The sequence below is a fragment of the Gracilinanus agilis genome, chromosome 6, assembly GCF_016433145.1.
Source record: "Gracilinanus agilis isolate LMUSP501 chromosome 6, AgileGrace, whole genome shotgun sequence".
Lineage (NCBI taxonomy): Eukaryota > Metazoa > Chordata > Mammalia > Didelphimorphia > Didelphidae > Gracilinanus > Gracilinanus agilis.
This window is the reverse complement of record NC_058135.1, coordinates 146,076,782-146,148,870: the sequence shown is the minus strand read 5'-3', so window position 1 is coordinate 146,148,870 and position 72,089 is coordinate 146,076,782.

The following is a 72,089-nucleotide window of genomic DNA, read 5'->3' as shown; positions in this document are numbered from 1 at the left end:
AAAAGCTGGATTGATATATTATTAGATATATTAGAGAAGAAATTCTTATAAGAGTATAATTTAAAGCAGAAGGCCTTCAAGGTCCCTTTGAACTCTAAGATCCTGAGGGAAGTGAAAGGACATAAAAAAAAGAAAGACTAGTTCTTTACTACATACCAATATGCCCTTTAAGCTCTGATTCTCCCTTTTTATCAAGAAATTGACTGCATTCTCTTCACTGCCCAAATGTTTTTCTCTTAGTGAGCCACAGTGCCTAGAGTCTTCTAAGGTCACTGAAGTTGTTGCAATTTAGCTCAGACAATTGATATTATTTTGAAGGATGAGATAATATCTTTTCCTCTGTAACCTATCCCTTACCCCCAGTGATGCCTAGTCTGGTGCAATTTCCTTGACCTTAAATGAATGCTGTTTAGAAACTGGCCGGCTAATGGCACTTTTGCCGTGGTATTAATGGTACTCAAGTGGCCTGAGATAATAGCACACCTCTGTGCTTCCAATTTACGGACAAAGCCGTTCTTGACATCAGAGACACACAGTGAGCTGGGCAAAGTTCACTCAATGAAGTCAATCTCCTATTCTGAAGTGGGTCGTGTAGAGAGGTTTGTTGTAATAGCTTATAGGGGCCAGACCTTGGGGCATGTTTGGAATTGATGTTCCTGTTCTCAGCGACTCACAAGGTGGCTTCGGGTTCTGATTCTGACCATGTATGATGGAAGACTAAAGGGCTTGCCCTTTGGAAGATTAAGAATCCCCTGCTTTTCTATAGAGCTAGACAAGAGGATGACTCAATGGATATATGTCACATTCTGCGTACATATAATGTGTCTATGGCTCTCTTTTCCAAAACTGGGTTGCTATATCTTCCCTTTAGGATTCCAGGGGATATCTTGGATATTTAGGTCTGATGAAAGAACACTGAGTCCTTTTTTTGGGGAGGCAACCAAATATGTGAGCTGAAACTTAAGCTGCAAATAAAGTTGTCTCTAGGGCTTTGGAGTGTGTGTTTAATGAGTCAAAATGATGGAACAGGGACTCATCTCTTTTCATAAAAGATCAGTCTCTCTAGGACTCAATCAAATAATGTTCCTGGTCATAAAAGAGGGAATAGATAATGGTGGAACCAATAGCAGTTCTTCAGTGTTAGAATTAAATACTAGAATCTAACATAAATCAGGGGTTAAGGAATCCCAACATATATATAGTCCCTCATGTTATAGCTTCCCATTCCCCTAAAGTAAAAATATACTACATAACATCCTTTATAACAAATTAGAGTAGCTAAATAAAATAAATGAGTATCTTAGCTGTGTCTGAAAATGTGTTCTGTTCTCTTACCTTTGTCTATCATATCTCTCTCAAAATCTCTCTGATTTATCATCAGAACTTGAGCTGTGGTTGGTGATTATATTGGTCAGAGTCCTTTAGTGTTTAAAACATGTTTCTCATTTTAAAGTTGTTACTGTCTAAATTCTTTCTTTTAGTTCTTCTCACTTGTCTCCATACTAATTTAGGCAATGTTCCCAGGTTTTACCTAATTTATCTTTTTTTTTCATATTTTCTTATGATATCCATAAAAGTTGTTCAACCATTCACCAACAATTGGGCATCCCCTTAATTTCCCATTTCCAATACAACCCAAACTTTTGCTATGAGTATTTTTCATATAGAAGTCCTTCCTCTCATTTATATCTCTATGGTACCTACCTAATAGTATTGGCTTTTAGTTAAAGTCTCTGAACAGTTTAGTTACTTTGTGGATATAGATTTCAGTTGTTTTATAAAATGACTAGAGTATTTCACTGCTTCGGTAATTAGTACATTAGTGGGCCTGTCCTTCTATGTTTCTCCCTTTGATTGTAATTTTCCTTTTTCACTTTATTTTATTCTTATTTTGCCAGTTTGATTGTTTGGAGTAGAACTTCAAAATTCTTAAAATTTGTACTTTCCTTATTCATAATTTGGAATATTTTTAAATGATTCTAGATACTTTGTATTCTCTTTAGAATAGTCTTTTCATGAAATTTGACCATTTATCTCCTGGGGAATTATTATCATTCTTAAATATTTTAATCAATTCCATATAATTCTTGGACATCAGATTTTTATTAAGTTATTAAAAACTTGAGGAAAAGTAGAGTCAATATGGTGGAGAAAAAGCAGGTATTCACCTGAATTCTTCCAAATTTTCCTTTAGACAATTTTAAAATAATGCCTCAAAACAAATTCTGGAGTAGCAAAACAAACAAACAAAAAAAGAATGGTGAAACAATTTTCCCTCCTAAGATGAGATCTTTTTCACCAGAGGACAGTGTAGTGTAGTCTGGTGTAAGCAACAAACCAGCAAGATTATAGCAGGTTGTGCCTTGGCAAACTGATGCAGACCTTGAAGACAACTGAATAATCAGACAATTGGTCAGAAGGAGATTGAAGGTAACAAGTTGTGGGTCACAGTCTCAGTGTAAGGAGGAGCACTAACACCCATGAGCTTGCAGCCTCAAGAGAGAAGGGACTTCCCAGTTCTGTGCTGGAAAAAAATGTCTGTGGTAATTCACAAACCAGAGCACAAGCCAGCAGTAGACACATTTCTTCTTAGATTATACCTCCTTAGAGGAATTAAAAACTTATAGACCCTAAGAACTGTCTCTTAAAACAGTGAAACAAAAATCCTGAATCTTAGAATAGTGTCTGCTCCACCTCAGGAGCAGAGCCCAATTTAAATTAAAGTTAAAAGTAAAGAAATAGAGTGTGAGCAGATGAGTAACCACCAACAATAAAAAATCTGATCATGTAAAGTTACTACAGTGATAGAGATGATCAAAACACAAACTCAAAATTAGACAACAATGTTAAAATCTCTAGATACCAAGCATCCAAGAAAAGTGTAAACTGGTTTCCCCAAAAATAATTTCTTGAAATGCTCAAAAAAAACTTTAAATATCAAATAGGAGAGTCAGAAGAAAGATATGAGAATGATGCAAGGAAATCATGAAAAAAAGAATCAACAACTGGGTAAAGGAGTCACAAAATAACTAAATTAAATAATACCTTAAAAACTGAACAAAGTAAATAGTAAAAAAGGCACAAAATCCAATGAAGAGAACTCCTTAAAATGTAGAATTGGCCATATGGTAAAAAAAGTATACAAAAATTCAATAAAGAAAAGTATTTCTTAAAAAGTAAAATTGGTCAAATGGAAAAGGAGGTACAAGAACTCACTGAAGAATATAATTTTTTAAACATTTTGAATTTAGAAGAAACTAATAACCCCATGATACATGAAAAGAATAAAATAATCAAAAGAATGAAAAAATAAAACAGAAGAAAATAGTAAATATTTCATTGGAAAATAATGGACTTGGAAAATAGATTGAGAAGAGATAATTTTAGAATAGTTAGACTTCCTAAAAGCCAAGATCAAAAAATGAGGATAGACATTGTCTTTCAAGAATTTATATAAATAATGAACTAATGCAACCATTCAGGAGAACAATTTGGAACCATGCCCAAAGGGCCATAAAACTTCATACTCTTTGATCCAGTAATACAACTACTAGGATTACATTCCAAAGATAAAGGAAAAGGACCTATTATATCAAAATATTTATAATAGGGGCAGCTGGGTAGCTCAGTGGAGTGAGAGTCAGGCCTAGAGACAGGAGGTCCTGGGTTCAAACCCGACCTCAGCCACTTCCCAGCTGTGTGACCCTGGGCAAGTCACTTGACCCCCATTGCCCACCCTTACCAATCTTCCACCTATGAGACAATACACTGAAGTACAAGGGTTTAAAAAATATTTATAATAGGTCTTTTTGTAAAGAACTTAATGGATTTCGATCAGTTGTGGAATGACTAAACAAGTAGTGCTATATGACTGTAATGGAATATTATCTTACCACTAGAAATGACTAACAAGATGATTCCTGCCCCCAGACATGGGAAGACTTATGTGAAATGATGCAAAGTGAAATGAGAAGAACCTGAAGAATTTTGTACACAGTTATATATACTGATCAACTTGAATGATTTAACTACTGTCAAAAATGCAAGGATCCAGAAAAACTTCAATAGACTCATGATGAAAAAGGATATGCACTGCCTTAAAAGGAACTTATGGCATCTGAATGCAGATTGAAGCATATGATTCTTTATTGTATTTTCCCTGTGCTTTTTTTCTTTATTGTAAACAATATGTCTTCTTTCACTACATGATGAACATAGAAATATATACATATATGTGTGTGTACATATATTATATAACATATCTACAACTTATATTATATTATCTACTGTTTTGAGAAGCCTAAAGAGAGAGGGAAGGAATATGGATCTCTAAATGTCAGAAAATTATTAAAATTTTATTAACATGTAATCTGGAATAATATACATACATATGTTATATAAAACATATTGTATAATATATTACAAATACTATATACACATGCATTTATAATATATGTCACTTTGCAAATGAAAATGTACACTATTGTTCTCATTAGTAGTAGTAAGTTGTAGTAGAAATAATAAATTGGGGTAATGGCAATAAGAAATTAACTACATAGAATTTCCTTTATAAAAGTGATTACTTATTTTGACACCATGACAAAAAAAGAGAATAAAAATGTAAATAATAAAGATGACTAATTTATTTTCTAAGTACAACAACACCTCATAGACTGGTACAGACCAAATTGCCTTCATTCTCTGCCTGACTTTGCTCCTGCCTAAAAGAAAAATGCCATTTTCTACTCCCTTTGTTGTCTTCTTCATTATAATGTAAGCACTTTAATGGAAGGTTCTTTCATTTTGCATTTTTTAAGTCTTACCTTCTGTATTAGAATCAATACTATGTATTGGTTCTGAGGTAGAAGAGCATTAAGGGCTAGGTGATAGAGATTAAGGGACTTGTCTAGGGTCACACAGCTAGGAAGTGTGTAAAGTCAGATTGGAAACCAGGACGTCCCATCTTCAGACCTGGTACTCTATCCACTGAGCCACCCAGAAATGCATTCATTTCTGTCCTAAGTGTTTAGCACAATGCTGGACACATATTAAGTACTAGATAAATTTTTCCTTCCTGCCTGCCTGCTTGCCTACCTTCATTTGTCTAAGGTCTTGTCAACGTGGGTGTTTTCTATTAAAAGCAGATGACAAATCATCCTTGCTCATTCAGCTTTTGTTACTCATGTTCATGATCTTCCAAAATTTTGCTAAAGGAGGTGTCCCAAGTATATCCTGGGCTTTCTTCACTTTCACTTTGTTTTGATCACAAGACTTCCCATGGTACATGGTTATGCCCTTTATACTTCTCTCTCTCCCCTATATAATACTCTCTTTTTCACAGTTCTTTTTTGACATAATTTATATAGTATTTCCTGCATAATATATCATTTGTATTGTATGACAGCCTGTTTGTGGCCACCCCGTCCCTCTATATTTCCCTTTGGATGATTCTCAGCTTCAGTTTCATAAGGACTGTAACATTTTACAACTCAATGCGATGTAACATTAGTAGAAAAACTTTGGCATTAACAAAGAGAGGCTTATATTTCAGGGAGAAAGCTGAAGTTAATTAAAGAGTTTTGCAAGAACCAATAGAATATTGTACTCAGGAACAGCAATATTGTCACAACGATCAACTGTGAATGACTTAGCTATTCTCAGCAGTACAATGATCTAAGACAATTCCAAAGGACTCATGATGACAAATGTTATCCACTTCCAAAGAAAGATCTGATGGATTATGAATGCATTTCAAAGAACTCTATTTTTCACTTCATTTTTTCTGGGAGTTTTTTGCTCTGTGTTTTCTTTTACATGTTTAATATGGAAGTATGCTTTGCATGATTACACATGTATAACCTATAATAAATTGTTTTCCATCACACATAGGAGAGAAAGGGGGTGGAGAGGAAGAGAATCTGAAATTCAAAATTTAAAAAAGAACAAATGTTTAAAATTATTTTCACATATAATTGGAAAAATTACTGTTTAAAAAGGTTTTGTAAGTAAGTTCTCAAAAGCAATTCAGCCCACAATTCATCTCCTCTTCATTTTAGAATTTGGAAAAAAAAATTAGAAAAATAAATATATTAAGTGTCTGCAGGTAAACAAATAGAAGCAGAACCTTTGCTCCCAGGAGCCATTAAGTAGGATTAGTAAAACATACCTGAACTTAAAACAAAGTAAAACACAATGCTTTCCAGCAAGGGAATTAAGGTATAAACATATTTAAACAAAGCTATTAGGTTAGATAGACCCAATGAGAAGCAAGGATGATATAGTTACGATGCTAATGCCAAAAGCCTTTTTATTATAATTAGTAATAAAACCTGAAGAAAATAATAAGATTCTTTGCTGGTGATTATCTGAAATCTACTTTTTGTCCTGAAAGAGCCCGAGTCATTGGTGTACAGTAATAGAATGGTAGAATGTGCCAAGATAGTGGAGCAGTGTAATTTTCACTCATCCACTTGCATTGATTAAATTTTTTCATTTTTTTTTCATGTTGTTTGATATATCTCTCTGGCTTTCTGTGAATGAATGAGAGAGTAAAACATTTGTTAAATGCTTAGCAAAGCACTGTGCTGTGCTAGACATGAAAACAGAAAAAAAAATCCTTGCTCTAAAGGAGCTTACTTTCTAATGGAGAAGAAAAACACAGAAGAGTCCAACTACAAGTCATTTGTAAAAGTCCTTTGTTCCTAAGGGTGCAGCAGTAAAATACATGATAAAGTATCATCTTTAATGCAATTTCCTTTTTTCAAAAAAAAAAACCTTACTTTTCATCTAAGAATCAATACTATGTGTTGATTCTAAGTCAAAGGATAAGGGATAGGAAATGGGGATTAATCAACTTGCCCAGGGTCACACAGCAAGGAAATATCTGGCACCAAATTTGAATCCAGGATTGGCACTCTATCCACTGAGCCACCCAGCTGCCCCAAAGCCATTTCCTTTGACAAATCCTATCAATTACTGATGCAGAGTCATTTGATGCTTTCTGGTGATATTGGTAGAACTTTCTTTTGTAGGTCTTCAATGGGTGTGACCTTGGTACCCACAGATACAATTATGAGGCTCCATCTCCACAAGAATTATCTCCTACTATTAAACTCTAATGATGATGCTATAAGAAGGACCAGTGGTAGGGGAGGCACTGTTATTCCCCAAGAATTTGGGCTCAAAATCTTCATCTACTTTCATCCAAGTCTAATAGTAGGTGGTGGAGGGTAGTAGTTTGAATTGCCTGGCACATTGATGCCTTCTGTCTTTACCTCAGGTCTCTGCTGAATCAGGTAATAGGTATTCTAGTTTAATTCAGATCTTAGTAGAAATATACTTCAATGGCATTTTTTAATTAAATAAGAATATGAAGATTTTGAGGGCATCTTTATACAAATGTATGGATGTCCTCATAGGTGTGGTGATGATCTAGAAATTTGACCTAGGAGAGCTACACCTCTTTGGAAGCAATCTATAAGATGACTCCATCTCAGATTCTACTAATGGAACTCACTCGGGAGATTATTCTTAGTTGATTTCTTCTCCTAATATAAAGAATTACAATAGAGAATAGTACAGAGTAGTTCAAAGTCTCATGAAACAAATCACAAATTACCTAAAATGATGGGGAAAATATTTGGAAATTAATTTTTACTAAAATCAAAAAATTAAGATATTCAAGAGTCTTATTAAGTTATAGTTGTATTAATCCTGAGAAACACAAAAGCAAAAGACACTCTCTCCTTGGAATTACAAGATGCTCCAGGATAATTACAATGCTGTTTTCATTCAGTGTTTTTGCATATTAATTTCTGCTCATAGCCTGGCATTTCTAATGTCTTTCTGTCCAGTGTCAACTGTCCATCCATAAGTGTTGAGGCTAGGACAATGTTTGTAATCAATGAAATTTTTTACTTTCATTTTCCCCAAAGTATTCAAGGTACTTTAAAATAAATAAGTGCTAAGCAGTTATGATTTTTTTTGTTTTGTTGCTAACAGTGCAACTTCATGCATTGTTCTGTCATTTAGTTACTTAGACATTTATCCTGCATGATTAACCTGCTTGGAGATCATATATTGTTTAGCTACTCTTCTAAGGAGCTCTGTGCTACCTTTGAAACTGGCTGCAGTTTATCAACTTGCCACACTTCTATCAGCTAACGATGTTGTTCAATAGCTTGTTTACAAGTAATTCCATTGATGTTTATGGCTACTGGCTGTATGACTAGTACCTGAAATTATTGATTTGGGCTATATTTGGAAATCCAGAACCATCATTGGATACTAATTTAATATTTGAGGAATAAGAGACAAAGAAGAATAAGCTGTCAGACTTGGAATGTACCTCAATGTCTATGTGGCCAATTTGCCCCCATATGCTTATTTTTTCCACCTTCAAATAGATTTGTCCTCTTTTCCATCAGCCCTTTCCCCTTCTCTTAACCCCTTCCCCTCCTACTTTCTTATAAGATAAGATAGATTGCTGTCCCTAAGTGCTTGTGTAAGTTCTTCCCTTTTTGAGCCAATTCTGAGAGTAAAATTCATGTACTCCTCTCTCCATCTCCACCATCTTCTCCTCTACTATAAAAGGTCTTTCATGTCTCTTTCATGTGAGATAATTTACCCCATTCTATTTTTCCTTTACCCCTTCTCCAAATGCATTCTTCTATCTCATATCTTAATTTAATTTTATTTTTTATATCAGCTTATCATATGTTTTATTTTTATCTTTAGCTACTCTTATCCTTTGTTTATGTAAGTGCTGTAATAATAATGCTAAAGTTTTTAGGAGTTATAAGAATCATCTTGCCATGTAGGTATTTAAACAATTTAACTATATTGAATGTATTTTGATTTTTCTTTCTTGTTTACCTTTTTTATGTTTTAATTTTGAACTTGAGAGTCAAATTTTCCAATCAACTCTGGTCTATTCATCAGGAATGTTGCAAGTCCTCCATTTCATTGAATACTCATTTTGTCCTGGAAGTATTTTGCTGTTTTGTTGGATAATTGATTCTTAAAGTCCTAGGTCCTTTGACCTCTGGAAAAGAATATTCCAGTCTAACTGATCCTTTAAGGTAGAAGCTACTAAATCTTGTGCTATTCTGACTGTGTCTCCACAATATTTGAATTATTTCTTTTTGGTTGCTTGCAATATTTTTTCCGGGGAGTTATTGAATTTGTAATATTCTTAGGAGTTATCCTTTTTGGATATCTTTTAGGATGTGATCACTGTATTATTACTTCTATTTCTATTTTACCCTCTAATTCTAGAATATATGGGCAGTATTCCTTGATAATTTCTTGAAAGAGATGATGTCTAAATTCATATTTTGTCATGGCTTTCAAGTAGTCCAATAATTATATCTCTCTTGCATTTATATTTCACATTTTTTTCTTTTTACTTCTTTTTTTTGTCTTTGAATATTTCTTGAATTCTCATGGAGTCATTAATTTCCCTCCAAATTCAAATTTTTAAGATAGTAATTTTTGAGTGAGCTTTTTTACCTTCTTTTCAATTTGGCCAATTTTGCTTTTGAAAGAATTTTTCTTTTCATAGGTATTTTTATGCCTCTTTTACCAATTGACCTATTCTGTTTTTTAATATATTAATTTCTTCAGTATTTTTTGTGCGTCCTTTACCAAGCTTTTGACTCTTTTATTCATGGTTTTCCTCTAACATGATCATTTTCTTTCTGAAATTTTCTTCTGCCTCTCTTATTTCATTTTTAAACTACTTTTTTGAGATCCTCCATTAATTATTATAGGACTTGAGAGCAATTCATATTTTCTTGGGGGTTTCAGATGCTTATCTCCTTTTGAGTTTGTGTTTTGGTCTTCCCTGTCACCAAAATAACTTTCTATGTTGAGTATTTTTTCTTTATTGTTCTTTTTTCATCTTCCAGATTTGTTAGTTTCTTTTAATGAAAAAAAAAGAACACTTGTAAATTTGGAATCTATACATGTGGTGAAGGGGCTTTGTTCCAAGTTTCAGGTTCTTTGTGCAGCTGCCTACAGAGCTAGCTCTGAGGATCTATAAGTGTCATACAATGATCTTTCTACCCTGGTACAGATATTTTATGCCCATCTTCTAAACAGATTTGAGATAAAAAATTGTTTCACTCCATCTCTTTCTGGGTTATGCTGCACCAGAATTCATTTTGAGGTATTATATCATGATTTTTTAAAGGGTAATTTGGTAGAGATTAGATTGTTCTATGTATCTCCTCTGCCATCTTGGCTCTTCCCCACATAGGTTGGGACCTTTCAATCAAATTTTCTAGGTTGGGTTTTCAAATTCAAAGTCTATTCTCAGACATCTTATTCAGCTATTTATTTCTATCTCTGATTTTCTTTCCTGAGTCCTTTAATTTAATTGAGTATCAGTGATCAAAACATCACTAATGCCTTAGGTCTTTGCTTTTTTGCCTCTCTCTGACTCTAGGTTTGGCACTCTATCTGCAGTTCCACTTAACTGCACTTTGCAAACTTTAAAGTATTGTATAAAATGCAAGGATGATGATGATGATGATGATGATGATGATGATGATGATCCTACTGGGTGCAATAGTATAAACATATTTATTTTTAAAAATTAATTAACTTGTTACATTAAAATTCTCAGGTATCTTCCATCCTCCCTTTACTCCCTGCACTACAGAAGACACCAAATGTGTATATAAAACTTTGTGTTGCTTTTTCCTATTTATCAGTTCTTCCTCTGGAATTGATATAAACAAATCATTCTTTAAAAATATTTCTTTTACTAGGTATAATGTTCTTTTGGTTCTGCTTGTTACATCTCATAATTTCATGTGGTTCTTTTCATTTTTTTAAACTAACATGCTCATCTGCTTGAGTTTGGATGTCACACTGTAGTCAGGCAAAAGCCTATATATCCATACTAAATCTGGTACTAGATTTTAAAAATAGAAGACTACCAGGGGTGTTTAAAGAGGGGCAAATGGATTTAAATTGAAACAAGGTAAGTCAATGGCTCTGTGACTATTAGAGTTTAATCAGGCCAGGGAGTATTCATTGTACTTGAATCCTAATTGAAATAGGTTGGATTCTGATTTCCCTATAATAATACACAATCTCAAAGAAAAATAAAATACTCTCTTCTTAATAAGAAATGTCTTCATCTCTTATTCCTCTGTGGCATGTTTTCAACCTTTAAACATGTGGACTACAGCCAAAATTTCCTCTATTTTTATTTTCAAATTGAAAGCATCCTTTTATTTCTCTGTCTCTGTCTGGGTGTCTCTTTGTCTCTCTCACAATATTTCTCTGTGTCTCTGTTGTTTTTAATGAATACTTTCTTCAATCTGGTAGCTTACAGAGTGGAAAGATATGTTTCTAGCTTCTACAAAAATGTGTTTTTCTTTCAGATTTTGAATTGAATACTTTATTTACAAACGACATGAAAATAACACATTATAATAACTCAATGGATCTACTTTATTTCTTCTTTCAACTCTTATGTGAACTGTATTATTGATAAAAATGGAATTACAAAATTTCAGGACTAGAATGGAAATCAAAGGTCTACTTGAGTATTAACAAGAATCCCCTCTACATCATTCTTTAGAAGTGATCTTTCAGCCTCTGTCTTAAGAACTCCAGAGATGGAGAAGTGACCATAGTATTTCCTGAGCAAGCCCACTTTGCTTTAGGGAAATTCTCTTTGTTAGGAGGGCTATACTTTCATGAAGTTAAATGTGCTCAACTATCATCCTTTCTACCTTTACCTCCTCTTGGAACCTCCCCTAACTGCACAAGGATAGGCAAGGATAGACAACATATCTTTTTGAGGGTGGCACCAAGTTAAACCAGTTGGGGCTTACAACAAGATGTCTCTGAGCATCTCTATCAGCATGAATTATAACATTTCCTTTAAATCACCCCTTTAAACTAACTTTGAAGGAAAATTTCATTCCTGAGTTTAATTCAAAATAGAAAAATGTGGCTTGACAAAATATAGGCAGTGATACAGAATAAGGTCAATTACAAATGGTATCAATTAAGTGATTCAGGAAAATGTCAATTTCCTTAGTACAGAATATCTTTTTCTGTTGAAAATAAAATAAACATCATTTTTAGAGTCAAAGAACGTGGCCTCAAATCCTGGTTCTTTGGTTTATTATCTTACTGTAACTTCAAAAAAATCACAACTTCCCTGAGCCTCACATAAAACAATATGGGAGATGGACTAGATGGACTTTAAGGTACCATCTATTATTATATATGTTGTAATCCCTACTGCATTGTCCTTTTCTATAGAACGCTCTCCTTATTGGTGAAGATAAATGCCTTAAGTTGAGTAGAATTGGTGAGAGATAGACATCTTTAGTTCTCAAGTTCCCCCTTTGGGATTAGTTAAGCTTCATTTATTCTGAGTATCAAGTTGACTTTCAGATTTAAGAGAGAAGATGGAATAGACTAACCCCATTTAGGTTGCTGAAGTAAAGGCTTGAGAGAGCTAGCAGTCTCCTACTTGTCCTTATTCCCAGGTTTCTATAATAGAGACTTTGAGTATTTTCTCCTTGGATGAGATTCAGAACTCTTCTCTTGGTTGAACTGAGTTACTTCATTCCAAGTGGGAGATTTCCCTCACACTATATCATCTGGTATATTGTTATTCTCCTATGTATACCTTCTCTAATTTCTGTTTTGCTAGCATTTGTCTAAATTAATTTCTTTGCCTTTTGCTATGTGTTCAGTGTAGAATTGGCATTAGGTGAGGAAGGGGTTAAGGATTAGATACAGAATTTTGGTCCTCTCCCTCCCACCCCTGACCAAATTACAAAGTGATCAAAGTTAGATGGAACTTGATCATATTCTTTAGATGAACAATATTTAAGGGAGCAGACAAATACACTTCTAGCTCAGCACCTTCTCTTTCTGAGGAAACCAGAGTGATGTTCTTAGACTGGCCCCTACCTCTTCCTTCCTCTTCTGGAAGGAATGAAAGTCTATCTTGGAGAAGGGTGTAGGAAGAAGAGGTTAGAGCTGTCTATTCTGCCTCCCTTCGAGCCATATAAAAACAGCATCTTTTCCATACACTGGCCTCACTACACATATGGGTCCTTTTCTTCTTCTTTATACTATTGTGAAAGCTTTTTAGAAGGACTCTTTCTCTGTAAGTGAAAGTAATGGTCTTGACAATATCTGAGCTCCTGGTAAATATAAATTCAGTCTCAATGGAACTATGCAGTGATTTTATATTTAAACTATGTGAAATTAAAATGGTTTAAAAAAGTTTAAGATGAGAGAATTCTAGTGGTGAGAGTAGTGTTGACCACTGAAACAAAAGTAGGAACTGTAAAGAAGTCTAGATCCTTCTACCTTCAAGAGCTTGGAATGGTAATGTGGATGGTCTGCTGCACACTGTGGTTAAAGGGAGTCTCCTGTTCACTCTTACACTGGTGAAAAGAGAGAATAGGATGGAATTGGGGATTACAGTGGTGCCTGGAGAGCCATGAGACTGCTATGATTATAAGGCTTGCTTATTGAATAAAGGCACATAATATTCCACCTCTTGATATAGAAAAGCCTCGTTATTATTGTACTCAAATACAGCTGATTCTAGACACCTTTAAGTATTACTTCTTCCCACATTTAAGAAAATAAACTAATTTGTTTTAGAAATGTTTATTAAGTTTTTTTTCCATGAATAAATTTTAAGTGTGTTTTTTTTCCTTATGGCTAAAAGCATTTCAGTGAATTTTATTCACTTGCTTTCAATGTTGACAGGGAAGAAATGAACTAAATGCTTCCAAAGAAACTGTACAAATTCGCCTCTCTTGTTTAGACCTGTCATGAAACTATAGCAGATTATTTTTGTCTAGTCCTTGGAGGCTTACTACTAAGGAAGGTCATGATCCAAATATGAGGTTGTGCCATGGGGAAATCATATTGAAGTCCCTAAAGACGTTTCTTATTCGTGAGCTATGGGAGATTTCCTCCCTAAGGCAATATTCTAGAGTATAGGCTTCAGTGATGTGTGTTTTTCCCTATATTTTCTCTTATTCCTGCAAGAAAGAGGACATTTTGCCCTCCAGAAAACTATCTTTGGTCAGATAAAATAATTTCCTTGAAGGCCAACAATAGGGAAAATATAATTCAGTTCATTTTTTACCCAGCTATAGCTGTTAGGGAGTATGAGGGTGGCATTTAACTCTTGTAGATACATTCACCTGAAGGGGTTTACACAGTAAATTGTATCAAAAGAAATTACTGGCTTATATCATAATAAAAACCCAGGGAATGAAAAACAGCTATTATAGAAACTTAATACACAGTTGGATGGCCAATCCATAAAAATGATATATCAGTACACATATCTTCAATAGACACTGAGAATGGACAATGAACAAGACCTATAATTGAATAGGAGTACACGAACTAGTTGTATAGTTGGTAAATTGTTCAGTGCTTTTAGTGACTCCAAACTTCATCCTGAAACAGAAAGCTTTTCAGCAACAGGCTTCTATTGATATTGGATTATTGGGAATCGTGAAATAGTCTAGTTTCTTAAGAATTAAAACTGTAGATCACCCAAAGGGCAATGGAGATAGGCAAGGTTGATGGGATGTGAGCAGCCCGTAGCTTATTATTAATTTTAAAAAATACTAAGCAGCAGAAAAAATATATTAGGTCAAGAGCAGATCTGTGTGTATGTAGTATGAACAATGTCTAAAGGGAGGATAGTTCATCTATCCAATAAGTATTAACCCTATATCAGGACATATAGGGGAAGACATCCTTTACTTTGAGTATGGGATATGGAATATGGGAGATTTGGGATAAAAGTTATAGATTGAGAAAATAGGGATGGGCTTGGTACACTGAAAGGAGGACCTACACCTATATATAGGTCCATTCAAGTAAGAAACTAAAAATAAAGAAAAAGATGAGTAAATTATCTGACATGTATACATGGTTTTCATTTATATATGTGTGTGTGTATTACAAAACACATACCTGTACTCTGTTTTGTCTTTATTACATATCATCCCGTTATTAACACAAACACAAATTCACAAACACTTCCCAATTGGGGCACTCATATCCTGAATCTAGGTTCATTGGCTTCCACACATGTACTTCTTTTCCCCAACAGAGTTATGGAGACTCAGGATTATGCCAATGACATATTTACATCTTCCAGGATATGTGTAAAAGACAAATCATTACTGTAGTATGGTTTTTCTGAGCCAAATTGATGTTGTATTGTAAAAGCTGTAAATCACAATATCAAGTTCCAAAATGCGCCCATTTCAGGCTAAACCCTCTAGAAGTGGAACAGCCCAAGCTTTTATAGTGTATGCAAGAATCAGATTACCCAAACTCCGTCCAGAATGGGGGTGGTAAGCTGAATTTTTTTTTCTTATGGGCGACAACCAGAGTTTTGTCTTCCTTCTTCAATAAGTAAAGTTTTCTTTTCATGTGGCTATCTATAACCTCTGCTCCATATGTAGTAATAGCCAAGGTCCTTCTTTAGCTGAGGTGTGATAAATCTCTAGGCTGAGGAGCATGGGGATATTTTCCAGGACAAATGCATAGATCCTGCCTTGGCAAAAGGATTTTGCAAGGTACTTCCAACAATTTTCCTTGTTATTTTACTCACACTATGACTATAGATTACAGATTCTCATAAACAATTATTCTGTCATTTAGGATTTTTGCTTATCATGAAATCTATGGTTATAATTTATCTTTATAATACTGGGTAGAATTATATGCAGAGGATATAGTTTTAAAAAGGCATAAAATAGTGAATATAAACTGATTAAATCTGCTTACTTCAATTATCTTTTATACATGCACAACACATTTCCTAAAACAAAGACTTTGCATCCTATATACTGGGATCTAGAATCTACAAGCTTGACCCTAAGCAGGTGTCAGTTGTAACTTGATGGCTCTCAAGACCATTCCTTTCATTCACAAATGGAGTTGGTTTCTGGATCCTCCACTCAAGATTCCCTGTTTCTTCATATTTACTCATTTAACATCCATTGTAGATGTGATCATTATTTTCCCCATGTCATTTTATGTTCCTCAAGGACTGTTATGCTTTCTCTCCTAAGCACTGTACTGTCATAGCGTGAGCCTTTTCTGCCACATGATCAGTGGTCACTGATGTAAATGGAATGAATTACTCTGACAAGGACAGGAAGGCAATTGGTGATTGGGGAAACTGTAGGGATACTGTCTTTGCTCCAAACTGATATGTGTCCTGACCAATATTATATGCCCCAATATACTTGGAATTAAATATTATATCAGTTTTATACATACTGTTTCAGGGGAATGAAGTCATTTGCCCAAGAACATGTGGAAGAGAAAGAGCTGAACATATATCTTTTGACTGCAAGTCCATCATTGTTTCCATTATACTTTACTCTCTTGTTCATGAGTGAACATACACACAATTAATATACACCCAAATCCATGTTAAAAAGTGCCTTTCATGTAATATAGGTTTAATAATCACTTATTGAATTGAACTAAATATATACTCATATCTAAAATATGTTTATTAATGATACATGTAAAAACTAGTAGATTTGCTCATTGGCTCCAGGAGGGTGGAGGAAGGAGAGGAGGGAAAGAACATGATTCATGTAACCATGGGAAAATAGTCTAAATTAATTGATTAAATCAATAAAATTTAATAAATAAATAAAGTGTGTTTATTATTTATTTACTTATTGATGTGTATTTTCACTGGAATTCAATTCAATGCAATTAAAATATTTATTATATTGCACATACTCTGCAAATTTTTGTGCTCACATGGTAGATATTACAGAGCTGTCTCTTTTCTCTCTGTTTTTTTTTCAACATTTTCTAGATTTGTTAAAATGTCAAGATATTTCACTTTACAAGCTGAAACTCCTCCAGGAAAAATGAAAAGGATGACCATTGAAATTAACATTCTTTTTCTTCAAAACTTTTTGCTGAAGACTTGCTTATTATTTTTTCTTTTCCATTTAACAAGATCTGAAACAGTCTTAATTATTTCAGAATATCTTATTTTTATAAAAATTAATATTTTCATATTTTGAAACCATATGAAACAGGGCCATTTCAGCTTTTATTTTTGTTCCACCAAGAGATTTTGTTAATAGAAGATATAATTGTCCCAGCAGAGCAACCAGAAAGTAAATGGATTTAAAAATAGCTGTTTTGGTTCCAGGTTACAATGGTAGCAGAGTAACAAGACATAACAAGAAGACATAAAAACAAATCCAGATGAATGAAGGGACCCCACATCAGAGCACAGCATTGAAAGTACGTGGGATCCGGGCATTTCCATGATATAAGGGGGTGAAATAGCTCTCACTAAAATGCGAGCTGAGCAACGCCCTGTCCCCCACACCACCTACAGGGCCAAAGCCAGCACATAAGAGTTAGAGCAAGTTTGGGGCACCCATTAAGTCTTTGGCAGAAATCTGGGATCACCAGGGCCTGCTCCTGAGAGCAGCAAGACTTAAGACACCAAGAGGCTAAAGAACGTGCGGACTTTGAACACAGACCTTGAGTTCAGGCAAGGCTGCAGATCCTGAGCACAGTTGTGGACCTTGGGTGGAGAGCCAGTGCAGGGGGGCACATGACTGTGGAAGCAGTGCCCTGAGACTGTTAAAGGAGCTTCAGGCAGAAGAACAAGCAAGGAGACCACCAGGAGGCTTGATCCTGAGAACAACTAGACCTGAGACTTCAGGAGCCTAAAGAGCTCAGACAGATCCTAGGTATGAGGATAAAGCTAAGAGGGTGCTGGGCTACCAATGGCAAGCCAGAATCAGTAACCCCAGAAGAGAAAGATCAAGAAGAAATCTTTAACACTTGACAACTTTTACACAGAAAAAATCCAGACAACAGAGCTAACAGCAGAGGAGAAAATGAAAATTGGTCACAAGGTCTTAAAGAGTTCAAATGTAAGATTATGAGAAAGATCAAACAGATCTGGCAAGAAAATAAGAGTTTAAAAGGCAGAATTTCACAATGGGAAAGTGAGGCTCAGAAATGAAATGAAATGAAAAGTAAATTGAAGACCAGAAATGACCAGCTGGAAGCCTTGAAGAACCAAACAGACCAGATTCAAAAGGAAAACCAAAAGATTTATATATATATATATATATGCCAGGGCCTGATGGATTCACAAGTGAATTCTATCAGACATTCAAATAGCAACTAACCCCAATACTATACAAATTAATTGATATAATAAGCAAAGAAAGAATCCTACCAAATTCCTTTTATGACACAAAAATGGTACTGATTCTGAAGCCAGGGAGATCAAAAACAGAGAAAGAAAACTACAGACCAATCTCCCTAATCAACATAGATGCAAAAATCTTAAATAGAATACTAGCAAAGAGATTCCAGCAAGTAATCAAGAGGATCATCCACCATGATCAGGTGGGATTTAAACCAGGAATGCAAAGATGGTTCAACATTAGGAAAACCATCCACATAATTGACCATATTAACAATCTAACAAACAAAAATCACTTGATTATTTCAATAGATGCTGAAAAAGCCATTGACAAAATACAGCATCCATTCCTATTGAAAACCCTGGAAAGTATAGGAATAGAAGGATCTTTCCTAAAAATAATAAACGGTATATACCTAAAACCATCAACAAGCATCATATGCAATGGGGATAAATTAGAAGCCTTTCCAATAAGATCAGGAGTGAAACAAGGATGTCCATTATCACCTCTATTATTCAACATAGTACTAGAAACACTAGCAATAGCAATTAGAGAAGAAAAAGAAATTGAAGGTATTAAAATAGACAATGAGGAGACTAAGCTATCACTCTTTGCAGATGATATCATGGTCTACTTAAAAAATCCTAGAGAATCAACTAAGAAGCTTGTAGAAATAATCAACAACTTTAGCAAAGTTGCAGGATACAAAATAAATGCACATAAATCATCAGCATTTCTATATATTTCCAACACATCACAGCAGCAAGAGTTAGAAAGAGAAACACCATTTAAAATCACCCTAGACAAAATAAAATACTTAGGAATCTATCTACCAAAACAAACACAGCAATTATAGGAAAACAACTACAAAACACTTTCCAAACAAATAAAACTAGATCTAAACAATTGGAGAAACATTGATTGCTCATGGATAGGTCGAGCTAACATAATAAAAATGACCATTCTACCCTAATTAATTCACCTATTTAGCGCCATACCTATCAAACTACCAAAAAACTTTTTTACTGAATTAGGAAAAACTATAACAAAGTTCATTTGGAATGAGAAAAGATCAAGAATATCAAGGGAAATAATGAAAAAAAATGTGAAGGAAGAGGGCCTAGCAGTACCGGATATTAAACTGTACTATAAAGCAGCAGTCATTAAAACAATATGGTACTGGCTAAGAGACAGAATGAAGGATCAGTGGAATAGACTTGGGGTAAGTGACATCAGCAAGACAGTGTATGAGCCCAACTTTTGGGACATGAATCCACTATTTGACAAAAACTGCTGGGAAATTTGGGAAACAATATGGTAGAGATTAGGTTTAGATACCAAGATAAATTCAGAATGGGTGAATGACTTGAATATAAAGAGGGAAATTATAAATAAGTTAAGTGAACACAGAATAGTATACTTGTCAGATATCTGGGAAAGGAAAGATTTTAAAACCAAGCAAGAGTTAGAGAAAATTACAAAATGTAAAATAAATGGTTTTGATTATATTAAACTAAAAAGCTTTTGTACAAACAAAAACAATGCAGCCAAAATCAGAAGGGAAACAACAAATTGGGAAAAAATCTTTATAACATAAAACTCTTACAGGGGTGTAATTACTCAAATATTAAAGAAGTTAAATCAGTTGTATAAAAAATCTAGCCATTCCCCAATTGATAAATGGGCAAGAGACATGAATAGGCAATTTTCAAATAAAGAAATCAAAAGTATCAACAAGCACATGAGAAAGTGTTCTAAATCTCTAATAATTAATGAAATGCAAATCAAAACAATTCTGAGGTATCACCTCACACCTAGCAGAGTGGCTAAAATGAAAGAAGGGGAGAGTAATGAATGTTGGAAGGGATGTGGCCAAATTGGGACATTAATGCATTCCTGGTAGAGTTGTGAACTGATCCAACCATTCTGGATGACAATTTGGAACTATGCTCAAAGGGCTATAAAAGAATGCCTGCCCTTTGATCCAGCCATACCATTGTTGGGTTTGTACCCCAAAGAGATCATAGATAAACAGACTTGTACGAAAATATTTATAGCCGCGCTTTTTGTGGTGGCAAAAAACTGTAAAATAAGGGTATGTCCTTCTACTGGGGAATGGCTGAACAAATTGTGGTATATGCTGGTGATGAAATACTATTGTGCTCAAAGGAATAATAAACTGGAGGAATTTCATGTAAACTGGAAAGACCTCCAGGAACTGATGCAGAATGAAAGGAGCAGAGCCAGAAGAACATTGTACACAGAGACTGATACACTGTGGAAAAATAGAATGTAATGGACTTCTGTACTAGCAGCAATGCAATGACCCAGGATAATTCTGAGGGATTTATGGTAAAGAACGCTACCCACATTCAGAGGAAGAACTGCAGGAGAGGAAACACAGAAGAAACACAACTGCTTAAACACATGGGTTGAGGCGGACATGATTGGGGATGTAGACTCAAATCTACCACACCAATGCAACTATCAACAATTTGGAAATAGGTCTTGATCGATGACACATGTTAAAATCAGTGGAAATGCACATCGGATATTGGGGGGAGGTTGGCGTGTGAAGGGGAAAATAAGAACATGAATCATGTAATCATGATAAGTTTTCTAAAAATAAAAATTATTTTTTTTAAAAATAAAATAAAATAGCTGTTTTTCACCTGTTGTTATTTAATTGTCCACTGCTTCGTCTCTAGTCATTGATCAACGGGCTCCTAGAAAGCAGATGCCCTTTTTTGCATCTCTTGGAGTCCTCTATATTTAGAATAGTGCCTGACACATAATAGGATCTTAATTAATATTCATTGATTCACTGACATATCTGATATAGACCTTTTTCATGTTGTATTAACTATTATAATATGAACTCCTTGGGAAGACAGTCAGTGCTTCCCCCACCCCTTTTCTATGACCATCATGTAGCACAGTGCTAGGCCCATAGTAAGCGCTTAATAAATATTTATTGACTGAATAGGATGCTCATTTCCAACTCCCAGTCTTCCAATTTCCAGGCTAAATACCCCAAGTCCCTAAAATGATCCTTTAATTAAGTGGTTGTCACTTCTGAACTGAACTACTCCAATTGCCCATAATTGTTTTTTTTTTCTGTCTAAAAATCACTCCTGCCTCCCATTCTCCACAGAACTATAAAAATGATATTCTTAAAACTCAGATCTAAAAATAAGCAAATAAGCAATTTAAAAAAAATTCATTAACTAATCTGACATTAACTAATCACTTCCCCACTCTGTTAACACCAATGATTCTGTGCTATTTTTAGGGACAAATGTAGATTTCTCTTTTTTTTTTTTCTTCAGTGTTATTTACAACTTGTCTCCAACCTATATTATTATTTAATCTATCATTACCATTTATTCTTCCCCTCTAAACATTCTAAGGATCTGCCAAACCGTCTTTCTTTGTAGACTTAACTCAAAACATTCTGTCTCTTATCTCTGTGTTCTTGGCACAAGGTGCTGCCTTCTCTGCTTTTAATGTACCTCCTCCTCACCTCTGCTTCTCAAGTTGCCTCTTTTTCTTCAAGGCTCAGCGTAGGTACCCCCTGCTGCCTAAGGTATTTCCAGAACTCTCCAAATAATCATGCCTTACCCACTAAATTGCATTTTATTTATTTTGTACTTTTGCACATAATTAATATACATTTTGTCCCTCCCAGCAGCATGTAAGCCCTTTGATTGCAGTGACTTATAATATTGACTTTATATTCTATATACTGGCATATGAGATGCTTAATCAATGTTTTTGATTGATTAATTGACTGTTGTATTGTAGCTTTCTGTAAGGACTGTGTGCCTCTCCATTGTCCTCTGAGTTATACTCATTTTTTTAAACCTTTATCTTCTGTTTTGGAGTCAATACTGTGTATTGGCTCCAAGGCAGAAGAGTGGTAAGGGTAGGCAATGGGGGTCAAGTGACTTGCCCAGGGTCACACAGCTGGGAAGTGTCTAAAGCCAGCTTTGAACCTAGGATTTCAATTTCTAGGCCTGGCTCTCAATCCACTGAGCTACCCAGCTGCCCCCCATACTCAATTTTTAATAGAATATTGTTTTCCATGATTTACAAATACGCAACAATACTGGTAATGAATTGGCATCGAAAAGGGAACCTTTAGTTCATCAAGAAAATTTGTATTATCGAAAGAAATCTGAAACTTCCTATAGGCAATTCTGTTCACTTTCTTTCTCCTTTTTAATCTTGGCCAAAGTCATTGTCAATCTGAGCTCCTTGTCTAGCACATATATAGATAAATGAGTTCAAATTGACCATCTAAGTGTATATCATATCCCAAGACAGCAAAACCAAATCTTTTCTTTTTCCAATTGTAACATAATAGTCATTCTGTTATTTAGCTATAACTTTGTTCTTTCTAGAGTTTTATTATGAGAATATTAGGATTGATGCCATTTTGTTTCTTTAATCATTACAAAAAGCATCTTATATAGTCCAGCAAATAAGTTAGAATTTTTAGAACTTAAAATACATTGGATCTTTGGCCCTCATTTCCTCTTCTACCTCTTTTCTCCTTACTCTGTCTCTGTCACTAGAGAAACAGGAGGGGACCAAAAGGACTAAGGGTTTTTCTTCATATTTCTTTGAGCTTGTGAATCTCTTCTCATTTATTAAGAATTGTCCACAGAAAATGGTTATTGTTGCAATTGTACTTGAAATGTCTCTACCTTGAGAAACTGTTAGAACCTCTGCTACACTGGAATAGCCTTTGATAATCAAAGGTGACCTCTATACTAGGATGGTATATCTGTGTAAAATTTAATGAGACTTTTTAGGAGTAACAACTTATTCCATATATCATCTTAAGTACAAAATAAATGTATGGCCAAAATATAAAATTATACCATAAAAAAGAAGACAATCAGATCAAACACCTTAAGTTTCCAGTGGTTTAGGGAAATAATTTGAATTGAAACAAGAGTATAGAGGCAATGCCTAAAGATAAAACAGATAATTTATATTATAAGGAAATGAAAAGTCTTTGAAAACCAAATTTAGACTATTGGACAACAAGGGAAAAATTTGTTTGGAGGAAAAATATTTGCATTGAATATCTGATAAGGATCTGATATCAAGGATATACAGAGCCCTCAAAGAGGTATAGAAAAAGAACTAAGAAATAAGGGGACATGGACACAAAAACAAGAATTCCTAAAGAATTCTTCAAATCAATTCACTAGAAATGAAAACTTTTGATAATCATATTAAAACTTATTTCAAATTCCAAATAATTAGAGAAAAGTAGATCAAAATAATTGGAAATTTGACCTCACAAACAACACATTCTCCAAAAATAAATGGAAAGAAGGGATGAGTTAATATTTGATTAGTTATGGAAGATAGATATATTAATGCACTCTCCTCTGACTCAAGATCAAATTGCTAGAAGTGTATTCCAATGAATTGAATAATAAAAATAAAGGTCTTATATATGCCACAATATTTATAACAAAAATTTTTGAATTAGTAAAGAACTGAAAATGAAATTAATGTCCATTGATTGAGAAATGGCTAAGATATGGCAAATGACTGATGAATCATTTCTGTGTAATAATAAACAATGAATATGATGAATGCAGAAAAGTATGGGAAAGTTTATATGAATAAATACAATATGAAATAAATATAACAAAGGAAATTATAAACAATATGACTACAATATAAATTATATGCACAATATGAATTTTTAAAATCCTCAATTATGACTTCTCAAAAAAGAGATATAGAAATGTATCTTACTTGCTTGAAAATGTAGTCTACTATGGATATGTAATGTTGCTAGATTTGATTGTTTTATTGATTATGTTTGCTGATCATTTTCTTCCTCTTTTTTTTATTCTTCAGTATAAGGAATGTTCCTCTAGGAGAGAATAAAAGGAATGTCCTAGGAAATTTTGGTGATATGAAAAATAAAAGGCATCAATTATGTTTACAATTTCTAGAATATTGTCAATGGTCAAAATACATTTTAAAACTATGTTTCTTACATGATTCACTTCATTTTCAAAAGTGGCATGTTGTTTACCTGTGCCCATTTCTTCAGAACCTGTATCATTTCTTGTGATCCTTCAAAGGTTGCTGACAGTGATTCATACATTAGATCTGTAAACGCTTTTAGTTCTCTCTCATATTGTTCTGATGGTTCTAGTGACTTGTTATCATTGTTATCTAGTTATCAATATATGTCATCTTACTCTGTCCTCACTTATCTTGGGTTTCAACTAATTTGTTTGTTAATCCTTTTCAGTGCAAAGTGCAGTGCTTGTCATAGATAACAGAAATAAGTTAAATAATAAATAATTTAACTTTTTCATATTTGTCAATTACTGCCATCCACTGTACTTCAGCAGCAGTCCTTTCCCCTTTCACTCTTGCCATTAATACAGATAAACCAGAGCTATAACAAAAATTATTATTATCATACTTAAATGTCATTATCATCTTCAGGAAACTTTAAGTTTTATAACTCCTGTCAGTATTTTTATAATATCATACTACTCAATTATATTTATCCCCTGGCACTTTCCCTGTCTTCTATACATTTAAAAAGAAATAATAATGAGTTGATTGATGAGTCCCCTGAATACAGTCATTTCTCTTTAGACTCTCTCCTTTCCTCTTTACTGGAAACATTTCAATTTATGCTTTCAAAATTTCAATTTTCTACTTCCTATTCCTTTTAGACTAATTTTGCCTGCTAAATTTTGAACCAGAGGATCTTTTTATTTTTCCTCTGAACTTACTGAAATAAATTTTCTACATATCCAGGTTAGAAACCACACTATGCCTAATTTTCCTTCTATTCTTTATCACAAATTCTAAGAAATGGTTGGTCACTTCTCTTCAAAATGTTCATCTTTTATACTAGTTTCTTTTTGCTGGTTAGAATTAGGTTCCAAATTTAGGTTCCCCATATTGCTTACTTCATCTTTTGATGAATGAAATTATCATTAAAGAAACTCAAGGGTTTTTATTTTTTAGAAACTCAGCTTTTAGAAGAAAGAAAACTCCAACAGATGCTCAGATAATTGAGATTTATTTTCAATACCATATCATAGTTTCATGCCAGATTTATGTTGTTTCTCCCAAATACTTCATCTTTCTTCTTTCCATTGTAAGGGTTAAAATAGGGGTTTTGACAAAATAAGAGAACAACTTTTAATAACTTAAGTTTCAATGAGAATATAGTAGAATTGTAAATTAATATTATCCCTTTAGGTGGGGGGAGGGATAAAAACCTCTCAGAGCTTTTAACAATTACAAATTTATTTTAATTAAAAGAGATCATAAAATAATATAAAAAAGGAGTGGAATATAGGAAAGAGGTAGAGAAAGAAATTTTCCTAATGTCTATACTAGTTATCCTATAACTATTTATAACTGCCTATAATTACTATCTAAAGCTGCCTATATTTACCTATAATTTATACATTAATGCATGTATGCACACATATATGTGATATCTTTTTGGTACTCTTCCTCTTCATCTTATACATTCTGTTTTTTTTTTCATTAAGAAGTTCACATCTAAAGTCATATTACAATTTGACTTGCATCTAAACAAATCTTAAAGATGCAATGTCAAATTGACAACCTCTGAACTCTAGGTCCCAATAAATTATTTTCTAGGTGTTTTGGATATCTGAGGCATTGGATTTTTTTTGTCTAACTTTTATTTTTTTCTCTTCTTTGAATTTGAATTATCAAACTTTCTCTTTATAGTATTCATATTTTGTAACTACTATCCTGTATAGCATCTAGCTTGGCTGATGTATATTAACCGTTTCCCAATTCCTTTTCATCCTATATCCATGAGTGTGCTGTTAAATGTTTACTAAGTGGTTTTCAACAACAAAAAACCCCCACATAAACCTGCTTTTAAGTTTTATCTACATTATTTACTTTTTCTTCATCTTTTTCTGAAATCATAAATCAACAAAAAAGTAAGTTAAGTTCTGATTTGTATCACTTGCAAATTTCTAAGGTTTAAAAGTATATTGACACTGAAAATTTAACAATTGACTCTTTTGAACCTGTAGGAGCCGACTCTAGTCCATATTCCTCTGGATCCAACTCCCAAATCTCTAGGTAAATGAATATTGTTATTCCTTTGGAATTGTACTCTATCCCTGGACAAGATATAATTTTTCTTTTCATTGTTATATCTTAAGCCACAATCTAGAAAACCACAATCTAGAATTTCAAATCTATTCCCAAACAGTATTTTCTTACCTAGCTTTTCTTCTTTTTTTTTCAAATCTAACTTTCTTTTCTTAATACAGGCCATCAATTAGAAGCAGTTATAAAAAATACCATCTATATCCCTAGGGTTTTCAGTTTCTTTTGAAGGATTTCATGAACCACAGAAAAGCTTTTTGAATTTGTCCCAAGCCAAATCATTAGTAAAGAATCATCATATTTGGCAATTATCTGTTAAGACCTCTATCATATCTCCAATACATGATCTGAGAAAACAGTAGTTATCTTTATTGTAACTGTCAGGACTGTCAGGACTACGAATATCTAGCATGGTATCTCTTAGGACAAATGAGTTCAATTTTGAGATCTATTATTTGCTATCTGTATCAGCTTAGATAGATATCCTAAACTCCAGTTTCCTTATCTATAAAATAATAATAATAATAATAATGATAATAATGATAATGATAATACTTGAATGACCTTTCTCAAGAGTGGTAGAGAAAGTTCTTTGTAAACTTTATAGCCCTATAGAAATGAAATCCAGTAGTAGTGGCAATAGTTTGCACTTTAAAAAAATTTTTATTTCATTCTTGTGGAATGGGAAGTATCTCTTTCTCTCTCTCTCTCTCTCTCTCTCTCTCTCTCTCTCTCTCTCTCTCTCTATCTATCTATCTATCTATCTGTTTATTTATCTATCTCTCTGTCTCTCCCCAAAAGGGAATACTTTGGATACATATTGCTCTTTGCCTTAATATTAAAATCATAAGATTTTGAACTGAAAGAGGCCTTCTAGATCACCTAATAAATATTCTTATCTTAATGATGTAAATAAAAGCCTATAAAACCTCATAGATTATACTTCCTTTGGAAGTAGAAATCATGGGATTCCATAAGAGAAACATACGATAAACAAAAGATGCCAACAAAGAAAAATAAATTAATAAAAGAAAAAAGGATGCATGCATATAGCATACAGTAGCAAGAATACCAACCTAACTTATTCCAGCGAGTGGTTAGCATTATAAATGTGAACTATTTTTAGTCTCCATATTAACCCCAAAATAAAGTCATCAGTGAGCTACCACTGAGTCTCAAAATTCTTTCATTCCACATCTCTATTTCATGTCTCACATATGGATGGATAATATTATAAAACTAATACTGTAGATATTCCCATACGTTTTCATTATTGTTTCCGTTTATAATAAGGAACTGGAAGAATCCTTAGAAACTACATGGCAACTATCTCATAGAACTTAGATCTAGAAAGGAATTTTAAGATTACTCTTCTTTGGAGAACAGGACACAGTTGGAGGGAAGAATGATATGGTTCCCCTTTAGTTGGGGCAGATTTTAACATTCTATGGGTTCCTGTAAGGATTAGTAAAGCGTGCTGATTTAAAGCATATGCTGGACTAATTGCTCAGTGAACTGAAAGCTAAGTGGTGAGTAACATCATAAAGTATTCAAGATAGTCTTCATCCCCAGGGTCATGACTAAAGCAAGGAGAGAGATGATAACTAGTTCTCCATGCCATTTTCATTTCTAACTGGTGAATATGCTCCCAGTATACTAATTTTTTATAATTTTTGTCCCCTTTCTACTAAATATAATCACCAACAAAAACAACATCATCAGTAGTCATTGAGTGGTTCTTGTATACAGGTTCCATGTTCCAATGTTTGATCACTATTTTATAGCTAACAATAACTAGAGTTTATCCCCCAAAGTAGCTCAACTTTTCCCAGTCTGAAATATTCAGGTTGTAGAACTGTCCATTGTTGGAAATGTGTCATCAATGTTACCTGCATATACTGAGCAGATGAGTTTCTTACGAAAATAGGAAATATCGAGTTAGATTTACCTATTTAGCAAGATGTAGGCAAAGCTTAAATATGAATTATTTTGTCTTTTGTGCCAAGTTTTCCTTAAGAGAATCTCAGAAACTTCTTTAGATTGGCCTGTTTGGAATGGGTGCAGTGATAATGACTTGGAATTTCATCCTCCAACTAGCCATGATGTATGATATCAGCTCCTGTGTCAGACCACTGATGTGTGGTGGGGAGCAAAACTGATTGAGTTGCGTATCCAATTGATTCTATTTCTTTTGTGGAGTGTGTCAAATAAATTGCATTTTTTTTCTCAAGCCCACTTAGATGGAGGATTATCCTGCTGTGTTCTTTTGGATTCTGTACAGATTTCTGATTGCTGAATTGTACTACTCATCATAATAATTATCTGTATAATAAGTTCACAATATGAATTGTTACAGATGGTCACATTTTCTATCACAGAGTAATCAAGCCTATTTGTACAATTGAGTTGCTCTGAGATAAAAAAAATGCAACATGTAAGTTCCTGTATGTTCATCAAATATCCTGAATCAAAATTTTGGTCTTATAGATGACAGGACAATGGAAATAAAATGAGTCAATGCTAAAGAACTTCTAGAGAAAAAGCTTACTCTAAGCAGTTAGGTGGCAAAGTAGATTAAGTATTAAACTTGGAGTCACCAAGAGCTGAATTCAAAATGGACTTAAGACACTTGCTAGCTGTGTGACCTTGGGCAAATCACTTAGCCTCTTCCTGCACCAATTTCTTCCAGGGTTATTGTGTGGATAACATGAAATGTTTGTAAAGTGCTTTGCAAAACTTAAAATACTATGCAAATTATTAATAGATATTATAGTTTAACTCTAATTTTATTGTAAATTTCTTACATGTCTAATTGCAATTAAATGCTGGAGATTTCTAATTCATCTTCCAACCTCAGCAAGTTATATTTTTCTTCTTTCTTATCAACCCATCAATCAATAAATAGTTGCTAAGCACCTGCTATGTGCCAAGCACTGGCTGAGTATATGTAGGTGGGGGATATACACAAAAAAATAAAAACAATTCCTGCTTTCAAGGTGATTATATTCTAATGAGGGAAGACAGTACAACAGAAGAAGTTGAAAAGGAGGGAAAGGAGGGAAGATAAAAGAAGGAATGGATGAAAAGTCAGAAAAAGTTCCAAAGTAGTGCATTCAGGGGAGAAATGAAGAGATATTCTGAGTTGAAGTTCCCATTTAAATGGAAGTTTTGGCTTGAAGGCTCCATCCTCAAATAAGGACAGAGGTGGTGATGAAATAGAATTTCAAGGCTGACGGGATCTCATAGAATGATGAGATTTTTCTTACAAATGAACTTCCAGGGTCATGATGGGAAAGTCAGAGAGTTTCCAAAGTAGTTTAGCAAAGTGAAAAATGAGGAAGATTCTAAGACTTTTAAATTTGTTTAGATTATAGGAGAAATATAAATGGATTTTGATTTATCCTTAAATAACCAAAATCTTTTTTTAGCAGGAAGATGAACTTTTCCACTGGTTTCTCAGAAATTTTGCTTCTGCTCCTCCATTGAGGATTGAGCTTATACTCAGACTGGTCTGGTGCTTTTAATGTAGGATTACAATGAAATGGGACATCCATAAACCATCTAAGAGTTAACAAAATACTTACTTAATTGTACCTTGGATAGAATAGTGAAAATGATACAGTACTGGTTCAGGTAGGCACAACTTCTCTGTCTTTGTTTTGTACCACTTGTGCAATCTCCTTCCATGAATCATTTTATTGCCTACTAAATGTAATCATTCTCTAGGGCTTAAGATGTGACACTTTTGTTTTCATTCTCTATTCTCTCCCCTGGTAATTTCATTTATTGTCATTGCTTCAAATACTATTAAGTCATTGTCACTTTTTGAAATCTTAAATTATAATTTCTTTCCTAAGTGTCAGGAACCAATTAAAAAAATTCCTTACCTTCCATCTTGGAACAAAGATAGTGTCTTGATTCCAAGCAGAATGGGTGTTAAGTAACTTTCTTATGGTCACACAATTAGGAAGTATCGAAGGCCAGATTTGAACCCATGTCCTCCCATTTCCAGGCTTGAATTTCAATTCACTAAGCCACCCAACTGCTCTCATTAGTTCCAATTAATCTTTCCATCTAAGTGTATCCCAAATACATGTCTATCAAACCTGTTTCTCTTCCTGATTTCCCTTTTCTATGGATGACATTTCCATCACCCACACTCAAAATCATGGAGTCACTCAATTTTCTCTTGCTTCTCATGATCAACTAGAGACTACATTCTATTTCTTCTTTTTAATCTCTTTTTCTCTTACCACTTCTCCATTCCCAATGCTACCAGCCTAGTTTAGATTAGCATTACATGGACTTTTGAAGTGCCTCCCAGCATGTCTTATAAACTCTAATCTTCTATCCAATTCATCCTATACACCTCTATCATGTAATTTTTAATGTAAGTTGGTTAGATGACTATTCTTCACCAAGAGAAGAAGGAAAGATGTAAAATTTGAGACAATAATGGTTGATGAATTTCCACAATTTCAAGGTCTGACTCCAAAAGAATTCAGTTAATTTCTGTGTCTAACCTTATTTCATCTCAGTATTAAGAACATTTTCAAAGGTTGCTGAGACTTATTTAGCTTGAATTGAAGTATCCAACTTCATGTATATTTATTTATATATATAAATTATACAACCCCTGACACCTGTAGGCTTTTCTTTGGTCAAGAGTATGTTTTTTTAAACATTTTCATTTCCTTAGGAACAAGCAAGGATTAGGAAAAGTTGTGGGTGAGGACACAGAAGGTAGGGGGGACAAAGACATGCAAGTCACTTCTTTGCTCAAAAATATTAAGACTCATTTTCTCTAGGATTAAATTCAGACTTCTCAACTTGATAGTCAAAGCCCTTCACACTGTGGCTCCAGCCTACCTTTATGTAATTATTTCTCATTATTCTCTCTTACCTATTCTTCATAGAAAGCCCAATTTCCCCTCTCTGTCCATGACATTCCAGGTCCTACGTATGTATCTTTTTCCTAGAATGCTCTCTCTCTTCAACTTCCATCTCTTGGAATGGAGAAGTTTTAGCCAGAGAAAGTCTTTCCTTGTTCCCTGTAGCTGTTAGCTCCCTCTCCTTCCTCAATTATCTTGCATTCACTTATTTGTGTACATGTCATATCCCACTTCTTCTATAAAATAAAATTTGAGGTCTTTGAGGTCAGAACTAATTTTTTTTATCTTTAATTTTTAGTGCAGATCTTTTCACAAATTTTGTGCTTAATAGATACTTTATAAATTGGATTGAATCATTCTCAGAAAAAAAGTAGTTACTTATCTCTTCCTTAGAGTCCTAAGTATTTTCTTATAAAAATCTTTGCAGCAATATTTCTCCTCATCTTCTCTCCAGCATGATGTCAGAGCACTGCAGTTATTGATACTCTATCATTTACTTCAGAAATATTTATAAAGTGGTAAATATCTAACTACCTCTCAATCCAAAGATCTCTGAGTCATCTGATAGGGAAGAAATATAGCCTGAATCTGACTTTAATAATACTTAAAAAATCAAGTTTCTATATTGTCCTTTAAATGTTTATGTCCTGGAATGGAATGGAACTAACTTGATTTATCTTTTGATCCAACACTCTCTGATTTTCCTTGAAGAAAGCATCCTGACAGGTATGACATAGTATACAGAAATACCCTCCGTTTCATTGGCTCATACCTGAACCAATCCTGAAATAGTAAACCATTCTGAAATATTACAGTCAGTGTTGCTATATACTAGCCCATGAAAATCCTCCTTTTGCTCCATACTCAAGGACTTATTGTGCACAAGATCATAGACATAGGAAGTATTATTAGAATGCACCTTTAGAGATCTTCACAACATAACAATGCCTTCATTTTACATATAGAGATACTGAGGCTCTGGAGTGAAGTGCCCAATCCAAGATCACCAAGTATCAAGGAAGTTAAACTGAAGTTAACTTTTAAGCTCAAATTTTTTGACTTGAAATCTACAGCATTTTCTAAAGCAACATAGAAACTCTAATAATAAAGTGAAAATTGTGTCCCAAAGTTTTAAATGTTATTTCATCACTATCTTGGAGATTTGATAAACTGGGACAGATAACTAGGTATAGTAATAGAAGAACACACTTTGTTTCAAGGAACATACAAAGAAGGGACAGCACTGTTCAAAGTATGTACTCATACAAAAATCATTAAAAACACATAGGAAATTATTTTAAGCAAGTATAAAGAGAAAAACCAACAGTAGTGCTGTTATTTTGAAAACATTTTACTGACTACCCACACAGCTTGAATAATATAAAAATAGTCCATCAGAAAAGCACTGTCTTGGCTAAGGGGAACTTTGTGAGTGCACTAGGAAAGGATGATGAGCAATCAGGAGGTGAATTTGCCATTTGCCACATTCAATCTCTAAGTTGAGTCAACTTCCCCCGGACCATTTACATATTTGTGAATGTAAAAGTATTTTTTTGAGGTAGGGTGACCAAGTAGGAGAGTTTATCAACTAATCTTAATAAAACACTCTAATAAATATTAGTTTTTAGAAGCTAATATAGTTCTAGTGACTAATATTAATCACTAGTCATGTAAGGAAACACACTAGTGAGATTTTGTGAGTTATGGCATTGGAAGATGCTCTACACGCTTTAGGAATAGTTCTAGAAAACTAAGAAGTATGCTTGCCATGCTGGAGACCAATGCTTCCAATTTAAGTAATGGTTGGAAAAGCATCTGTAAGGTATGCAGGACATGTTCTTATACTACATTCGTTCAGTCTCCATTTGATGGTTATCCTACTTTTATTTCTTTGGTGATTCAAAAATATTGCTCTCCACCTAGTGCTAATATAAGAATGTAAGACCTTGTTCTTTCTCTCTTATTTCCTTAGCATATAAAGCTAGTAGGTGTCAATGTTTCAAAGGAAATAGAGTTTAATTAAATTTTTATTAAAATTTGATTTTTTTTCAAAAACAAGTCCAAAAATGGATCTTTTTGCATTCTTGTAGTTCCATATTTTCTATTTTATTTTTTCTCTGGTCATTTTTATTGCCAATCTGATAGACAGGAAGTGAATCCACAGTCATTTAAATTTTTATTTTTTTGATTAGTGATTTGGAGCATTCTTTCTCATACCTTTTGATTGTTTATATTTCTTCTTATTACAATTTTATTTTACTTATAATTAACCAAAAGTCAATTGGTGAATTACTTATTCTTTAGTAATTAAATTGATTTCTTTATACATCTTAGATATCAAAATTATATCAACAATATTTAGAACTTATTTTTCCCATTTAACCATTTATCTTCTATTTCCAGATGATTTGATTACATTTGCCAAATTTTCTGCAATAAAAATTCTCTACTTCATATTTTATAATCACCTCTTTATGTTTTATGACCACCCTAATTCCATACCTCATTAATCTTTTTACCTGGGCAACTGCAATAATTTCAAAATTGCTTTCCCTGCATCATCTTTCTCCTTCCTAATCTATCCCCCAAATGGCTGATTCCCAAAATAACAAAAGTGATATTCCCAAATAACAAGACTGACCATATCACTTCCCTGCCCAATAAACTCCTGTGGCTCCCTCCTGCCTCTAGGATCAGATCAAATTCTCCTTTTTAACCTTTAAATTCCTCCATCTTATCTCCCCATGTTTATTATACATAATTCCCTTTCATTTTTTCTACCTTCCAGCCAAACTGGCTTTCTTATTATTTTTCATATTTGTTACTCCATATCCTTCTGCTTTTGCATATGTTGCCCTCTTCACAGGAAGTATACACCCTCCTCACTCCTGCCTTTTAGAATCCTGAGTGTCTTTCCTGAAAAAAGTGATATATTATATATGGATCACTTTTCTCTTATCCTTAACATTTCAGCATCATTTTCCCTCCTCTTTACCCAATTCCTATAAACCTACCACATCATACGTCCTTCCATTCATTCACTCTCAAAAACTCCTAATTTCAGACCCATCTTGCCATTCTTCTTATTATTATCCTTATTATTATCCTTATCCAAGGATAGTAGTCTGGACTGCTGCAATATGCAATATGCACCAATAGAACTTCTCATTTTAAGGCTTAATATTTTCTTGGAAATCCTTCACAGTTCATCCATCCATTCATTTATTCATTGTTCATTCATTCATCAAACAAATATCAGACTTACTATTTCTCAGGCATGATAGAAGAGCAAAAGACATAACAATTTCTGCCTTCAAAAAGCTTATATTCCTTTCAGTCAAGGAGTTTAAATTCACTTGGAGGACATGGTATAGATGTGCACACAAATCAACCCATATGAAATCTATAGATAAAGGTTCATGGGGGGGCATAGGATTTACTCTGAATGTAAAGTATGTGAATTAAACATTGATTAAAATTATGCATCCATAGCCTTCATCATAGAATCTCAGAACCTTTGCATGAGAAGGAACCTCAAAGACCAACTAGCTAAACTTTTACCTTTGCAGAAAATATACTATCATTCCATTTATGGGTAGTTTTAATGGTTTATGAACATTTGTTTCTTCTCATAACTAAACAAAATCTCTTTTTACTTTCCATTTTATAGTGGTAGCAATATCTTTTTTTAAAACCCTTACCTTCCATCTTGGAGTCAATACTGTGTATTGGCTCCAAGGCAGAAGAGTGGTAAGGGCTCAGCAATGGGGGTAAGTGACTTGCCCAGGGTCACACAGCTGAAAAGTATCTGAGACCAGATTTGAACCTAGGACCTCCCATCTCTAGGCCTGGCTCACAATCTGCTGAGCTACCCAGCTGCCCTCAGCAATATTTTAATATCCCTATTGCCATTCAAATTAAGCCTTTCTTTTCTTTAAAAAGTTATGAAATTCTCCTTCTTATTTGATATTTTCAAGGGGCTAAAGACTTCATCTATGCCTAAATTTCCTGGTTGCCTGAGTCATAAGCCCCTCTATGAGTCTTGGTTCATATACTATTTTGTTTAGCTCAGGTGAAGGGGATAGACCTAATCCAGAATACATTTAATTAGGGGGAAAGCAAAACAAAATTCTTTTCTTCCTTTTCTTCATGTATCTTCTTCATATAGTTGAAAAATGTTGTCATTTACTCTCTAGATCTTCTCTTTTGCAAACTGAGTATCTCTGCTTTTTCCAGACTTAATCCTTATATGTCCTACTTTTAAATTAATTCATTATGCTGCTCATTCATCTACTTAATAACTTCAGACTGCTAATGTCCCTCCTAAGTTGTGATTTCTAGAAATGACCACAAGATTGTAGATATGGTTGGAACAGGACTTATATGTAGTGTTATTGTCATCTCCCCCATGCCAGATATTATGGCTCATTCAAAGAAATTTGAGTCACATAGTTGTGTCTGCCATATTACTGTCATGTTAAATCCTTTTCATGAGAATCTCTTATCTGTAGAATAAAATTTCACTTACCTAGAAAGTCCTTAAAGGCTCCCACAATCTGCCACCAACCTGATTTTTTTCTCATGTATACAGAACTTTACCTCCCACATACATCAACTTTAGCCAAATTGTAATCTCTTTTCCATAATTGTAGTCTATGTTTTATCATTTTTGTCTTTTATTTTTTAATTTCCAAGGGCTAGAAGGGTTCTTTCTTTCCTTATTCATAGGGATTGAAATAACTGACTTGCTGAATTCTTCTATGCCTCACTATGGCCAGAAATGATTTTTCCTTCACAAGATCATAGAGATAGAGATGGAAAAGATTATAGATATCATTTTATTCCAAACCATCCCTTTACAAATGGGATAGCAGAGCCAAGATTTGAATCTGTCCTCTGACTTCAAATTTCTTCCCTGGAACTGTTATGACATTTGGTATCATTTATATCAATTTAACATGACTTCTTGTAAGAAAACTTTCTGGTTTTCTGGGTACACAAGAGGAAGGAAACATGAATTTATTATGTGCTTACTATGTTTTAGTAATATTAAGAGCTTTGCAAATATTATTTTCTTTTATTATCAGAATATGTACAATTTAAGGGAACTAGCAAGTATCTGAGCCTGGATTTGAACTTGAGTCTTCCTAATTCCAGGACCAGTTCTCTATCCACTGAGCATATAGCTTTATATCTTTAAGAAAAATAAAGATTATAGCAAGTAGATCCACTTATTTTACAAATGAAGAGAGTGAAAAGAAAAAGGTTTAGTGACTTCCCCAAGATTATATAGTAAGGAAAATAAAAACCCATTCAAACCTGAGTATTCCAGAATGCATTTTCAAGGCTTTTTCTATTTATCAGCTCTCTAAACTTGTTAGACTCTCCAGAAGAGTCTAATGTGTAGCAACAATAAACAATGGTTTTCTTTTGTCCAATTCTTGGTGACTCCATTTTGGATTTTCTTGGCAAAGATACTGTGGTAGTTTTCAATTACCTTCTCCATCTTATTTTACAGATAAGGAAACTGAGGCAAAATAAGATAGAGCAACTTGCCCAGGGTCATATAGCTAGATTTGCTCAGGTCCTTCTGAGCCCAGGCCCAGCACTCTATCTATTGTGCCACTTAGTTGCCCAATAAAAACAATGACTTACATTAATAATGCTCTTTCAGGTAACTAGCTTTGCTGACAATATCTAATTTGATCTCTACAACCCTTTGAATTAGCTCTTCTTATTGTTCTATTTTAAAACGTAGAAAAGAGAGAGATTTAATCACTTATCTAGAGTCACAAAGCTAGTAAGCATCTGAGGTAGGATGCTGCAGTGGTCAAAGTAATAGATATAGCAGAAAGAAGAATGAGAGTCTCATCTAGCTTATAATGCTTATGAGTGATTTAATCTTTTTCAAGAGACTTCACTTCTGGAACCTCACTTTTCTCCTCTTTAAAATGGAATCATAATAGCATTTCTCTAGAAAAATGCTGTGAGCATCAAATGAAATAATATCTGTAAAGCACTTTGTAAGCACTCCCTAAATGTGAGCCCTTTCTGTGTGGCATCTCCTGGAGTTTCCAACACTGTGCTTCACACATATTCAAGAAATGTTTATAGGATGTTTTGATATATTATTTTCATTCTGATTTCTATTTTTAATCATTGAATTATACTTGCTATATATTCATCTGTAAATTTTCTTTAGAAATACTGCTGCATTAAATAGCATAGTATATGAAGGGAAGAACAAATACTTAGAGGCAAAATGGGAAATATTTTTCTACAAATCATGAGCTGTTAGTGGAATTTCTGTAAATGGCACATATATCAACAGCTCAACTTACAAGAAGGTATTATATGGTTTATATAATTGACTAAAGTCTTATATATTATATTTAAATGCAATTTCACTCAGGAAGAATTAAAAGGTGGGCAGCCTCCAATAGCTATCTATTTTGATAGTGCCCATTGCTGAATTCCCTCAGTATTTGGACAATAGCCTCAGTTTGCCAGGTGAGACATTGTTCTGGGGTCTTTTGCATCTGCTCTGGCCTAGTTGAAAGTGAACAAGAAGAGCTTGGCCTTTCATCTGTTCCTGAATGATCTGTTATTCCAACTCTGCTGGGGCTCTGAGAGCAAAGCATTCTCCATTCTTGGATCTTTCATCCAGGAAGCCTTTAATTCAGTCTGTATCATAATAAACCCAGGGAGCTCCTGCATTTGGCTCTCTGTGAAGGGGTAGCCTACCTAGGGAGAACATTGCCTCCCATTCATACACAAATTAAACCTTGGGGTTAGATCAGCAAGAAATTACTCTCTATTCAGAACATTTCTTCAGCGGGAAAATGAATGTTAAAGAATGGGCAAGAGAGGTGGCCAATTGAAGTAACTTTATATTCCTTTAGAGTATTCAACACTCTTTGAGGTTGAAACTATTTATGGTTGCCTTTGCTCTTAGTTAAAAATGCATTAGGAGCCTGTGGGAGTTACTATTGTGTTTTTTTTTAATAGTCAAGACACTAAAGATTGAGGCACACTGTTTTTTTTTTATGAGAGATGCATACTTTTGCAGACTAATCTTCTACCTTTACAGCAAGAATCTGAGTATAATTTCATTTAATTTGCATTTCAAAAAGGCACGTGGCATGTGATATTCCATATAACTGGTAATACTCTGATTGGTGATTCCATCATTGTGGTTACTTTCATTATTCAGATTATAACTCAGTCATCCTGAGTAGCTCTTGCCCATTTCCTCCTCTACATAAGCCATGGAGGTGGAGGGAAGGAAGGGCTACTAAATGTACAAGAGACCTTCTTCACTTTCTCCTGGCATCCCTTTGGACACTAATGACTCTCTCTATCACTCATTTTATGTGATTGGGCTTATCTTTATTTCTGGTCAAATATTTTTTGGATGACAACCTTTATGTGGCTTAACTTGTGAAATTTCTTCCTTTAAAAATATAACCTGCTCGTGTGTCTCCCCATTGTTCTCTAGGTGGCTCAGAATTTATCCTTGACTCCTAGACAGATGCTACCAAAACCAACAAACAAGTGGGAAAAGGTACAGACTAGTGTTACATTCTCACACTACCTCTCCATTTATCAATATAATTTTCAGGGAGGACTTGAGAGAAAATTGTAATTTCCCACAAGCAATTCAGCTGCCTCATTTTCTATTATTCAGTTCTGGACCCAATGCATTGTTAGATTTGCAGCGTCTGTTAGATAGATACACAGCAATGAATAGGTTTGAGAGATGTTCCATTCAATTGCAGATCATAATTTGGACAATGGCTATCTAGTGGCTAAAACCTTTGAGTGCTTATGGATCTCTGTGGTGCTGCAAGACTTTGTACTGCTAGGTAATCCCATAGATACTGGGTCTGGGGTCAGAAAGACCTGATTTCAAATGTAATCTGAGACACATAATAGCTGTATGAAACTGGACAAATCACTTTACTTCTGTTAGTCTTAGTTTTTTCAACTGTAAAATGGGGATAATAACTGCACCTACCTAGTCAGGTTATTAGGAGGATAAAGTCGAGATGATATTTGTAAAACACTTGGCTCAGGTTAGGCACCCTAGAAATGATTATTACTTTCCCTTTCCAGATGCATTCAGGGTTTCAACTACAAAGAGGAAAATCTGGGATCTTCATCATTCATAGGGATTCCATATTCAGTTTGTACTTTAATATTCTTATAAATAATCTTGGGAGAATCAAAGAGGAGGTATCTTTGCAAATTGGATTTTACATAAATGTAATCATGATATAATGAATTCATCCCATGCTTTGAACTGTTGCAGAAAAATAATTGTATGATAAGACAGTAGGAATAAGATGAAACATGAAGGAGATTTGTTGTGTGAAGATACAGCTACTAAATATAGAAGAGACAGGAGATGATTGCCTTAAATTCTAATAAAGTGGAAAATTCTTGAAACCAGGGGCTGGGTTTTGTTTTCCATTTTGCTTGTGGATTTTGCCAGTATCTAGAAGATACAAGAATAGCTGTTGTTTGAAAACTTCTTTTACCAATGTATATCACAACCATATATAACCTAGAATGTAAAATAACAGAAAGTTATTAGTATCATAAAGAGCAGTGATTCCCAAAGTGGGTGCCACCGCCCCCTGGTGGGTGCTCCAGCGATCCAGGGTGGGGGTGATAATGCATTTATCTTTCCTATAAATTAGGGTGCATTTATCTTTCCAATTAATTGCTATTAAAATTTTTAAAAATTAATTTCCAGGGGGCTAAGTAATATTTTTTCTGGAAAGGGGGCAGAAGGCCAAAAAAGTTTGGGAACCACTGATAAAGAGGATAGGAAATTTGCTTCTGATCACCAGCTAGGTGGCACAGTGGATAGAGTTCTGGACCTAGGGTAAGGAAAACATGGGTTCAAATGTGGCCTCAGACACATACTAGCTGTGTGACCTTGGGCAAATCATATAACCCTGTTTGCCTCGGTTTCCTCATCAGTAAGATAAGCTGGCAAAGAAAATGGCAAATCAGTGCAGTATCTTTGCCAAGGAAACCCCAAATGGGGACTCAAAGAATTGGACATGACTGAAATGACTAAACAACCACAAAACCAGCTAGAAAATACCAGAGGAAGATTTTGAACCTGTTTCGACCCTTTCCTGTATATTAACCCAGGCCTCTAGACCCAATGTCACATTGACTTTTATTTCCAGATAATATGTTTTTATTGATTTGAATTGAATTGCCAACTTGACACTAAAATTGTCTTTGTGGCTAGCTGCAGAGAATGATGAGCCTCTCAGTTAACCAGGAGGGACACCTCCAAGATCTAGCGGTGCTATGGAAGGAAGGGCTGGCAAGAAGACTGGGTTGGCTCCCCATAGCACCATCAAATGCTCTTTTAGCAACAGCAATGGAAAGCCAAAAAGCTTCTGTGAGAAAGAATGGGAGAGAGAAAGCTTTAATGTACAGGTACATCAGCCCCTGTGTACTCGATTGTTTCCGTTCATAATACATGTCCTTAACACCAAATCCCATTTTTCACATAATGTAATAACAACACTGCTGTTACCCAGTGATTGGTATTATGCAGTATGCTTGGAGATAAATGCTGTTATTATGGAAATCCTATTAGCAAGTCCCCATGTACAGTACACGCGGGCGGTACAGATTTATTAACATGCCCTTCCCGAGTTACTTTCTTAGAAACGTGTTTTTTTTTTTTTACCACCAATGAAATACTGTGCAATAATGCCATTAATAAACATATCTAATTGCAGTATGCAATCACAAAGCTCTGAATGGCTCTAGAAGGAAGATTATTGCATCCAGGGGCCTCCAACATTCCTGTATGTCCCCCAGTTTTTATACAGATGCCTAGCAAGTAATAAATCATGAAAATGCACAAGCAGGCAGTTAAGTTAATGAAAAAAACCATTGGCCTTATATTTTTTTATAAAGAGCTGACAGTAGATGGCAATGTGACTATTTTATACAACATTGTCTTGCCATTTGGCACTGGAGACTTGAGACCATTCACATTTGCTATCCAAATTACAGGATCCCATCCTCCCCACCCCCAAGAAGGCTTTTTAAAGGATTCTTTAAATAATTGATAGTTACAAATGAAAATCCTTGCCCAGAGTTTCCAAAGTGATCAAAGTTGTTTTAATTTACCATTGGTCAGAGTTGAGCAAAAGTGATGTCACATACTGTAGTATCAATAACCAAGAATTGCAGGACCTTCATCTCAAGCTAAAGCACTTTGAGCAAATCCTTATTTTAGTTACAGTTAGCCATTAGGGTCATAGACTACCCAACAGGGCAATATTTATAATGAGATCTGGGAAATATAAGCAGCATAGAGTTTTGGGGTTTCTGTATTTTTCCACTCTCCAGTAATTAAAAAAAAATAAATCTGTCAGTCTCCTCAGTGGTTTTAAGTAAGGATATTTTAGACCTTATGATGTATGTATATTATATATATTTTTAAATAACCTTATTCTACATCAGAGCCCAACTTTAATGCCTCATCAAGGCACTGAGGGATGACCCTGAAATTGAGGCAAGTTCTGTTCATGGACCAGGAGATTATACAATTCTTTCTAGTATAGAAAGTTTTCAAATATGTTCCCAGAAAATGCTACTATCAGCTACATTAAGAAAGACATACTGTCTAGATAAAAGGAAATAATTGGTCTGCAATATTCTTCAAGTGTGCTGGGTTCAATTCTGGGCATCATATATTGAAAGGACAAATTAGGCAGTTTCCTGAAGCGAACAGCCAAAATGATGAAAGGACTGGAATTTTAAGGAATTGGAGATGTTTAGGCTGAAAAAAAAAAACAGGGCAGGATAAAGCACCTATTTTCAAATATTTGAAGGGTTGTCATATGAAAGTGGGATTTGACTATTTTTGCCTGATCTCAGTGGGCATAACTAAATTAATGCCTGGAAGGTTCAGACAGAAAGATTTGGGACTCTAAAGTTGAAAGATAAAGGGAAGCAAATAAACATTTATTAAGTGCCTTCTTTGTGCCAAGCACTGTGCTAAGTCCTTTATAAGCATTATTTCAAATGATCTCTAAGTGCCTTACAGGCAATATCACAACTCAGTGAAGTAGATGCTATGGTTATATCCATTTACAGTTGAAGAAACTGAGGAAGAATGATCCTAGATGATTTTACCAGAGTCACATAGCTAATATTAATCTGATCTAAGTTCAGGTTTTCTTAACTTCAGAAACAGTGCTCTATCTACTGGGCCACTTAGCTCCCTCTAAGGCTATATTGAGTGCCTTCCTATGCTCTATCTGTGACTCCTAAATTCTGTTAATATGAATGCTTTCCTTTTGGTCAAAAGACATTTTGGCTTTTAAAAGACCTCTATTTTAAAAATAAAATACCCTTGTGAAGGGTATATTTAAGCCATTTCTTTTTTCATCACTTTGAAATGATTCAATTTACACATCCATCATCATCCTCACCATCATTATCATTTTTCTGTTAATACTAATAGCTCATTTACCATACTCATTTACGGTTTACAAAACACTGCCTTCATATCAAATATTTGATTTATATAACATATTACATGTAAATTTTGTATAAAGAGCAACTGATACAGAGTTGGAAGGCTTGGGTTCAAACCTCAGTTCTGTTAGTAATTAATTGTATGACTTTGGGCAAACCACTTGATATCCATAGTTTTAAGAGACCTCATTTTTTAAAATAATATTTTTATTTAATTACATGTAATATGATTTTAACAGTCATTTACATTTTTTGATTTCTAAATTCTCTTTTTCCCACTTTTCTTTAATTATTTCTAGCTCTTCCTCCTCCCTGACATGCTACGCAATCAGATATAAATCTTACATGTGTAATTATGAAAATATTTTTCCATGTTTGTAATATTGTAGAAGAGATCTCAAATAAAAAAGAATGTAAAATATATTGTTTCAGTCTGCATTCAGGTTCCATTAGCTCTTTGTTTGAAAATGGATTGCATTTCTCATTATGGCTCTGGGACTGTCTTGGATCACTTGCATTGCCAATAATAACTAGGTCATTCAGAGTTATTCATCAAAAAAATATGGCAGTCATATATAAAAATTCTGGTTCTGCTTAGTTTATTTTGTATCAGTTCATGAAAATCTTGCCAGTTTTTTTCCAAAATCATCCTCTTTGTTATTTCTCATAGCCTAATACTATTCCATCACAATCTTATTTCACAACTTCTTCAACCGTTCCCTAATTGATGGACAATTCCCCAATTTTCAAATGTTTGCTACCAAAAAAACTGCAATAAATATTTGTGTACAAATAGGTTCTTTCCCCTGTTTTTATCACTGAGATACAAACTTAATGATGGTATTGATGGATCTAAGGGTATACACAGTTTTAGAGTCTTTTGAGCATAATTCCAAATTGCTCTCCAGAATGGTTAAATCAGATCACAATTTCACCAGCAATATATTAGTGTCCCTTTACTTTTCTGTCATATTGACCAATCTGATAGTTGTGAGGTGCTTAACAGAGTTATTTTAATTTGCCTTTTTTTCTAATCGAGAGTGATTTAGATGTCAGAGAGGATGTGGCAAAATAGGGACATTAATGCATTGCTGGTGGAGTTGTGAACTGATCTAACCATTCTGGATGGCAATTTGCAACTATGCACAAAGGGCATTAAAAGACTGCCTGTCCTTTGATCCAGCCATACCACTGCTGGGTTTATACCCGAAAGAGATCTTAAGAAAAAAAGACTTGTACAAAAATATTTATAGCCACATTCTTTGTAGTGGCAAAAAAAATTGGAAAACAAGGGATTCCCCTTTGATTGTGGAATGGCTAAACAAATTTTGGTATCTGTTGATGATGGAATACTAATTGGAGGGATTCCATGTGAACTGGAATGACCTCCAGGAACTGATGCAGAGTGAAAGGAGCAGAACCAGGAGAACATTGTACACAGAGACTGATACACTGTGGTAAAATCGAATGTAATGGACTTCTTTACTAGTGTTAAAGAAATGTGGGTAGGGGATATATATATATATATAATGATAATGATGTGTATCTGTCTATGATCTCCACAGCTGGCGGGGAGGAACACCTACTCCTCTCACCCTGGCTGCTGTTGTAAATTGTCCCCTTCTCCCTGACAGGCTTGGTTGATTAGCTTGTCAGTGATTCCTTTAACAGCTGCCCAAGTGAGGACCCTTGAGAGGTTAGGTTGATGGTTAACCTCTCTAGGCTCAACCTGGGGTTGAATAAATTGGTAATGGGCTATTGATTAGCTTTGGATAATGACTAGGATCTGACTGCATATTTGAACTCCCTTCCTAAGACCTATGATGGAATGACCACTCAGGAAGGTACTTGCTATTAAACACTGTTTATCCATTTGTAGGGAAAGGATAACAAGGTAAAGGATTGGGGATTGGAAACTCTATTGCTCTATTAGCTATTAAACTAATTGATAATCAGGACTGTAGGCTACTAAACTGATGGGAGCTAGAGGTCTTCACCTTCTCTATCTCTGGCCAGACCTGGCCACACCCAGCCAGAGAATAGGGAAGACTATTGCTGAAAATAGGTATTGATGGTCTTTGTATTCTCTCAGCTCTCTCACCCATAGTATTGATGGTTCACTAGCTCTCACAGTCTAGCAAGGAAATAGATTCAGACTTTTCCTACCTTCTTCTTTTTCAACCTTTTACCCTTCAACCACCCTTCAGCCACCCATTAGCTACACTCTGAGAGTCTTGCTCAAGTCTCCATTCAGAGATCTGTGATCTCGAGTTCTGAGCCTCTGAGTCCAGACTTCCTCCACTGTAGCTGTAAGGGGCTATATATTAGCCTCACCATATATATATATGGTGAGGCTAATCAACGTTTGCCCCTGGCTCAAAGCGTCTGGGAACATTCTGAATCTCTCAACTGCCATCCCTGTCAGTCAAGGTAGCATCCATCTCATTCCATATTAATGATTATAACACTAGCAGCAATGCAATGGTCCAAAACATTTCTGAGGGACTTATGAGAAAGAACATGATCCACATCCAGAGAAATAACTGTGGGAGCAGAAACACAGAGGAAAAACAATTGCTTGATCACATGGTTCAATGGGGATATGATAGGGGAAGTAGACTCTAAATGATGACTCTATTGCAAATATCAATAATATTAAAATAGGTCTTGATCAATAATACATGTAAAACCCAGTTGAATTATGCATTGGCTATGAGAGGGGGCTGGAAGGAGGGAAGGAAAAGAACATGAATCATGTAACCATGAAAAATTTTCTTAATCAATAACATGAAATTAAAATAAAAGAGTGATTTAGAGCTTTTTTTCAAATGATGAGTCACAATTTTTAAAATGGGAAGGAGGGGTTGGGGAAGAAGTTTTTACATGTTTTCTAAAGTGTATAATAATTCAAAAACCCATAATTGGGGAGCAATTTGTCTCTTTTTGTATGAGGATGGGTCAAACAAAAATCTGCTAAAGGATTGTTCAGGCTTCTGGGTTAAGATGGTGGCAGAGAAAAAAGCAACTGCTTAACCTCTCCTAACCAAAACACATTTGACTCCTCAAGGGGACATAAAAACAAATCCAGATGAATGAAGGGACCCCACAACAGGGCACAGCATTGAAGGTACATGGGATCAGGGCATTTCCATGCTATAAGGGTGTGAAACAGCTCTACTAAAACATGAGCTGAGCAACCCCCTCTCTCCCCCCCCCACACCACCTGTAGGGCCAAAGCCAGAACACAAGAGTTAGAGCAAATTTGGGGCACGCATTAATTCCTTGGCAGCTATCTGGGGTCACCAGGGCCTGCTCCTGAGAGCAGCAAGACTTAAGACACCAAGAGGCTAAAAGAATATGCAGACTTTGAACACAGACCTTGAGCCCAGGCTTGGTCGCAGCTGCAGACGTGGATCCTGAACTCAGGCTTGGACCTTGAGTGGGGACCTAGGGCAGAGGGGTGTATGACTGTGGAAGCAGCTCCCTGAGACTGTTAAAGGAGCTTCAGGGAGAGGAACAGGCAAGGGGATCACCAGGAACCTGAGAACAACTAGACCTGAGACCTCAGTAACCCAAAGAATGCAGACAGACCCTGGGCGTGAGGATAAAGCTGAGAGGGTGCTGGGCTAACAATGGCAAGCCAGAAACAAAAATCCCAGAAGAGAAAGATCAAGAAGAAATCTTTAACACCCAACAACTTTTACACAGAAAAAATCCAGACAACAGAGCAAACAGCAGAGGAGAACAAACAAGTAATCATATCCAAACCTTCCCCCCAAAATGAAAACTGGTCACACGCTATTGAAGAGTTCAAATCTGAGATTATGAGAAAGATGGTAGAGAACTGGCAAGATAATAACAGTTTAAAAGGAAGAATTGCACAATTAGAAAGTGAGGCTCAGAAATCAAATGAATTGATAAGCAAATTGAAGACCAGAAATGACCAACTGGAAGCCTTGAAGATCCCAACAGACCAGATTCAAAAGGAAAACCAAAAGATTATAGCTGAAAACCAGTCTCTAAAGACTAGAATTGGGCAATTAGAAAAAGATGACCCCAAATCAAAAGACTTGATTGGAGACGAAAATCAAAGAGCTGGAAAATAGGATAGACCAAATCGAAAAGGAAAATCAAAAGAATATAGCAGAAAACTAGTCTCTAAAGACAAGAATTGGGCATGTAGTAGCCAATGATCTCTCAAGACAACAAGAACAAAATAAGCAAAGTCAAAAGACTGATAAAATGGAAGGAAACATGAAATATCTCACTGGGAAAATGACAGATCAAGAAAACAGGTCTAGATGAGATAATTTGAGAATCATTTGTCTTCCTGAAAAAACAGAAATTAATAGAAATTTGGACTCCATACTAAAGGAAATTATTCAGCAAAATTTCCCTGAGGTTCTACAAGAGGGCAATATAGATATTGAAAGGATCCATAGATCACCCTCTACACTAGACCCAGAAAATACTACCCCCAGGAATGTAATAGCCAAATTCAAGAGCTTCCAAGTAAAAGAAAAAAATTTACAAGAAGCCAGAAAGAGACAATTCAGATATCAAGGAGCATGAATCAGGATCACACAGGATCTTGCAGCCTCCACACTACAAGACCACAAGGCTTGGAATATGATATTCAGAAAGGCAAGAGAACTGGGTCTACAACCAAGGATCACCTACCCATCAAAACTGACTATATACTTCCAGGGGAAAGTGTGGGCATTCAAAAAGATAGAAGATTGCCAAGTATTTGCACAGAAAAGATCAGGACAAAATGGAAAGTTCTATATCCAACCACAAAAACCAAGAGGAACATGAAAAGGTAAATAAGAAATAGAGGGGAAAGAAAGAAAATTCTTATTTTTAAATTTGCCTCTTTAAGGGCTTCAATAAGATCTAATTATTTGTATTCCTATATGGAGAAATGTTATGTATAATTCTCTGTAGTGAACTCTATTCACTATTATAGTATCCACTATTATAGTAATTAGAAGAATTATTCACAGGGAGAGGTTGGAGTACTAAATGGTCTAAGAGATAAGGGGGTGGGTGGGAGAGAGGGTGGTGAAAAGAAGAGAATACCATTAGAAACTTGAATGAATAAGAAAAATAGGATATTTTCTTACACACAAAGAGGGCATGGGAAGGGGAGGGGATGAATATTATTATAAGAAGGAGAGGAAGATAGTATTAAGAGATAATATTTAAACCTTGTTCTCAGTGGAATTAACCCTGAGAGGGAAAAGTAGCTATATCCATTGAGATACAGAACTCTAACCCTACTGAGGAAGTCAGAAGGGATAAACCAAGGGGAGCAGAGGAGTGGGGAGGTCAAAAAAGCGAGGGAAGGAGAAGGGAGAGGGAATTCATTAGGCCTTAAAAATAAAAATAAGGGAATAACAAGTGAGGGGGTAGAAAGGATAGTAAATCAAGGGAGGGGACAAGGGTTACTGGTTTAAAGCAAATCACTGGTTTAAAAGGAAATAGTGTAAGAAGAAGGGGTAGAACTAAGAGAGGATACCAAAATGTTAGGGAATATACAACTGATAATTATAACTCTGAATATGAATGGGATGATTGATTATACTAAATTAAAAAGCTTTTGTACAAACAAAAACAATGCAACCAAAATCAGAAGGGAAACAACAAATTGGGAAAACATCTTTATAACAAAAACCTCTGACAGGGGTCTAATTACTCAGATATACAAGGAGTTAAATTAATGTTTTAAAAAATCATGCCATTCCCCAATTGATAAATGGGCAAGGGACATGAATAGGCAATTTTCAGATGAAAAAAAATCAAAACTATCAATAAGCACATGAGAAAGTGCTCTAAATCTCTAATAATTAGAGAAATGCAAATTAAAATGCCAAGGTATTACCTCACACCTAGCAGATTGGTTAAATGATAGAAGGGGAGAATAATGAATGTTGGAGGGGATGTGGCCAAATTGGGACATTAATGCATTCCTGGTGGAGTTGTGAACTGATCCAACCATTCTGGATGACATTTTGGAACTACACTAAAAGGGCTATAAAAGATTGCCTGCCCTTTGATCCAGCCATACCATTGTTGGGTCTGTACCCCAAAAGGATCATAAATAAACAGACTTGTACAAAAAATATTTTAGCCTCAATTTTTGTGGTGACAAAAAACTGGAAAATGAGGGTATGCCCTTCTATTGGGGAATGGCTGAATAAACTATGGTATATGCTGGTGATGGAATATTATTGAGCTGAAAGGAATAATAAACTGGAGGAATTCCTTGTGAACTGGAAAGACCTCCTAGAATTGATGCAGAGTAAAAGGAGCTGAGCCTAAAGAACATGGTACACAGAGACCAATACACGGTGGTAAAATAGAATGTAATGGATTTTTGTACTAGCAGCAATGCAATGACCCAGGACAATTTTGAGGGATTTATGGAAAAGAATGATACCCATATTCAGAGGAAGAACTACAGGAGGGGAAACACAGAAGAAAAGCAACTGCTTGAACACATAGGTTGAGGTGGACATGATTGGGAATGTAGACCCAAAACTACCACACCAATGCAACTATCAACAATTTGGAAATAAGTCTTGATTGATGACACATGTTAAAACCAGGGGAAATGTGCATCAGCTATGGCGGGGTGGGGGAGGTCAGGGGATGAAGGGGAAAGTAAGAGCATGAATCATGTAACCATGATAACTTTTCTAAAAAATAAAAATCATCAAAAATTGCCTCCCCCCCAAAGAAAATCTGCTGAAGAAGATGAAAAATATTTACATTTAAAACAAATATTTAGGTCTTCAAAGTCCAATGCCATAACTCCAAAATGTTTTTTATTTGTACTTATTTTTAAAATGCTCATATTTCTCTATTACAATAGGCAGTTTTGTAGTTGAGGGTTTGAAAGGAGGATGGATTGGAATGGGGAGAGACTTGAAACAGGTGATCTACCATCAGGAGAAAGGTACAGTCCAAGTGATGAGAACCTGCACCAGGGTGGTGGCAGCATCAGAGGAGACAAAATGGTGAGTTATAAAGATCTTACAAAGGAATACATGAATAGCTAATATGATATTACCCCTCATCTAGGGAAAGGGCAGAGGTGGGAGGGAAAGAGAGAATATTGATTGAAAAAGGTCAGAAAACATTTATAGAAATTTGTTTTATATCTAACCTGGAAAAAATTAAAAGGAAAAAATAGAAAAAGAAAGAGATGCTATGAAGATGACACTGACAGATCTTGGCAGTGGATTTGATATGAGGGTCAAGGGCAAGAGATAATGAAGAATCAAGGATGACACTTGAGAATGATTATGACTCTGTAGCAATAGGAAATATAGGAGTTGTGTAGGATTTAAATTAAATTCATGGGTACTGATGAGATCACCAAGTGAAGTAATAAAGAAAGAGAACAGAAGAGGGTCCAAGACCTAACCTTGTGGGAAAAGTATGGTGAGAGAGTGAAATCTGGGTGAGGGTCCAACAAAAGAGACTGAGAAGGAGCAGTTAGAAAAGTGAGAGAAGACCCTGTACCTGTCATGTCCCAACTGAGAAGAAACTGGTAGTATTCCAGCCAGACCCCATAGTAACTCTTGGAATTACCAATTCCCCTTGTAGCAAAACAGAAAGGGGGAAGGGGCATATTTTTTGCCTCAGAAAGCTATTCCTAGGTGGAATATGGGAAGTTACTAGAATAGTGAATGAGCTATTATAGGTTTCAACGCAGAAGTTTAGAGGAGTTGAATGAGCTGATCACTGACCTCATCAGATGTCTTGTGTCATGTAGTGAATAGAAAAGTGGCCTTAGATTTAGGAAGACCTGGTTTCCAGTTCTGCCTTTGGCACATATCTTATTGGTTATGCTATCCTTTATAAATCACTTAACCTATTGGAACCAATTTCCTCTGTAGCAAAATGTGAATAATTAAAAGCCTCTGAATTGTGAAGATCAATCAAGCAATCAAGAAGTATTTATTAAATATTGACAATATGTCAGGCACTAGGTTAGGTTCAGAGGATAGAAGTACAAAGAATGAAACAATCCATTTTCTCATTGAGCTTATATTCTAACAGGGAGGACACATACATTCAAAAATATACACGGCTAAATATCAAGTTCATAAATACATATGTATGTATACACACAATAGCAGTTAGGGGGAAAGCAAAGTCTTCATACAGAAGAAGATTCCCCAGATACATTTTAAAGGAAGAAAATGATTCTATGAGGTAGGAGTAAGGAGGGATGGCATTTCAGGAGTGGGAGATTCCTTGCATGAGATCATGTTATATTCCTTGCATGAGATCTTTGCAAACCTTAAAGGGCCTGGGTAACTATTCATTATTAGTATGTCTTCCCAGTCTTGTATGCACCAGCAAACAGTGGGATAGAGCTAGAATTCCCTGGATGGCACATCTTCTAAGTGTTCTGGACTTAGTGAGAACTGCCAAAATCCTCCTCCTGGAATCTGGGATGGCATCTGGGACAGCTCCAGGGAAGGAGGCTTCTTATGATTTGGGGGTAGTGTTTGGGATTGAGGGATGACCTGGAGAAAGGTTGTTTCAAGCATGTAGAAAGTGGACAGGAACAGGGCTGATAGTCCCACATAGTTGTGTTTAAGACCACCATTCACTTATACTCAGGTGCCTAAGGACAAGAAAGGCAGAAACTTGTCCTTGGTACAGCTGCTTCCATGTCCATTTTTTCTCCTCTGATTAGTACTCCATGAACACTATGGCAATGGTACCAATTATTGCTAACAGTGATATTCTTTAAATGTAAGTCAAAAGGACAATGTTTTTTTGTCCAGCCACCAACAGATCAAGACCTTTTCCCATTTTTCCTCAGAGAGATATAATTGGGGGCTATCCCTGAACTTCTAGAAAGATTAAATTTGCTCTTCTCCCTTCTAAAAAGCTCAGGGTTATTCCAGATCCCCACCTCACAGCTTCTGGAGAGAACCCTACTGAAGAAAACATTGCTATTCATTTTCCACTAACACACTGCAAAATCTGTCCTTCTGACTCTTTAAAAGAACTGTGACCCCCCCTCAGGGAAAGAACCAAAGGTGAATAGTCAAGTAGTAGTAGATGAACCAATATATAGACTCTAACAGGAAGAGCTTTGAACTCTTAACTTGAGCAATAACTTCTGGCTCTGGTGGAGGACAAACTAGCAATCATTTCCTGATATTGTTCCCCTATACTCTACTCCTGCATTCAGGCAATTTCAATTTGGTAGCTGTGAGGATAGATTAAAGGGAAGAAAACTTGAATTCAGGAAGACCAATTAAAATGCTATTTTTACATTATTTTTTGTTTAAATTAGCAAGAGAATTCCCTATTACACTGTCTTCCATCTCTTGCCCCTGACGCAGTTGAGAATTAAGAAACAAAACCACTATAAACATGTACATCAATCAAAATAATTTTCCACATTGTCCATATTAAAAAATATATCTCCTTCTGCATTTTGAGTTCCTCAACTCTCTATCAGGAGGTGGGTAATATATTGCATCGTTAGTCCTCTAGAATTATGGTTGGTCATTTTGGAGATGAGTTCCTAATTCTTTCAAAATTCTTGTCCTCTAATACAATTTTGTCATTGTATAGTCTCCTGGTGCTGCTTACTTCAATTGGCATCAAGATATATGTCTTCCCAGATTTCTCTGAAGCCACTCATTTTAACATTTCTCTTAGCATGAAAGTATTACATTATGCATATATCATTACTTGTTCAATCATTCCCCAATTTATGGGCACCCTCTCAGTCTCCCATTCTTTACACCCTCAAAAAGTTCTATAAATATTTTTGCATATTCTTAAAGTTTGTTGTGCTTAAAATTAATCTCTCCCTTCAACTATCCCCACCCTTCTCTCATTTCCTTGATGAGTGAGATGTATTTTGGTAACCAACCACATATGCATGTGTATGTATTCTTCCCTGCTTTGACAGTTAAGATGAGAGTGACATTCAAGTGCTAAACACCCACTCTTCTACTCTCTGCCCTCTTTGTTTGTATAGATGTCTCCTTTAGCACCTTGGTTACATGAGCTAATTTTCCTTAACCTTCCCTAACAATCAATTTAAGAATTAGTGAACTACCTGAAAGCCATGATTAAAAAAAAGTCTGGACATCATAATACAAGAAATTATCAAGGAAAACTTCCCACATATTCTTGAACAAGAGAACAAAATAGAAATTGAAAGAATCCACAGATCTAGAAAGAAATCCTCAAATAACAACTTTCAACATTTTAATAGCTTCAAGAGCCACCAAGCAAAGTTAAAAATACTTCAAGCAGCCAGAAAGAAACTATTTAAATATCATGGAACTACAATCAGGATTACATAGAACATAGTAGCTTCTACTAAAGGACTGGAAGGCAGGGAATATGATATTCAGGAAAGTGAAATATCTAGGTGTACAATCCAGAGTTACCTATACAGCTAAACTGAGAATATTCTTTCAGGGGAAAAATATTCAATAAAATAAGAGATTTCCAAGCATTCCCAAGGCAAAGATAAAAACTAAACAGAAAATTTGAAGTCCCAAGACCCAAGGCCCAGGAGAAGCCTAAAAAGGCAAATAAAAAAGAAAATTTAAGGGACTCATTAAGGTTGGACTATGTATTCCTACATGGAAAGAAGATATTTGTAATTTAAAATTCTTAGCAGTAGCGCAGTTGGAAGGGATTTACTTAGAGGGAATGGAAGTAAGTTGATTAGGATGATATGATATGCAAAAAAAATCAGTGGGTAAAAAAAGAGGATTGCATTGAAAGAAAAGGGAAGGGAGAAATGGGAAGGGGGTAAATTATCTCACCTTAAGAGATGTGAAAAACTATTGCAGTGGAGGAGAGGATGAGGATGGTAATGAGCAATTATTAAACTTTACTCTCATCATAACTGGCTCAGAGAGGGAATAACAACCAAAGTCACTGGGGTAGAGAATCCTATCTTACCCAATAGAGAAACAGGAGGGGAATAAGACCAGGGAAGCAGACTGGTAAAAGAAGGGATGGAGAAAGAAGGGAAGGTGATTAAAACACAATGTAATCTATTTAAAAACAAGAAAACAAAACAAGCCATGTTGGTGTACTCTCCTAACTACAGTTTTCTATCTACTTCTTTTAGGTAATTCTCAAACAGAGAAAGAGATAGGTATCAATTCAATTGGATAGATATTTAGCTAAGTACATCTAATGTGGAAGAACCTCTGTTTAAGCATTAGGGTAAAGGAAAACAGACAAAATTGTCACAGTCAAGGAGTAGCTTACATTTTGATAGGGAGATAGATTCTATGTTCACAAAAGTAAATCTGTACAAAATAAGGTGGTGATAGGTAGTGGGGAGGATATGGAGAACTGACTACCAAAGAGAAAATCAAGAAAGATATCATGTACAAAGTGGACCTGAGATGAGTATTGAAAAAGGCCTAAGAATACCCAGAGACTGAAGTGTTCCTGGGGAACATTTCAAGGATAGGATACAGCTTGTGAAAAGGCATGGAAGTAAAAAACAAGGCTATGTACAAGGTGCAACAACTTTTTGGCTCAATGCAGAGAATATGAAAGAGAATAATGTGATGTCAGTCTGTAAGGATATACAAGAGTCGTATTATAAAATGGCTTAAAACGAAATTTATATTTTATCTTAGTGGAATTATTGAATTATTTTTAGTATGGGAGTAACATGACTATTGAACTGTTCTTCCACCTTCTTTACCCCTAGTGAAGTAATTCAAGTTCCTTTGATTCATCATTGTTTCTTTTTCTCTTCCCCAGTCATGAGTCTTTAATACTTCAGGGGGATCTGTGATTTCCTTGATGTAGGTCAACAGAGACTGAAACCTATTCATGCTTTAATATCTTTTCTAATTCTTGTCCACATCTTGCCATAAATCTTTAAAAAGTTCTCTAAAATGATGGAGGCTTTCCTCTAGATTGTTTAATATTCTCTGATTACTTAATGCAACACTCAGACTTATCATATCTTATTCATCACTGACTACCACAAGATTAGACCATCTTTTTTCTGATTACAAATTTCCTGGATGTTGTCTTTTATGTTACTTCCAAATGCACCTAATAACTGGTAGGTAATTATGATTACCTTTTTAAAAGACTTTATTTTACAGAAAAAAAACTGATTTATGATTGCTATTTTGCTTTGTATTTTTACATAAATAATCAGAAATCACATTTTCTATTTTGTAAAAAGGGGCAATGAATATAAGCAGAGCTTCTCATTCCCAAAAGTGAGAGGAGTAAATTAATAGTTTAGCAAGTGTTGCATAAAAGATTCTGTTTGAATCTAATTTTGCTATTTATTTTGTGACTATTATGAAATGGACAAGCTATTTGAACTTAGGAGACCTAGTTTCAAATCTCATTTCTACGACTTACTGGCTATCTGTGTGGCATGGCAAGTCAATTTGTTTCCGTTGGTGTCAGTTTCCTCAACTATAAAATGAAGTGTTGGACTCTAAGTTCTTTAAGGGCTCTTCCTCAAATGTAGGATGCTATGAGAGAATATAGCATTGCTACAAGTGTGAAAATTTATGTCCCAACTCAACACTGACATGACTCCCCTCTCCAAATTCTATACATTATAATCTTTTTTACTTCTATCACTTTACTTTCCAGACAACTAACTATGCAGTGATGCTTTATCTCTTAAATGGTAGTTTCCTCAGTTCAGTGATTTCTTGGGATAATCTCAACCCTCATTAACTAGGGAATGGGTCCACTTATGTAGATCTTGCTTTATTGAAATGCTTTGATTTGATATTCAGATATTATCATATGAATGCAAACTTCTTCACTCTGCCTTTTCACCCATCCTAGCTTAGGGAGTTTAACATCAACAGGGGGGAAAAAATCCCATTATAGAACTATAACTCTTAATAAGTATGGAAATCTTTAAATTTTTTAGCTTATTGATATCCAAGAAACTAGCTAAGTGTTGGTTGAGAAATCTGTTGCTCTTCCCACTCCTCCATTTTCATGTCCAATGACCATGGCTGAAAAAGAGAGGTTCCTTGGAGGCAGCTGCACCAGGGGAAAGAGAAACACTCAGTGACAGAGCTGGGGAGAACTTGCCTTATTAGAAGCATGCTAAACTCTTTGGCATATCTATGAGAAGAACCTAGACCAGATACCTTCTAAAAAGGTCCTACTGACTCTATTTAAATAAAAAGAAAATAATTAGCCAAGGAACTTTTATTGCACACAGACATTTTTTTCAAAGCTAGCATTTGATTAGCACTGATTTGACCTATATTACTCAGCTCCTTGACAGCAAGATTCTGACATGATCCTGAACTGACAAGGATCAAAATACAAGAATCACAATTTTAATCATATCCAACTAATTATTTGCAATGGTTAGGGAAGGGTACTTCTTTTAGCAATATTCTTGGGACATTCTTGGAAACATCTGGAATTTGACGATATTATAGGATATTCTTGAGACCATCAGGAATTTATGTCCCTAATCTAAAAACCTAGTGAAAAGGGTATCAAAATTATTACTGAAATAAAATAAATAATAAAATCTAAATAAATCTAAATAAATAAAAAGAAATCAAATAAAATAAAAATTGTGGGGAGATAGTAAAATTTTCCTTTTCTATTTTTGTGTCTGAAACTTGCATGTAGTTAAAAAGTATTTCCATGAATAGTACAACTAGAAAGCTTCTGATATTCATATCTGAATCAGATATGCATCCCACATCTAATATTTACATTGCAATTCCATTATTATTGTGGAGGTTTACATTATTCATTTCAAAGGTCATTGCATATGTGGAGCTACAGTTTTTTATAGACTTCATTCTTTATTATTGACTCACTCTTGTGAAGAATGAAGAGAAACAGGGTAACTGGTAGGAAAGGAAAATAGTTTCGCTCCAAATACTCTATGGGACCAAAGATTGAACATGGTTCTAGAAAGTAGTATAATGGATAATTTTGTTAATATGATCACTTTGTCTTCTCTGGTGATGAGGGGAAGAGAAGGAGGATATCAAATAACTTATGCTTATTACTACTTATTTGTGGAACAAAATTTAGTTTCAACAAATTAATTAATGAAAACTGGTAGTATAGAATCTCTTAACCACAAGGATTTGTAATCTCATTAAGGAAACAAGATCTAATAAATGAACAAAAAGTTAAATATTATAGGAAGAAAGCACTACTTTCATAAAAATAAAAGGTATCCTATGACAATATAAAATTCAATTCTGATCATGTTCCTATCTAATTTTCAAAGTTCTAGTGGCTCAAACTCCTTTGTTTGGCATTTAAAGTTCTTCATAATCTGGCTCTAGGCTCTCTTTCTAAGTTTATTTCCCAATTTCTAGACCTATGCAATGCTTTCTCTCCTAACATTCAGCTTTTGGAATCTTTAGCTTCCTTCAAGAATCAGTTGAGCTAACACTTCCATGAGTCCTTTCCTGTTCCATCTAGGTAATAATGCTCCTCTTTCCCCTTGCAAAATTCCTTTGTATTTACTTTGGATATATTTCATATTTATCTGTGTAAGGATTATATATCATCAAAAGAGTATAATCCTGTTGAGGACAGGAATAATTTCATTTTTGAATCCTTGGGACCCAACAAAATATCTTGAACTTAATAGATACATAATAAATGTTGGATTTTATCAATTAATTATACAGATATGAATTATAGTATGAGCTTGGAAAAGAGAAGTCAGTTCTGTTGAGGAGAGAAGCAGAGAGAAAGCGAGAGAGTAATAAAAGAGAGAGAGAGAGAGAGAGACAGACAGACAGACAGACAGACAGACAGACAGACAGAGACAGAGACAGACAGAGACAGAGACAGAGAGACAGAGAGACAGACAGAGATAGAGACCAAGAGACAGAGACAGACAGAGACTCTATCATCTGGATGTTCTTTGACCAAATTTACTTTTTAAACAAATTTGAATTCTGAAAGGATTCTTACTTTCTCAATGTCTCTCAAACCTATGTGATCTCTAGTTGAGTATTGTTAAGGGGCTAACTTAAATTTTTAAAAAAATCTTTATTAGTGGGCAGTCAACATGTTAAAGTACCAGCAAGAAATACAAGATTCTGTCCATCCCTTCAAAAACAAAGACAAAACTCTTTCCTATGGATTAAAAAAAAATGACCAGACCAAATTCTGATGGGAAAATTCAAGATGAAGTCACAGTGAGCCGTTATTTTTCCATTTCTGGTCATTTTAGGGAGATAGAGAGGTCTTTGGACACTTTTTGGGTTGAAGTCAGGACAGGAACAGTTCAGAATATTCCATCTCAAGGGGTGGAGCTGTGTATCAGATGAAGAAAGGGTCCCAGATCTAGCTCACTGAAGTTATTGTATACAAGAACAGGTGCCATTTTGCAGCTTTGCTACATAATAAGTACCAGGTCACAGATCCAAGAAAGATTGAGGTGGTGACATGTGCTACGGGATGACTTTCTAGGGTAAGGAATGACTGATAGGCTCTTGTTTATATATTAAGAGGACAAGTTCAAAAGCAAATAGTAATGGTGTGGCTTGGCCTCCAGGAACCTAGCAGGGTTTAAGTTCCCAGAATATAGTCTAGTCTGAATCCTTCAGATAAATAACCAGAACAAGAATGATAAACCAAACAGAAATTTTCAAGGCTGTCCCTCTGAGCCACCAGAGCTTCCCAGGTAGCTGCCCATGACTGGGTCAAATAGGAATCTACCCTTTGTCAGACCCAAATGCACATTAGAAATGTGCAGAATTCAGACAAATGGAGAATGAACACTTTGCCATGAATCAGACCACTTTGGGAGCAATGAGAGCTCCCAACTAGCTCTAGCTCTAGAATTCTGAAATAAAAAAATGCTCAGTACAACAAGAAAGCAACCACCAGGACTAGCCTAGACATTTCATTCAGAAGTGTATAGAATCATAGCATAAAGTCTAAAATAAGAAAGTATACTAGTAATGTGGTGATATTTTAAAAAAGGGGTGAGACAGTTAGGTTAGAGTACATAGAGCACCAGGTCTGGAGTTGGGAAGACCTGAATTAGAATTTGGCTTTAGAGACATACTAGCTATTTGACCCTGGCAAGTCAATTAGCCGCAATTGCTTAGTCCTTATTCCTCTTCTGCTTTAGAATTAGTTTTAAAGAATCTCATCCTAATAAGCTATTGTGGTGATAGTGATGTTGGAGACATAGGAAAAGTCAATAACTCCACAACTTCTATAAGGAAAATCTTAAAGAAAAATATGATGTGGGCACAAATTCAATTAATTCCTAGAAGAGATGATTCAAGATTTTAAAAAAGAAAGTTAAATGTGTCTATAAATAAAAAGAGAAAGCCAGAGGAAACAAGAGTTAAGAAATTAAGGCTGTAGAAAAAAATAAAAGAATTAGAGAGAGCATTAACCATTTGGCACAAGAGACACAAAATGTTATCCAAGCAATAAACTCCCTGAAAATTATAATAGATCAAAAAGAAACTAATGACTCCATTAACAGAACATACTGAAACAGTCAAAAGAAGGGAAAAAAGGAAGAAAAATAAGGTCTCTAATACACAAAACATATGATTGAGAAAATATATTGAGGAGGGAAAAATAATTTAAAAATCATTGTGCTAAATTGTGGTCATTTGCTATGACCAAAAATGGAACTTAGACATGATATTTCATATGTCACAAAAGAAAACTGTCCAGTTCTCTAAAAATCTGAAGGCAAAGTTGAAATAGAAAAAATGGTGACTTTCTAAAAGAAATATCAATATAAAAATTTTAAAAATGAAAGCCAAAATTCAGAACTTTTAAGTAAAAGAAAAAATACTGCAAGTAGCCAGAAATAAAGAATTCAAGTACCAAGGATTCACAGTCACAAGAACACATCATTTAGCAAGCAACAGTATAAGGAGAAAAGTGCTTGGAATACAATATTCACGAAGGAATACAATATTCAAGATATGTTCTTAAAGTTAAGAATAATTTATTCAGTAAAACCAACTATCATCCTACAGGATAAAAATAGATCTTGAATATAACAAAGCAAGTATACATGGCCAATGTAAAAATAAAGTTTTACTTGACTTCACCTTATTTTTAGTCATTTCAGTCATGCCTGTTTGTGACCCTGTTTGGGGGTTTTCATGGTAAAGATACTGATATGAGTGACTTGATGTTTCCTTCTCCAGCTCATTTTAAAGATTAGAAAACTGAGGAACATGGGGTTAAGTAAGTTATATAGAATCACATAGCTAGTAAGTGCCTGAGTTCACATTTGAACTCAGGTCTTCCTGGAACCAGATCTGGCACCCAAGTCACTGTGCCACTCAGCTCCCCTTACTTTATAATAAAGGTTTTGTTTTGTTTTGTTTCATTCTCAATTAGAAATTGAAGGGAGATGGGAAGGAGTAAAGACAATTTTTTGTTTGTTTATTGAAGTAAATTAATTTAAATGATTTATCAGTGGGCTTTTTATACCACAGTCATTTCTTGATATACTCTTTACCCATAGTGAAATACTTCATTATAATAAAAAGTACAATTTAGACCAAGTTAAAAGAGAAAATGTCCCCATAAAATACTATTTCACATAATCTTCTTCCATATATTCCCTTTTTTAATTGAGTTGAGGGAAATTAATTTTGTCCTTTGTTCTCTGGGACTAGGATTATTCATAGCAGGTAATCTGAATTTTAATGTTTTTGTTCATATTATTACAAATGTGCATGTTGTTCTTTTGGATTTGTTTTCTTAATTCTGAATCAGTTCATTTAAGTCTTCCCAGATTTCTTAAAATTATTCAAATTCACTATGACCTCAATTGCAAAATATTTTTGCCAATGAAAGCTAATTCCTTAAATGATTTTTTTTAATAAAGTAGAAATTGGAATAGTAATTAGAAATATCTGGTGGGTAGGAGAATGTAATTAATGGGAGATTGTGAAGAAAAAAGAAATGAAAAGACTGATTGCTTTCATTGGGAATACCTTCTCTTCACCACAGGATGGCTATTTGTATTCAGTTGTGGGTAAATGTCTTTGGCTATCTTTTGATAGCCAAATATGATTTATTAGGAATGAATTCAATCAGATGCAATCAGCCTTTGTGTTTTATTGTTTAATTATAATATACTCTCAATGCATTTAATCCAATTCTCTCATTAAATCTGTGCAGTGAAAATTTGAATGCCAGTCATGCAGAAAATCTGTGAAGATGACAAATTCTTTTTAATTATCATAAAACATATTAAAAGCACAATTTCATGGCCAAGGAATTAAAATAAGATGAAACAATTTACATTTATGCAAACATATTGCAGGAAGTACATAAAAGATAAATATCAATAGCCTTTCATTTATAAATTGCATTTATTTTAAATCTACGTTGGAAGATTAGGGAAAGTTCCTTTCAAAGAAACAGCTTGGTTTTGTTCAAAAGTTGAAATTAAATAATTTCCATTTGTTTGCCTCCTGAGTGATTTTACTGTCATTGTTTGCTATTAGAAAGCAATTTTTAATGGTAGAATAAGAATGGAACTTAGAAGAATATCCTACAATTTTATGGAAATCTATATGTTTTGTCTTGGATTTATTTTTAGAATTTCTAGAAACTAAAAAACTCTTAAGTCAAATTAACAGCTTTCAACGATGTACTTTTTTTTTGTTTGTTTGTTTTTTTCCTGTGACTGGAGCATGGTCAAAGGAAGTGGCTTAAACCATAAAGCAAGCTCCCAGTATTTCTCAGTGAGGCCCAAACCAGATTAAAATGCTTTGGGAAAATATCGACACATAAATAAAATGCAATAAAACATGGACATTATTACATTTTAAAGCTGTCAGAATATATCCTAAGGGATCTTAATGTACAATTTAGTGGCCCTGTTATATTTGAGTTGGACACTACTGGTAAAAGGGGAAAAACTCTAATCTTGAATGTGAGGACTTTGGTTTGGACAATGTTCTACTTTTTAGCCCCATGAACTTGGGAAAATCATTTGAACTCTGTAAGTCTGTTTTTGCAACACAAACTGATGAATCTCTGTGGTCCTTCCTAGCTTTAAATCTTAAATTTATTTAATTCATCACTTTTCTTCTTTCTTTTAATTCCACACTAGTTTCTTAATTTACCTATTTTGTTCAACAGATTTCTTATTTATCTGGCTATTCTGTCAGTCTTTAAAACCTATTATTTAATAGGACGAGGTGAAATAGAGAATGTACAAAGATATACTTTAAGAAAGAATGGAACACCTTTACTTTTTTTAATTAGCTTTTGACAGGGACCTGATTAGTCATTGGCATGATTTGCTCTGTTACCTGCTGTGATGCAAACTAGTGACTGATATTTTCTTGCAGTAATTTGTTATCTAATTAATGAGACACAGATTAAACATCAAAATTGATTCTTGATATGGCTCTCCCCAGTCGACCCAACAATGCTGACTTCCTCTAACAACAGAAAAGAAGAACAGGAAAATGATCTTGATGGTATGACTTTCTATCTTGGTGATTTTGATATAAAAGTAATGAGGACTAATTTTAAATTTTGCAGATATGGTTCACATGAACTAATTAGGAAGACCTTTGAAACTTGATCTTGGTCAGGTGGACATGACTCTGTTCTTGAGGCATATCCCAGGCTAAGATCTGACAGGACCCACAAGCTGAAAAGTCTTCACATTAGGTGAGTAATGGATTGCATATGTTGTTTTTTTTCCTGAGAACTAGCCAAGCTTTAGAAGAGAAGCACCTCTCTAGAAAAATGCCATAGGATGAGGCATTTTTCAGTAGTAATAATTTTTGAATACCATCTATTAAATCATTGAAAGATTGTAATCTGCTTTGTTGGAGTGAATTGTCATGTTGACAACAGAATGGATCTTTAAACTATAGAAATAATCTAACATTTCTATGGCACTTTACATTTTTACAAAGTACTTCTTCATTAGGATGTCATGATAAAGGCTCTATAACTACTATTATTCCCAATTTAAAATATGATGTAATAGTTTAAAAGAGGCAAAAAAAAAAAGTCCCCTGCAATTCAATTCGACTCAATAAGCATTTATTATATATTGACAGGATGAGGGCACAAGTAAATGGATAAAAAATGCATACAACTAAATATGAAATAATTTAGGGTGACAAGAGAGACTGCTAAAAACTGGGAGCAGGCAAATCAGGAAAGTTCTTTATTGGGGCTAACTTCCACATAGAGACTTTAAGATAGCTTGATATTGCAGGGCAGAAGTGAAAAGGAAATGCATTTTAGCTATGGGGGCAGACTGTGCAAGTCAATTAATTAATCAACACATATTTATTAAGCACTAGTTATTTGACAGATATTCTGCTAGGTCCTGGGGAAACAAAGAAAAAAGTGAAAGTCTTTGCCTTTGAAGAGCTTATATTCTAGATGAAGAAAAGCATATATACATGTTTAGGTAAAGAAAAAGTGTCTTCTCTCTCTCTCTCTCTCTGTTTCTGTCTCTGTCTCTGTCTCTCTCTTCCTCTTTCTCTCTGTGTCTCTCTGTCTCTATCTTTCTCTGTCATTCTCTGTGTGTTTCTCTCTGTATATGTTTCACTTTGTGTGTGTATCTCTCTCTCTCTCTCTCTCTCTCCCTCTCCAAACACAAAGTAGATATAAAGTACTTTTGTTGGGGAAAGCATGGACAAGTGGAAGAAAGACATTTTGTAGAATGCTTGAGCACAACTGAATGAAAACCAAGCCATCTAGGAAGCAGAGATAAGGAGTACATTTCTGGTGTGATTGACCATGTGGGTAAAGGCATGGACATAGGATATAGAATATCTGTGAGGAGCAACAAGAAGGTTAATTAGGCTAGAAAAGTAAAAAGGAATCAGGTTAAACAGGTAGTTTGGAGCCAGTTCTTAAAGGATTGGTTTTGAATGCAAAATAGAGTATATATTTCATTATATATATAATTGTGAGCCAGTAAAATTTATTGAGCAGAAGAGTAGCATAGCCAGGCTGTTGGTATAGGAATATCACTTTGGCACCGCGTGAAGAAGGGAGTTGATTAAGGAAAGGCATGAGGAAGAAAGAACAGTTTGCACCTCAATGCATTGGTAGAGGTAAGAAGTGAGGATGGCTTGAGTTAGTGGAAAAGGAAAGGTTACAAGATACCCTGCTGAAGTGGAAACAAGATTTTGCTAATGATTATTGTGTATTATGCAGGAATAAGTGATAATGAGGGGTTAAAGATGGTACTGAGGTTGCAAAGGTACTAAAGTTGGGTGACAAACAGATGAAATTGTCCTCAAAAGTTATAGGGAAATTTGAAAAACAGGTCAGTTTGAAGGGAAATATCATGAGGTTTGTTTTGAACATGTTGAGATAGAGTTATCTGTGAAACTTTCATTTTGAAATATCCATTATACAGATCGTGTTGTGGAATAAGAAAGAGTTCTAATGCAGGGTTGCAACAAAAGCTCTTGCTTTTGCAAACCAACTGTAGCAGCCCTGACAGTTGGAAGGAATAGAATGTTGATCCTGGCCTCAGGGCAAAACCTTTGGAGCCAGGGGGTATAAATATTCCTTCAGAACCAACTGAGGGGCCTTTTTGCTTTGGGGGATTTTGGGGCTTTGCCTGATTTCCCTTGACCTCTCCCTTGATATCCTGCTATTCCCTGGATTTCTACATTGGGCCCTGGGAGGAAGGTATTTTGGTGGGTGGAAATCATGGGAGTTAGCTTCTAATAGGCAGGCAGGGACAATCTAAACCAAGCCATCACCCCATCTAATGATCTGCTAAACCTTTTTACCTCAGGGCAGTGAAATAATCCCTGACTGAAGGAGCCAGCCTCCCTGAGCCTGACCCCCTCTTCTGTGACCCTCACCCGGCACCAGCTTCTCCCCTAGCAGCAGTTACCTGACCTCAACCCCTTTTCCCCTCAGCTTACCCTTGGCTTTAATAAACCCCTTTGGCTTTTATACAAAGAGCTTCTGGTGAACCATTGAACCATTAACTAGGGTAAGGGCTGGAGAGAGAAAAACAACTTTCCTTTATTTTTTGAGGGCTAAACCAGGCATCCATCTTGGGCAGGAAGTGGGTTAGTTTCCTCTTCCTATACGCTGGCATTAGTTCTCCAGAAGGGAGGGGCTCTTTACTTATCCCTTCAAGGGAGCTTAAAATAACAGCAGGGGGCTGAATAAAACCTTCAGCCAGGCTTCTCACAATTTCTGGCTGACCTGCTCTATATTAAGAGGTCGCCTTCCTGGCCTGGAGACCCAGCTGATACCAACCCAGTGCCCTCAAGTGCAAGCCTATTGATTAGCATCCCTTCATATATTCTCCATTTATTCCATAACAGTTCAGGAGAGAGATGAGGGCTCGTTAGACAAACGGAGGAGTCCTCAGTATCATGATGGAGAAAAAGGTAGAATCATATATGATAAATAGAAAGCAGCCAATTGGCAGGCATGTAGAGTATGTGAGAGGAAAAAAGGGTGAAAACACTCTTGAAAAGTAACCTGGAGCCAAATCATGAAGGACATGAAATTAAAAAACTAAAACTAAAACAAAACGGGATCTCATATGTCATGCTGGAGGCAATAGGGGAACCCTGAACTTCCTGGAGCAGGGGAGTGACATGGTCAGATGGATGCTCCAGGAATATCAATTTACTATTTGTGTGGAGAATGGATTAGAGAGGGAGAAAGACTGGAAGAAGAAAGACCAAGGAAGCTGTTGCTGGGGGAGAGATGATGAAAGCATGAGTAAACTTGATGGCTTTGTGAATTTAGAGAATGGGAAAGATAAGATATGTTGTGCAAGCAGAACCAACAAAACTTGACAACTTATGGGATATAGAGAGTGAAGGAGAGAGAAAAGTCAATGATGACTTTAGATACAGGTAATTAGAAACATGGTGATACCCTGGACAGAAATAATAAAGTTAAGAAAAGGGGTGAGTTTTAGGAGATATATATGTTCTAATTTGGGTTCAGGTGTTTAGATAAAATAAAATAATAAAAGTAACTAGTGTCTAAGACAGGCATACCAAAAAACAAACAAACAAACTACCCTTTGAAGCTTTCTCTAAAGTATCAGTAGTTCAGTTAAAAATAAACAAGGTACTTGAAAAAAATCACTTGTTTTCCAAGGTAACAGATTATCAGGGAAGTATAGCTCTGGAAAGTGTTAGTTTCAAAGTCTGTACTGAGTAATTAATTTTAATATGACACACATAAAAGCTATATTATTCCTTGGATGGAGCACTGTTTAGAAGACTTGGGTTCAATTCCTATTTCTACGCCTTACTAGCTGTGTGGCCAGGGGACAAAGCACTTAACTATCGTATTTCTCAACTCCTTCTGACTTACCTTACTTAAAAGACAAGGGGAGACATTATATGGAGTAAATCAATGAATTGGGAAAAAGCATGTATTCTGTACCTGCTATATGTCAAGCCCTGTGTTAACCATTGGTGATATAAAAGGAAAACAAGAATAATTTCTTTCAAGATACTCACACTTTATTAAGGGGACAAGAAATTAGAGATCATCTGGACCAGATAGAAAGATCTAGACTTCTTAAGAGAGCATCAGTGGTCATATGTTAAATCTGGGGGAGGGGAGAGTCTTTAGGGAATGCTGGCAGATGAGATTACATGTGCCTGGAGTCTGGATGATATAGCAGCAGGGAATATGACAAAATCCAGAGAACTTTAGGACAGTGCAGGGGTAGAAAGATGGTAATATTCAGAAATTCTCTATTTTATAAGAGGAATTTTAGATAGTGACTCCTTGCTATTGGGAAACAATGTGGAATATTAGATAGGAAATTGGACTTGAAGTAAAATAGATTTGAGTTTAAATTATTCGCCAGGGACTAACTAGCTATATGACTCTCAGAATGTCACTCATGGCTCTCAAGTTCAATTTCTTTAGCTTTAAAATAAGAATAATTGCACCAACTTCATATTATTGGTTTTGGAATCAAATGAGATGAAGAAAGTGTTTTGCAAACATTAAAGTGTTCTGTAAAGAGCATTTTTGGGAAGATATGATGTGCTCTAGATGATAATGTGGAAAAAAACCCTTCTAATATTTTCATCAAGGTAACTCAATATGAGTGCATAATTTTTGAATATTCAATCAAAATAAGAGAATAGATATATGATTTGATATAATATTTTTGGTAATAATTCCATCTGTGATTTTTTTAAAATTGTAGGATTAGATACAGATGTAAAGCTAAAAGAGATTTTATTGGCAATCTAGAACAACTTTCTCATTTTACATATAAAGAAATAAGTTCAGAGAGTTTCATTGACTGATTTGATATCCTTTTTATTTCAGATAACTTACAAATTTATTCTTCACCATTTCTAAATTGTATTGTAGATATACATGAAATTTATTCTCTGTTTACTTGGTCTGGTTCTCCTGTTCTTTCCAAAAACTGCATTTTCTTAAGTGCAAATTCCATTTTTCTCACATGGAATGGAAGGGACTTATGTCAATGCTAGCAGATCCAATTTTTTTTCCATCCATTTCTTCCATTTCCAAGATAATATATAAACATAAGTTGCACGATCTTAGTTGTAACTCAAGCCAAACATTCTATTAACTCATTCTGTATTTTCTGTTCTATATGCTAATATTACTTAAAATTTCTACTGTGCTCTCTTTTTGCATACAATTTGATATTCTAAACCATATTGCTCTTGGCTCCCATGTCTGTTTGCTGTACAAGGAGATCATAAAGTTTCTGGTTTTTTTTCCCCTACAATTTGTTCTAGTAATTGTTTTGTGTCAGTTTTACTTCATCATAGAATTATGATAATTTAGTCAATTTATTTTCCTTTATCCTTTTTAAAAAAATATTTAATGTTTGAGAGAGAGCTGTTTATAATTTGATACAGTTTTTTCTCATGCTTCTTCTGATTTGATGCTGATTTTTTTTTACTTCTGCTATAAAAATAAGATCTAAAAGTATGCAAACACCTAATTGGGAAATGGCATTTACAGCAATGAAAGTAATTTTTGTCCACTAGTACATAGTTAATTTCATTTTTATGATAGGCTTTGAAGTTATGCCCATTGATTTCTGACTTTGTCACTGAGATGAATATTCATGATGCCTAAGCATATCATAAGTGGTTTATAGACCTCTGAAATCTTTCCATTTTTTATCTCAAACCTTATTTTGAAAAATATTTTGTACTTGTCCATCTATGCCCAACTTTGTGTTTAATTCACCTTGTAGCAGTGTAGATATTAATTTAATTTGGAGGATTTGATCATATTCTTCAAAAATTTTCTCTACTTGTTTCATAACTCTAATAAATATCACAGACATTGAACCATATCTTTTCATAAATTATATATACAGAATCCACTCAATCTGTAGAAAGGCATCCTTTGATTCTTTTAATGATCCTTAGATACCAATTCAACACTCAAACTATCTATTTGTTATCAATTATTCTCAACATGTGTTTGCCTACCTCTCTTGGACATAGTGAAAATGGCTATTAGTTGAATTAATTAATGAAAGAATGAAATAGAGAAACTTATTTAAATTGGATTTGTAAATTAGTACCAGGGTTAGCACTTGCATAAGGTATTGTTTCTCCAGGTTTGTGAAGAAGCAATGAGCAAAATACTCCAGTGTAACAACTCTTGTGACAGAATCAAGCAGTATAAAACTGGTTTTTGTAGAGTTCCAAATAAGATTGATTGACAGCATAAGCTACAAAGTCATTGGCCAGATACTTTGAAAAGATATGGATTTGGGGGAAGAGCAAAGTTCTTTCTTTTTATTGTTGTCCTTCCTTCTCCTTCTCTTCTCTTTTACCTTCTCTTTTCCTGTCCCCCCCCCCATTTGTTTAGTATAATACCAAGTCTATACATTAAACTTGCAGTCTCTCATTATTAGCAAAATATAGGGTTAAATACCAAATATTTATCCAATTATTTAGTCATTCATTTATCTTTATAATGATTACATTGTTGATACATATATACATATATATATGATTTGTATTATATTTAATTATAAATGAATTTAAATGAAATAAACATTACTTAAATATGTGTACGTATAGCAACAATATAAAATGCAATGTAAAATTTATAAAATATATGTGTTTATGCTGTGTATGTTAGTAGAGTTGTTCTCCAAAATTTTATGTATTTTATATTAATTTTGAATAAAATTTTTATTTTTTATTCCCAATGTTTCTTAGAAACATAACTAAATGGTAGTGACACCTAAATTTATTAAGAATCTTATTACTTTATTGAAGATAATTAGGAGCAATGGGTAAAAGTTGCAAAGAGAAAAATTTAATCTTGATGTTAGGGGAAGCTTTCCAAAAATTTGAGATATGGACTGCCTTGGGATGTAATGTATTTATCTTTTTTGGAATCTTCAAAGTAAATAATGTATTTAAAATGGTTGGATCTATTAAAAACAGAATTATATTTGTGATATAGAATAGGATAGATAGCCCTTGGGCCCTCTTTCAATTCTAAATCATTTGATCACCTATTCCTATTTTTTTCTGTTTTATCACTGATTTTCTAGCATTCTAATTACAATATCATCTATTCTGCAGAAAATGAGGGGAAAGAGAAAAACAAAATGTAACAACAAATTTCAACTTGTAAATAACATAAAATAAAGTTAGGTCTTTTAATGGAAGAGTGCTCAGATTAAAATAAATAAAACAAATTATATCAATTTCAGGTTGACTTAAACAAGAGTTAAATATATTTAATTGTAACTTAATTTAAATGAAGTAAATTAATCAATAAAACAGAAGAGAATTATTAAAAGTGGATAAGAAAATAATTTTTCATATTTAATTTAAAAATGTGAAAGTATTATACTATATAGGGAGTTCAAATGAATCACTAAAAACCTTTGTTATGCCTCTGTTGATGCTAAGAAAATGCCATCATAATTTTATTAAAATAATGAAATCTCTCATATAGGACTGAAGGAATCACAACAAAAGCTTAAAAATTCTCTTTTCATCTTTTTTTTTAACTTTTGACCTCATTACTATCTCAAGCTATTTTTTGAATCTCTGTCTGCCCATTCACTGCTGAATGTATGGCAAATGTAGCTTACATTCGCTGCTTTCATGTCTTTACTTTCTATTACTCAGCCTCATGGTCTGGATTCCATTCTGAATGCTCTACTGAAATAGCTCTGTTTGAGTTGACTAATGACCTACATCCTTTTCACTTGCATTCAATGATCCTGCTCTCTGTCTCTCTTTGTCTCTCTGTCAGTCTCTGTATTCATCTCTCTCTGTATCTCTGTCTCTCTCTCTCTCCATATGCTCTCTAACTTCATTGTGGCAATGTCATTTGTTCTCTATACCTTCTTCTTAATTTGTTTCTGTGATGATGCATTTTCATGATTTTCTATCTTCTCTCATGATCTCTTTCTCTTCTCTTTTATTTTCCACCCGTTATTCATAAATATTCTCCAGAGTTCTCATATGCCCTATTGTCTTATCATTTGTCATATCATCTACTCCTGTGACTTCAACTGTTACCTCCATGCATATATATTTCAAATCTATATTCCTACCTCATCAAATCTTTCAAATTTTGTCCTCTCTGTCTCTGTCTCTGTCTCTGTCTTTCTCTCTGAATACTTGCTCCTAAATGCCCCAAGAGTATTTCATACACAGACTATTCCAAATGGAACTTATCATCATAACCCTGACACCCTCTCCTCTTCAAAATTTCTTTATTTTTATTTTGAATGCAACCATAGTCAAAGCTGTCCAGGCTTGATGTCTCCATGGGCAGCTTTCACTCTTTCTTTTCCCTTAAATTTCCCATATCCAAGTTCTATCAACATTTTGTCCACAACATATCTTAGTTCTATCACCATACCTGATCTACTTAATTGAACATGATCCTATCTTTGGCAACAGTAGCCATTACAGAAAAATTAGCTGAATGACACTTCAAAGTAGGTAAGTTGAAGCAGATTTTTTAAACCAGAGAATTCTTCAATATATACTAGTGCTAAACTTTATTTAATAAAATTACCATATCATGGAAACTCTAGGAACTCAAAGTGGCCAAAAATGCATTTGTATTGAACCTCAGATCCCCCAGCAAACATAACAGTTGGCAAAACAGTTTGTTGGGGAGGCTCAATCCACTAGCTCTGCCATTTACTGCCTGTGTGACATTGAAGCCCATGTTTGCTATTTGGATGAGCACTTACTACAATCTTCCCACTAAGTTTGGGTTTTGTAATTTGTTTTATTTCATTTTGCTTTTCTCACTATCCTAAGGACTCCTACTGAATCCCTGGCTCCTTACTTCTTCTTTGCAATATTAGTATGGGGAGATTGGAGGTGACAGCTTCTCAGTAATTATTGTGGATGGCTTAATTATACTGGATCATTAATCTTTTCTATATTTACAAGGTCATGAGTTTGATTCTCCTGTGTGGGCCAGGAAGGTTGGCTTATTTCCATAGTCACAGATTGCACTCCCTCACCATGGCCACCTGTCCTGCAAATTCATATGATCTTTTTTTGTTTTGGTTTTTGGTTTTCCAAAGAAGATGGGGTAAGACAGCATAAATTATACAAATTCACTGAACATCAGCATCAGAAGGAACTCAGAGGCCATCTAGTCCAATATAAACCAAGAGGAGACTTCCTTCTACAAAAACCATAACAAGTCATTCACCATCTGTTGGAAGATCTCTGGTGAGAGTGTAACCTTGCTACCTCAAATGCAGCCCATTCTCCATTTGAATAGCTCTAACTGTTGGGGAGGTTTTTACCTCAATCAAACCTACATATGCTTCTCTTTATCTTCCTACCATTACTTTTAAATCTTCCTTCTGGGTCCAAGCAGAACCACTCTAATACTTCTTCCACATGACAGCCTTCAAATATTTAAATATAGCAATTATGCCTCTCTCTCCTACATTTTATGTTCCAGATTAAACATCAATTGAACTGTATCTGACATAATTTCTAGGCTCTTCACTATCCTGGTCACTCCCCTTTGGACTCTCTCCAGGATATCAATGTGTTTGTTAAAATATATCTTCCAGAAATACTTACAGTACTACAGATATACAAAGTCATGCATATCTATCACAGTGTACCTAGAAAAACAAAAACAATTTAAAACCATAATTTACAATTGCTGGCCATGGAAAGTCATCTTCAAAAAAGAATTAAGGTAATTTTTATGTGAGGAAAAATCCCCAAAGTCTAGTATTAGTTAATAGTTTTTGTGACTTTTTTTTTATCCCATGCATTGTTAC